Source organism: Lepisosteus oculatus, chromosome 27, assembly GCF_040954835.1.
Source record: "Lepisosteus oculatus isolate fLepOcu1 chromosome 27, fLepOcu1.hap2, whole genome shotgun sequence".
NCBI classification, from domain to species: domain Eukaryota; kingdom Metazoa; phylum Chordata; class Actinopteri; order Semionotiformes; family Lepisosteidae; genus Lepisosteus; species Lepisosteus oculatus.
This window is the reverse complement of record NC_090722.1, coordinates 2621955-2694043: the sequence shown is the minus strand read 5'-3', so window position 1 is coordinate 2694043 and position 72089 is coordinate 2621955. Positions and strand designations below refer to the sequence as shown.

The following is a 72089-nucleotide window of genomic DNA, read 5'->3' as shown; positions in this document are numbered from 1 at the left end:
TTATTATTATACTATTTATTAAGGACTGTTTTGAAATGGGGCCAAACAAGGTTGTAGAATATGAAGATTTCTGTACCGTTGGCGTCCATAAACACACATTCTACTGACACCCCTTTGTGGTGAATCTATATGCAGTATAACAGTGTCCAAGCATACAATAAAATGGCCTTTTCTTGTATAGAGCCACCACTAATTACTTAGTTACTAGTAATTACTAGTTACTTAGATGACAAAATGCTGGATGAAACCCAAAATCTAACGAGGATAGTGATACCATGAGACAAAACTCCAGACTAAGATCCTGTGAGGGCAAACATACTAACTACAGGGTGAGATCACAATACAATATGCTTCAAAAGTAAAATCAATTAACCACAGGGAAGAATCTGACAATGTATTCTGATAAGCTGTAGGCTTATTTTCAGCTCATGATGCCACTAGGGCTATGACCAGCACACACAATCACGATCTTAAGATTCTGCTAAATTACCACAAGGTATTAAAGATAACATATTTGTACAGTACCTTTCTTAAAAAGCCACAAAACTACACATATGAGGTACAAACGTACTTGGAATTCCAATTACATTCACAAAAATATCAAAGCTCCAGAGAACAAGAGGCACTTCTTTACCCAGGCAGTTGTAGGTGTAGGGAACAAACATCCCAGCCATGTTGAAGCTGACTCCCTGGCTTCTTTCTGCAACAGCTAGATGAAATTCTGGAATCAATAAGCAAATAGCTACCAAACGGGCTAGATGTTTGTAAATGTTGTCAATTTTCTCAAATGTACTTGAGGTTAAAGATTTCTATGGAAAAGCTGCGCACCAGTGGTTTGTTTGCTCTGTTTTTTTGTGCAATGATGTGGAGTCTTTAGTAAGAAGTATGCCGGTCCACCCACTTCCCAGCATGCCTTCTATTTCAGCAAGGGATTGATGACTTATGGGAAGTGATCCATATCACTAATGGAGACAGGATTAGGTTGGTGGTAGAGACAAGGTAGCCCCTAACAACATCAATAGGTTTAGTTTTGGAAGGGGTGGAGGGAAAGGTTTTTAGGATGAAGGCACCTATTTACTATCCATACTCTTACCTAAGGACCATCCTCCTTGTGTGCAACTATCATTAGGCTTTTCTGAGCTTTAGATCTAATCCGCCTAAATGAAGCGTTTATCTTTATTGACCCAGCACTGAAGCAAAGCAGGCTGGAATCAGAATGCTAAAATACATGCTAAGAAACAACCGTGACATGATGTCTGAGTAACTACATAATTGGCTTATTCTTTAACAGCTACAATCACCGTTTCCCTTTCATTTTTGTAATATTTTCGTATGGAAATGGATGCCCAGACTTATAGTGACTACAAGAGCACCAAAGTGCAGAAGAGAACACCCAGGCTCATTTTGAGTGTTGTGATGAATGAATCTTCTAAGACCATTCTGCCTCACATACAGTGATTTTCTCAGGCATGTCTGAGTGAGCTCATTAGCTTACGCATGTGACTAACTGCAGGGAAGTCTTAGAGAGCTTAACTGAGCCATTGACAGGAACATTATACTAATTAAACATTTAAACTTTAAACATTTTGTAAACGTTTCTTATGTGACCGAATAGAAATCAGTTCAGTAGTTTTGTAAGTCAAGTAAGAAAACTAGTGTTCAAAACTGAAGTTTAAATACGTGTTAGGGCTGTTTCCCACTGATGGATATCTGCGTTTAGATTTCAATAGCTTGTCTGAAACTAGATCAAGGCGAACCAGACCTCCCTGTATCAGAGCAATTTAAAAAACTTCGACTTACTTTGAATTGAACAAGGTTGAGGGCTGACACTGACCCTTATCAGAACCCTTGACTGGAGAGGCTGGAGGGTGAGAGTTTTAGGATGATGCTCCCATAAATACACTTACTCCCAATTCCAGTTGATAATGGAAGCCTGGATTTTTGGGTGCAAAATGGCAGACACACCAGCATCCATCTAACCATGCAGTTTAGCCTTTTGTGGATTAAATGGCATCTATGCTCTAACTGTTTTATCCAATACAGGGTTACAGGGGTCGCTGGAGCATATCCTGGCATGCAATGGGTGAAAGGCAGGACACACAGGACACATACAGACACAGGTCGAGGCCAGTTGTTCCCAGTAGTCAATTAACCTGCGAGAATTTCTTTAGACTGTCAGAGGAAATCAGAACACCCAGAGGGGACCCATACAAACACAGTGAGAACATGCAAACTCCACACAGATAGCACCTAAGGGATTCAATGCTGACCATGGCGCCACTGTGCTATCCATTAAAATACCACATTTAAGTAGATACTATCTGGGCCCTGCTCTATTAAGTGAGCCTATGAACTCACAAATAGTCTTTTTAATTAGCTTTACATTTCTGTTCAAAGCAGAAAAAAAGCAGGTTAAATGGAATTGAACTGCATATCTGCAGTACATTATATATGAACTATAATATCAAGTGACATTCTGGTAGTTCCATGTGGCGGTTCATGCCCTAATAGGACAGAATGTACAGTATGCATTGCAATCTACTGCATACATCTGGCATTGTAAAAAAAACTGTGTGAAACAGCAGGTAACACGGCAACACAATGCTAAACATCGTCTCTCATCTCTGGGTCTGGCAAATCTTGAGCGTGCCTTTGTGGATTAAGCCAATCCGTGCAGGAGCCGGGCAGGGGCTGGGCAGGAGCTGGGCTTGAGGGACACTTTGTTGTAAGGGGGTGGCAAACCAAATGTGGGAGTTGAAACAAAAGAACATATGTCAGCCCCTCATTAGGTGACAATGTACAGATCCTGTTCTGATTAATCTCCAGGGAGCCTACCAATGACAAATTACAGGACTGAGACCTGCTCATTAATTGCACCAGGGGGCACAGAGAGGGAGAAGGGGAGAGAGACTGTGAGGCAATGCGAGTGTCTCTGTGTTAGAAATCCTGAATATTTTATTTTTTTCAAATTCCTATTGAGCTTTCTTTGCTGCTGGACTGTTATAGGTAAGCACATCCTTACAAAAGTATGTGCTTTGTAATCAATCGATGTGGCTGGGGACCCAAAGACTGAGACTTTTGACGATTTTAATCCTCTATAACCTGACAAAGATTCCTATACAAAACCTTTGGATGTCCCAATTAGAATCCACCTTGTGTAATAGCATTCTGTTACTGTTACAGTTCAATCTTACAACCTAGTGCTTCACAGACAGATGTGTTACACTTTTTTAGATGGGAAAACTGTCCAGCACACACCTCCCAACTCTCTCAGCACTCTTGCTAAACCCCACTACAAAGATGTGGATTTGTTCAAGTTGATGCTATTCTGTCTTGGTAAAAGGTCACAATAGCGTCACAGCTAGAATAGTGAACATTGCAGGCAATTCATGAGACCAAACACTAAAATAAAGACGAGATTGGCATGCTTCAGAATTCAGACTACCAGCACGTACAGTATGTTTTGCAATAAAAGCAGCTTTTAAGTTACATTTCAATAAAAGTGAGTGATTCAACGGTCATTCTCTGTGTTTATTGTATATTATTATGCTTCTGTACTCAGAACACTGCATTTCCTATGTAAATGGCCTCTGCACATCGTTAATAACACCAGGGCAGTTCACTTCCACGACAAATGCCCTAATTTACAGTTTCTAATGAGAGAAAAGCTTTCTTAAAAAGCTCCGAACGTGTTACAGTTGTGAAGAAGAGACCGTGCTGGTGGTCGATTCTCCCGATACACAGGCGCTGTCGTATCCTTCTGTCACCAGCAAGCGGCGCTTTCGCAAAAGCGGCAGCGGCAATGTGTGTTCACATCAACACGCCGCAGAGAGCCGTCTTGTGATTCTGACGAAAAGAGGTTAAAGTGGCTTGAAAAAAGGACGCCTTTTTATCCCGACTCAAGGTCCCAGAGCACTTCACAGCTCCCTCCCGCCGGCCCCTCTGCGCGCTGAAGTGGAGTAGCGATAATCGCGTCTGAGGGAAAGTGTGGCCGCACCGCAGCACATCGTACACATGTTGCCAGAAAAGGGGAGGTATTAACACAGAGCGGGACAGCAGTCTTCACGGCCGCGGCAGTTTGAAAGACTGTAAAGTGCTATTTTCTTACAGGAAAACAACCCCAATGATGAAACTGGCCAGAGCTACAGTTTCGACAAAAAGAGGTGAAGGCAATGTCTATCTCTGCGTGTCACTGCTGGCCGTCAGAAACTAACGTTCGGTCCTTATACTTGTCCTCCCGTTATAATCAGCAAAAAAGAGGCCAAGGGTGCCATTGCATCTAGGCCTGCTCCCTTTTGGTTTATTTTAATTAAGCACACAGCATACCTGGACAGGAGGCCAGTCTATCACAGGGCCCGGTTTTCCCAGAAGCCAGTTAACCCACCAGCATGTCTGGACTGTGGGAGGAAACCACAGCACCCAGAGGAAACCCCCGTAAACACGGGGAGAACATGCAAACTCCACACAGACAGTACCCCAGGTCCAGAATTGAACCCGGTTTCATTGTTTTATACAGTAGGCTTTTTAAACTAATATACATTTCTTTGGAAGACTTTGATTTAAAAGCGCATGCTGTATATGTGTTATGGTCACATATGTGTCTTAAATACAGATTGTGATACTCATTTATCAGAGGAACCGTGCTCGACTGTAGGGCAAAGGTGTCCCTGTGAGGCAGTAAGACGTTTCAGCTTTAATGGAGATAGATGGATGTTTGTTCGTTATGCCACTACCCTGAGATTATGAGTCTCATGCTCTACCAAAAGAACTAGTCGGGGCCTGCTTCAATGGAGAGCCACCTATTAAAGAGAAAAGCCAGGTTTGGACTGATTAGATGATCAGCATGCAGAGGGAGTAAGATTCCACACGAGCGAAAGGAGCAGACAGCACAGGCTGTGAGGAAGTGACCACAGCCCTGGACTAATGAGAGGGTGTACAGCCAGCTGGAGCAAGAGCTGAGATGTGGAAGGTGTTTCAGTGAGAAGCAGGGCTCAGTAGTTACTATGAAACATTGTGGGTTTTTTTCTTCTCTTTTCAGCAGGGAATAAACCTTTACTTGTTCCTCTGCAGCCTACGCATGCTGACGCAGCCCCCTACTCGAACTACTTCAGTAGTAACTCGTGGGGCTGACTTTCAGGCCTGTGAGGCTCATTCAGTGAAAGAGGCATGAGACAATACAGCCTTGGCTATATATCAGATATTGCCCAGAAACAATGTTCCCTCTTAGTTTGATTAGTTAGCAACAAACTTGCACTTCTTCAGCTGAGCAGCTGTGTTGTGGGGCTGTGCTGGTGGATGCCACCGAGCTGGGGTCCCGTCATTGGTGAAGTGGAACCTCTCAGAAAGGAAAGACATTTGGCTGATCTTGCCCATTTGGTTGCTACAGTAGAAGTTTAGCGTTCTTAGAAATCTCGTTCGGCCACTTCAGCTTTGATAAGATCACTTTATTGGCCATATACAATTTCTTGTATTAGGAATTTGTCTTTTCACATACCCCAACTTGCTCTCCATGAGACAAACAGGGAGGCAGAGAGAAGCTTGGGGTCAGAGCGCAGGGTCAGCCATTTAAACAGCACCCCTGGAGCAGCTGGGGTGAAGGGCCTTGCTCAGGGGCCCAACGGAGTAGGATTCCTCTGTCGGCCACAGGATACAAACCAGCAACCTTCCAGCCACAGGCGCAGATCCTTAGCCACAGAGCCACCACTCCGATGTGTGATTAAGTCAAAAAGACTTTATTTTAAATGCACTTCTATGTAGTTTTCACTGCTGTTCATGTTTCACGTTTGATTTGAAGTAGACCACTGGATGAATTTGGGTTGATTCATGATTTTGAAGACTTAAATCAGCTTTCTCCATAATCTTCTCTGTCCAAGGCTAAAAAGATTGTTATTTTGACTTGCATTTTTTATAAGCCCAGGAATGCACTGCAGGCCCTCTGGACTGATTCCAGTGCAGAAATACCTTTTTAGTTTTTTTTTTTAATTTTCATACCAAACTGAAAATTTACAGTGGTCTCAAAAAGAGGCCAATACTAATGCAGTGTACAATTATAACAGCTCCTGATTTCAATTTTCCACTTCTGTGCTCTAATATTTTGCTGTTTCTTTGCGTTGTCGTATTGTCTAGGTGATGAAAATGTTGCACCACCATCAACACAAGTCTTGCTCCTAGCTCCCTGTAGCTCCCAGCTGCCCATTGGATAGTGATGCAAGCTGCACCTTAACTGTACACTTGTGTACATCAACATTCATCTGTCAAGAGTTCCCCCCCTTTGAATTCTCAGTCTTTTTGAATTTCCTTTGACTCATTTAGAGTGTTTTATTAAACCCTCCTTTTTTGTATCATCTGTGAACTTGACTCGTTAACTGTGCCAGAATCTAAATCAGTCATATGAATTACGAGCAGCAGTTATAACGGAGTTCCCTGTTACTCCTCAAAGTGCAGTACATTTATATTTACCCATTGCACTCTTTTCTCCAATTTCTATTCACCTCTTCTTTATCCTTAAGTCTTAGGTCTTTCATTACATCGAATGCAGTTTAAGAATAACATTTTATGAGGTACCTTATTAAAAGTCCCCTAAAATGTAAATAATATTGTATGTTCTGGTTGTATTTGTAACTGTGGTGACTTATTCAAGAAATAAGTTTGAGCGATGCTTGCCTTCTTTAAATTATATGTACAAAAAAATCAAAGTACTGTTATCAGTGATTTCCTCACTAGTTTGCTAGCAGAAGTTTTGGAAACGTATAGAATTGATACAGGATTTCATCATAAAAACAAAGATATACAAACACCCTCACAGAGAAATTGAAGGAGAGATCGGCACTGTGTTCTCATAAAAGCTACCCGCCCATGAGATGTTTTAAGTCATATTTTACTATGTTTTACTAGTCAGTCTGTGACGTTGATGATTTACACCCACGCTGTGAAGTGAATGCAGACACAGACTCATTTTTCTGAACTCTCCGGAGTGAGCATATAATCATTTGCCCTTGAGAGGAGAAAATGAAAGAGCCCCATCAAACTGAAAAGTTGTCATTCTGATATTTATCTCTTTTTTTTTCTCAGATGCATTTCATTTTGAAAGTGTAGCATTAGTAGCATGTGTCTGCTGTCCATAAATGCTCAAGCAAGCCTTTTCTCCCTTCCTCGAGATGAATATTAGCTGTCTCGTGGTTATCGATTTGCTCTAAGGTCAAGAACCCCATGCTTGGTGAACCTTCACATGAAAATGAGTTGCCTGGCAACGGCCATTCCCCCTCCTCCCCCTTCACCCCAATAATAACTAGCTCGGCCTTCCTGGCTCAGACGAAGCCTGGGCCTTGATTTCTCCCCTCTGTGATTAAATGTAGCCTTTTCACTGACACGGAGACCTTAACCCTGGCCCTCTCTGCTCTTGGGTCACTTAACCTTGAACCCAATTACACGATAAGGTTACTTAACTGTGACCTGCTCTTTGCTTGATTCACTTAATAGGCAGCCTGGAAAAAAGCCAGCACAGCTAATAATGTGGGTTGACATAAGAAAGGTTACCAGTGAGAGAAGGCCATTTGTCCCATCTAACTTCAAGAGCTGGTTTCACAGTAGGAAGGAGAGGTGCTTAGGAACATGTAGCCACACATCACCAAAAACACGGAACATCATACAGTGTTGTGTTATTAAAATGGAACAGTTTTATGGAACTAAACTCAATTGTATTCTCATTATTTTCTGTGATACTTTCCTTTATTTAAAATTCACATCTTGCAGCGCTTAGCAATGGAATATTTGTCCTAAACTCTTCATTGCTTCACCCTAGTTCTTAAAACTATGATATCTGCTTTGCCTGATCTTTCAGATGTGTTTTCCCTCTGCTTTATCCTGTTCTGTGCCCCTGTCTGCTCAGAATGACATGTGCCATCCTGTGTAACTGTTCTCATCCAAAATGACAGCAGAATACAGTCAGTTCTTTTCAGGATATACAGTAAAATACTTGAATGATATCTACCTGAAGGCTCTTTTCCTGGGTAAAAGAGTCTGGGTCTTCTAATTTCTCAGTGGATGACCAATGAGATTGCTTTTTTGATGTTACCAATGTGGTTCCACTATTACCTGCCCATCACTGTTTTTTAAAGCAGAAGAAGGGGTTTCTCAATTGGCCAAAGCAGTAGAGGCCGCGTTTCAGAGTGTAGCTTGAGCCCCGTTGTCCGGAGTTCAGTGGCTGAAATTCAGGGGATGTGTCATTGACTGATAATGATGGGAATCCCTCCATTGTGTGTGTTTGTACTCTTCCAGAGTTACCTTGTGCTTCCAAACAGCAGGGACCTCTGAGACTTCCCAGACATCTCCATCCCTCCTCCAGAATGTGACATGGCCATGTGGAAAGGCTGCAAAATGTTGACTTTGCTATTTTCTACATTGATGAGCTGTTCTCTTATGCCAGCTAGGAGCAGTGAGCTGAGCAGCAATTGTTGGCTTGTAGAATAGTTGAATAGTAGAAAAGGCAATTCAGTGCCTCTTGATCATTCTGCTTCGTCTGCCTGAGTGGTTCCAGACCCCAGGGTTCTCTGGGTGAAGGAGAGTCTCCCATGTTCTGCGATAAATGCTGCTGAACATTATATCCTGAAGAAGTCCCTTGGGTTGACTTGGTCTATGAATTTCATTTGAATACCTGAATCAAATCTCCACGTAATCTACTCTGCTCCCTTAATTCAGCTCCTTTAATCTAGCTGAGTGTGAAATTCCCCGTAGACCCAGAGTCTGAAGTCTGTTTTGCTTTGTAGCTCTCATCAGTGGTACGAGCTACCACTCTGGTACCTTGGTGACCAAAACTAAATAAACTAATACTGATTAATTTATTGTAACATTGTAATGTAACTTTAACATTATTTACAATTTACAATCTCGATGATACATTGCAGATACTGTTGTTGATAAGGGCGGAGGATGCATTTACATTTATCTTATAGTTTATAGCAAGTACCTATTCTCATATATAAGACAAAGACGTTTATTCTTCTTATAATTATAAGCTAGCCATGCATTGTTTCTTAGCTTTGCTTTTTTGTGTACATCTGAGTAGGCTGATGCCCTTCCAATAATATAGAAAGTTTATATGATGTCCTGACATTAATGATGTCATGGTATGTGGTTGTACAGTACCCACGTCTGTTCTTAGATTAGTTTTTTTTTTCTTGTTCCTTGGGTCTTACATATTGTATCTTATGATCTATGGGAGAATTATACTGGGCCTTGATGGCCCATGACATAATGAGAGTATTGTATGTTAATCATTTGGTATGGATTTTAATTCAAAATGGCATACCGTGCCAGAATCGTGGTTCAAGCAGTGTCTTCAGTAGAATCACTGATAACAGGTCCTTGGTTTTAAAGTCTGGTCCTCATCACACAGCACAAAGAGAGTTCAGCAGCTTATTCAAGGCAAGATTGGGCAAGTCGTTGGCACATCAGGAGGGCTTAAAGAGGAACTCCCTGAAGAAAACCGAGGGTTAGCTTGATTTCTGGACTACTTAGTGCCAGGATAGAACAGAGACATAGCCAACAGAATCAACTCATTTGACATCCAAAACTGTACAAATTGAATCATTGTAGGAATTATGAAATTCGTTTTTTTTCTATTCATAAGCGTTCTACATTTACCCTTTTTTCCAAATTACCTTAAATGCAAGCGACAAACTAATTCACCAAACAGAACCCTGTCCAGTCTGCACTCACCTTGCTTCAAAGATGGTTGGTAGCTATCAACTCATGTAGCATAAAGAGGTAGGAATCAATCAAACCTATAATATGTTTTCCAGAATTAATCCTGTAATCAGTATTGTTTTTCAGCATCAATGTCTATAACTTAAGCTCCAGATATCATAAACAAGTCTTAAGTTAAATCCCCCCTTAGTTTCTGCTTTTAGTGTTTTCTTAAGTTTAAGGGTGTTACACAAATCATTTCAACATGTTGATGTCAGTACCCAACAAGGGGTATAGAACCAGCCTCTGAACAATCAAACAATTGATTTAAATCAGGAAAGTTGTGATACCTAGCGCTAGACAGAGTGCTTATTATTAATGCCGCCCATCTTTCTGAAGCCCATGTGCGAGCAACAGACTTAAAAGAATCCTGCAGACAGGAAGGAATGAGAAAGAGATGGTCACTGCTAGTGTTCCATCTGCTGCACTTTGATGTTCTGAGAATTACAGCTTGCTCTGATGAAAACAAGAAATTAGTTTCCCTGAGCCCTTGCCTTCAGATCCGGTTCATTAAACAGCCTAACCTCAGAACGCTAATAGCATAAAATACCTATTTGAAAAAAAAAAACAAGACTCATGGTTAACCCCGATCAGAAGCCCATGAATGTCATTCTGACCATCGTTCCGGAGGCCTGATTCATCTACCTATTCACTTAATTGCTCAACTTAAAAAGGAAGTTATTAAAATCATTAATTAAAAGGCCCTTTATACAGTTGGTAAGAATGGGAGCTGTGCAGGAATGTGCTGGAGTTGGGCAACTGTGTGTTTCAGGATTTGTAAAGTCAAAACTTAGCAGTATTTTTATGCCTGTTTTCAACACAGATATTTTCATTCTCTTTACAAAAACCCCACAATGACTCATCTGAATGCAGTAGAGACAAATTCCTACTGCAATAAATTGTACATGGCTAATAAAGCAATCTTATCTTACACACAAATAAGTACAGTATGTGTAGTAGTAGTGACAGTGATTCATCCATCCCCACACAGATACAACAAATCAAAAACATTTCCCAGATCATTCCTTGTAAATGTAAAGAAGCACAACAAACAAATTCATTCCTTAAAAACGCCACCTAATACAGATGGTACAAACGTGCATGCAAAATATTGCCAAGGAATATTGCACAGAGATAAGGGCAGATACCAACAAAGTTCACAAACAGGCATAAATCTCACACCACAAAATACAAATCTTAACTGTATTTTCACAGAAAGATCTGTAATAATACACTTCCTTAGTTTTCCAGTCCTATAATACCCAATGTAAATCCGGCAACACAAAAATCAAAAAGCTCCCTTTCCAGAATGCAAGCACATTGCTCTTTCGCTGCCTTTCAGAGTGAACTTGGATAACAGCAGCGGTTTGGCAGTTCTCTGTGCCCTTTGACAACCCCCGCAGTAAAAAATAACACAAGTGCGAGTTTTAATACATCACTTGATTAGTGCTGCCTGAACGCGCCTCGCTGAAACCCGTCGCAGCCTGCTGACCGCCAGCTGAACCGCACACTGAACTGTGGATGAACCCTCAACTTGAGGGAGCTCCGGTCATGGTTCTCCCTGGGAGCTCCAAGCGAGAAGGCACCGAGACTGATGCTTTCACACACTGCTGACGAGAGCAGGGGGGAGGGCAGGCCTGGCTCGGCTGTCGCTCCCCACACTCAGAGCCATCCGAAAATGAAAACAACCACATGATACAGTAGATCTGGGTTGGCTCAGTGGTCAGCACTGCTGCCTCGCTGGAGCCCTGGGTTCAATTCTGCGCCTGGGGTGCAGTCTGTGTGGAGTTTGCACGTTCTCCCCGTGTTTCTGTGTTCTGGGTGCTCTGGCCTCCTCCTACAGTCCGAGGACATACTGGTGGGTTAACTGGCCTCTGGGAAAATTAGCACTGCTGTAAGTGCCCACATGTTTGTGTCTGAATGTCTGCCCTGCAGTAGACTGGTGTCCCGCCCAGGGTGTACCCCGCCTTGCGCCTGTTGCTTGCTGGGACAGGTTCCGGCTCCCCCACAACCCTGAGTTGGAAGAAGTGGTTCAAAATGGACATAAGGATGAATGATCAGGGAGGAAAATCATAATGCAATCAACATTTAGAAGAAAAGGCGTCATTGGTATCACCAGCTATGCATCTAAAACTGCATCTGATTGTTGAATATAAGCAGAGAAATTACATTGAACTAAAAGTATGCCCAGCAAGATATAGTGGGGCCACATCAGTGTGTGTTCAAACACAAAGACATCCAAGCTGCCTACTCCATCTGTCAGACAGCAGGTGTTGGTGTCTGGAAAAACGTGCCAAACCATGTCGCTGAACCACAAGTTCCATTGGATCTTTAAATAAAGGTCTGAAAAGACTCTCTTAAGAAGAAGACAAGAACTTATGAACGAGAGGTGGCTCTTTGGTTGTCTGGCTTTTTTAGTGGTTAGTAGCCAAGTGATGAAGGAATCTCATCCAGCTGTTTCTTGATAGGAGCCAGGGCAGCAGTTTCAACAACATGTCTGTTTCATGCTCCCACCCCCCTTGGCAAGAAAATCGCCTCCAGTTCTCATTTATTCCATGTCGTTTTCAAAATTCGACATAATGAAATATGAAATTGTGACACAAATATCCCTTCCTTGCAGACATAATTCCTCATCGTTTCCAGTTTTTTCCTCTGGCTCGTGCTCTACTGTTCTGAAGAAGGCTGCTGATTGTCTTCGTCGATGTCTTTGAGCATGTTGCATATTGGTATAAAATCCCTGTGTCATCTTCTCAAGACTGAAGGGGTCTAGTTCCTTCAGTGTCTGTGTAGGACATTCCTTTATACCTTGGAGGATAACTGGTTGATTTTCTCTGGAGCAGCAATATCTTTTCTATAATATATAGAGAAAAATTCTCCACAACATTCTAAATGAGACGTTACTAGTCCATTGTGTTTAAAACATACCTTGATGTGAATTCTACACTTTGAACTATAAATCCCCAATTTTTTTGGATTGTTTATTGCTTCTTCACATTGTTAAGAAAATGTCAATGTTGTGTCATTTCGTAAGGTGGCGCTGGCAGTGTGCCCCATCCAGGAGAAGTATGGGATAGTGCACATTTCAGACAGTGCAATCACAATGCTGTGCAGGTCTTTGAGCCATATTGAACCATATTGTATATCCCCACAATGGTTTGGAAGCAATCTGACACCACTGCCCTGTCTGTGAAGCGTGACTAAATCGGCAAGCACTCATTGCCAGTAAAACACATATTTTGTCTGCAAAACAGAATCTACCTGTGAGCCCTTTGGCCTCTATACATAAGACATGTAAGACAGTGTTTGAAACAACATAAGATGGCTCAAGTGGAAATTAAGTGCAGGAGCACTGAGGGCTCAAAACAGGGATGAGATCTTTAAGCAAAGAGTCAGGGCGTCAAGAACAGGTTATGCAGGTGAAAGTCAACTAATTCTCTGGGATTGTGGAAGAAGGAGACACTGGAATTGATAGATATCTCATCAATAATACACATCAAATGCTCTTTTCCATTTTGGACCCTTTCTTACATTTTGAAGAGATAGCTGTCCCACAGACAGGAAATACAGTGTAATGTTGTCCCATGGACTGTACCGCGATGAACGATTGTCACAGTGTAATAAAGGCAGGAAGCTAAAAGGGACTAAGAATACAAAGGGCACTATGCCAAGTCATTGAGTTTGCCATCACCCAGCTGTGAAATAAAGGGTTTTATTTGCTGAGTGGGGTGGCAGGGTGTTGCAGTGGCCAGCATTGCTGCCTTGCAGTGCTGGGACCCTGGGTTCAATCTGCTGGCGTATTGTCCGCATGGAGTGTGTATGTTCTCCACATGTGGGTTCCCACAGCCCAAAGGCCTGCTGGTGGGTTAATTGACATCTGGGAAAGCTGTCCCTGGTGTGAGTGTGTCTGTGTGTCCCGGGATGGACTGGTGTCCTGTCCAAGGTGTACCCCGCCTTGCGCCTGTTGCTTGCTGTGTTGTATAGATCACTATGCTGTGTGATGGACTGTCATTCAGTATAGTCCAGGCTTGTGCTCACTGGATTCAGGATAGTCCCATAATTGCAATGCTTGGCAGTAATAAACAGTTTTCATGATGGGTGGACTAACTGCAGCACTACAAGTGCAGTTTTTTTAAACATCAAGCATTCAAAGACCTTCATTTAGTCTCAGAAAGGTACAAAACCTTTACAAAATGTATGCAATGCTAGTACAGGGGAGCAAAAGGAGGTTTTTTTTTCCGGAGGTTGAAAAGTATACCACAGTAATCAATAATCCAAATCATTTTTACAGTTTTTAGAAGGGATCGTCATCATCCAAACTATCAGCTCTGAAGCAGGACTGCTTCATTCCTGGACCTGCAGGGCCCGTGTGTCTGCAGGTTTTCAGTGCATCTCTTCTCAGTGACCAGAATCAGCTCATTATTTCCTTAACTGTGCCAATTAAACAGTTTCACAGCACTTAAGGGGCTGTTGTTGTTCAAGAGACTCAAAGAACCTGCAGGGACCTGGAGCAGAATTGTGCTTTTTAGGACTAAACACTGTAGCGTCAACTTCCAGTATGTTTGGTTAGAAAGATCATTAAGCTGTCATTCTCCCACCTCTCACATACAGACAGATTTCCTACAGGATGGCCAGCCTTTGCTTTCATGCCCAGGTGTGTTCTTTTCACCCAAACAGCTTCTAACTGAGCAACAGTAGCAGGGGAAAACGTGTTCATTATTCAAAACAATAATCTCCCAGTGTGTTCAAAATCCATGAACTCAAATACATTACAAAACAAAGTGAAATTATTCCCACCAGAAACTTCATAAAATCCTCACAGCTCCACTTTGCCAGTTTCATCTTAACGTTAACATTAATTCTGATTGTCAACCATCGACAGCACTCTCACCTTTAGGTGTAAAAACAGACATCCCATGTTCAGCTGAAAGGCCAGTGAATTTATGTCCATTTTGGAGTCTGACAGTTCAGCCCAATCCTACATCCTGTAGGGAGACCGAGTATCTGAACACTTCTAAATCAGGATAAAAGAGGAGCTTTTACCCTTTTTATCCTGATATTTTATTAATATCACAAGGGAAAGACATACTTAAGGAAAGTAACACGAGGCACTTGTTAAAACCACTGGGGCAGAAGTTGAAAAAGCATTTACTTCTGTGTTTGTGTAGTTGTGTGTTTAGACCATTTCTTTTCCCCCACATTTTAACTGTTGATGTGCCCATTCTTGGTCTGTGTAGAGGTCATCATTGCTGCCTCACAGCACTGGGGCCCTGGGTTCAATCCCTGGGGTGCTGTCTGCATGTAGCTTGTATGTTCTCCCCGTGTTTGCGTGGGTTCCCTCTAGGTGCTCCAGTTTCCTAACACAGTCCTGTGCTGGTGGGTTAATTGGCTTCTGGGTAAAGTAGCCCTGGTGTGGGTGTGTCTGTGTGTGTCCTGCGATAGACTGGTGTCTCATCCAGGGTGTGTCCTGCCTAGTGCCAATTGTTTGCCAGGAGTAGGTTCTGGCTCCCCTGCGACCCTGAATTGGAAGAAGTAGTGAGACGATACTGTAGACAGACGGATGAACTCAATTAAACTCCAACTGGATCTCCAGGACCGAGCCTGGGATCCCATGGGATCAAACTGAGAAACGCCGGGTGGTGCTGTAGTCTGGATTGTTCTGAAGTCTGACACAGTGCTCCTAAAAACTTACCTTTAACTGTCCCCCTCTATGGGTGACAGGGCCTTCTCCTGTTATGCCCCTAAGCTCTGGAACTCTCTCCCCAAGGATATCAGAGAGTCACCTTCTCTAAACTCCTTCAAATCCAGACTCACGACCTTCTTCTTTAGGAGAGCCTTTACTGAACTGGTTCTGTTCTTTACCCCTGTGCTCCTACTGTACTTAGTACCACCATCTACAGTCTCCTCTGTGTATTCTCATCGTGTTTATCTTGTGTATTTTTTGTTGTTGTTGCTGTTGTCATTCTGTAAAGCGCTTTGAGAAGCCACCTTTAAAGGCGCTATATAAAATTAAGTTCATGATTCATTTTTATTATTAAGTCAATTTATACTTGTGCAGTACTTTTGTACAGGTAGTCCCAGGTGAAGATTGCTCCCAGCCCTCTGTGTCTCAAGGTGTCTTTGTTACCTGCTGTATGTACACAGGTTTTGTGAGTGTCTTGTTAGGGATCTCCCTTAAAAGTAGGTGACAGATGTGCTTTTGGGTGGGACTGTTCTGACTGTTCCTGCTAAATGACCACTCCCAGGTTACTCTCAATCTGCAGGTATGATTTTGCCTTTTGTTTTGGGGTCCACATCCAGCCCAATCTTGTATTTATGAGGTTGTGTGGAGTCTTCGATACCCTTTAAACACTTAAGGAGGTTGTATTCATATGCAGATGTTGCTTCTTATACAAAGAGGTTTAGTTTGATTAGGTCACATTTCCCTCGTTCAAAAACTGTGACAGGATAGTCAGATGTGTTTTCCTTTTTTAGATGTCTCCAGGAATTCTTGGTCCCATTTTTCTCCCTTTCCTTCCTGTGAGCTCCCATTTGTAGTTTCCCATTTAGTTTTCCAAGTATTTGTTGCATCATGGTCTTCTCTAGTTTAAAAATGCTTTGTTTAAGAGAAGGGACAGTGATTTCATCATTGTGGAGTAATGGGCCAACCCTGGACATTCTCCCCAACCCCCCACTCTCCCGGGAAAACCGCTGTCTGATTGGAAGATTGGATGTGACAGGGGCAGAAAGAAAAGTGATTTAATTTTCAGATCATTGCGTTTTTTTTTCCTATGTAAGCGGACAGGTCTGACTGCTGACGAATTTAAAAGCTCGTCCCGACCAATTCATGAGTCAGACTCTGCTCCGACAAATCCAAGGCATGTTCACTGCCCGCACTGTCAGAGAATGTTTTACACACCATCTGCAACCCAAAGACCAGAGGCGTAGGTCATTCCAAGCAATTTGCAGGCCTACATTAGGATCTAGCTGCTGTAATCTGGCAAGGGAACAGAAAAGTGTAAAAGCCGAGGTTATTGTCGTAGTTTGACCAAACCTTAATAATGATGGAGAAGAGAGAGTCGAAAAATGAGTTTTACTGAGGTAACCCAGCTGCCTGTGCAGAACGACAACCTTCTGTAAAGGATCCCTAATGAGGAACGAGCCGATAATAATAATAATAATTGCTTACACTTATATAGCGCTTTTCTGGACACTCCACTCAAAGCGCTTTACAGGTAATGGGGATCCCCTCCACCACCACCAGTGTGCAGCCCCACCTGGATGATGCGACGGCAGCCATAGTGCGCCAGAACGCTCACCACACATCAGCTATCAGTGGGGAGGAGAGCAGAGTAATGAAGCCAATTCATAGATGGGGATTATTAGGAGGCCATGATTTGGTAAGGGCCAATGGGAAATTTGGCCAAGACGCCGGGGTTACACCCCTACTCTTTTCGAGAAGCGCCCTGGGATTTTTAATGACCACAGAGAGTCGTTGATGACTGCTGCTTTTAAAGAAAACACCATTACTAACACTAGTAACATTCCTACTCGCAAGCTTTTCTTTAACACTTTTTTTTCCAGCTGCCCACAATGCGAACACGTATTCACTCCCGCACGTGTGCTGGAACCTCTCGTCCTCTCCTCACCCATTCAGGACTCAGGATCCAGTGCCCACAGGGAATTCACCCTGCTCTTCCGGACACACGCCAGCCCCGCCGTGACCCCACTCTGCCCTTTGCTGTCGGAACTCCTCCCGGATCCCAGCTCTTCCATATTGATCCCTGCTTTTTTCGAACAATTCTTTGATCGTATTGTCCCTTGCATGCACTAAAACTCAGTTGTTCAACTTCAACTTGGGGTCCAGAACTTATTTGTTTGTTTCAACAGGCTGGAGTGGGGTTCTCTGCCCTGGGCCTCTCTCTCTCTCTCTCTCTCTCTCTCACTATCTGTCCTCCATGTCTTTCACGAACACTCCGGCACCAATTTCGAACTGCCGCCAACAGCACTGGTCTCCGGCAATGGGAGCCATCAGCCTGGGCTGCTCAGTGTTGCTGCCTTGCCCAGGACCTCTCCCAGAACCCCGCCAGGCAGCTTGGACTTCCATGCGTCTCCCAGCACTCCCAGGGCAGCTACAGCTGACAGAGAGAGTTCGGGCGGGGCGTTGAAACAGAGGGACTCACAGCTCCCGCCCAGAAGGACAGCAGCTCACAGTAGCTGCGGGCACCAGCTGACACCCTGTCAGAGGGGTAAATATATGTAAGTAGGCACGCAAGTGAGTGAAAATTGGATTAACCTCCCCCCCGAACGTGTGTCTAAGACAAAAGTCTGGGAATTATAATTCTCAAATCTCAGTAGTAAAACTCAGTCTCAGTAGTTTCTTTCCCAGTGTCCTGTGATATCAAGTGAGGGTGGGGAACTGGAGAAACCAGAGCAAGTTTCAACACCTGTTGCTCTAGTTACAGTGAAAAATGTTGTAAATCAACTTGACTTCCAGATGTTACTTCTTAACACAGATAAATAGGATAGTATTTTGCCTTCACTCCACGTGTAGTTTGGACCACAGTGTCTGACTTCAGTTTTTTTGTGGGAGCCACAGTTTTAGTTTAGTACTGTTTTATGTATGTTTGATTTTACACCCAGCAAACTGGAGATCTCCAGCAGCTAATTTTATGTCTCAACAGAATACAGCAGCTCCTGTACTACTCAGGATCACCTCTTTAGAGAGTTTTGAGTCTGTCTCGCTCCGGAGTAACCCGCTGCAGGCACACACAAAGACGAACCTGGTCACAGGTGGCTAGTGACATGACCCAAGCTTGTCAGGGTCATTCTCATGACATGTGAGCGACAGAGGTCAACCTACACTAAGAATGCCATTACTGGTTGAGCAGGTCCGCATCCCCGAAAGGGCATTTTTCAAGCCAGATTAAAAGCTTTCCTCTCAATTCACATTCCCTGGTATTGAAAAGAAAGAATTTTAAACCTTCAGATCTGACTCCAGTCACTCACGGTGGCTATGCACGTCTAAGAGAAGCAGACAAGACCTAATGATGAATACTGTACACTCCCTGTTTTAATGATTTAATAGTTCTGCTCTTCTTTTTTTTTTCTTAAAGACATTTGTTAAAAATTGCTGTCTGTACAGGTAGCATGCTTCAGACCCAGATGTTAGTAAAAACAACATTTCAGATGAACATGTTTAATGTTTTGAGCTAGTTCTGATAGTTTTCCTTCTAAAGCCCATCGAAGCCTTTAGAATGTGACCCTTTGACACCTTGTGATGTAGCACCATGGCATCATCCATTACCTGTCCACCCCATCTGGATACCTGTGACTTTTAACCCCGGTTCTCTCCCGGCTGCTCAGTCCATGCTGGAGGTCAACAGCCCCTCAGGCAGAGAGATCACAGAGGGCGAGGAGAACTGCATTGCTGCTTGGAAATGACAATGCAACTCGAACGGCTCTTTTCTCTGGTTCTCCCTTTCAGTTTGCCACCTGAACCTTGATGTGGTCTGTCCAAACTGTTTGTAGACTCACGTTAGACCAGTCTTTGCTGCTAGTGGGGGTATCTAAATCTACTCTGAACAAACTGCAGTATGTCCAGAATTCAGCAGCCCGAATCCTGTCCAGGTCTAGTGCAAGTGTTCACATTACTCCTATCCTGGAGTCCTTGCACTGGCTTCTGGTCAAATTCCGTGTAGACTTTAAAATCCTCATGCTCACTGTCACACAATGGCCTGAGCAAGGCCAAAGTAGATCCGTTTTTTCCAAACTGGCTCCGCCGCAAAAGCACCCAAGAAACAAGTGCAGTCTATTACCAGTGCTCCCAGTCCCCAACAACCCCACAACCCCACAACCCACAACCCACAACCCACAACCAACTCTTGAGCTGATGAGCCAGCTTAAATTGCTTGTAAGCCCCTCCCCCTCTGGAGCAAACCATTTCTCTACTTCAAAGTGTTTTTTCCCCTTTCCATAAATAACCTTTGAGAACTGACTCACCCCAGAAGTACTGACACCAAACAAACAGTGAGTAACATCCATTTTGAAAGCGCTCTCCATTCACACCACAATACTCACTCATACCTGTGTTTAAGTATTTGAATGTATGTGAAATTAGGTATGTTTATGTACGTGAATGTATATGAAATTAAGTAATAGCAGTTACTAGTCAAGCCCTGCGTGTGCACCCTCAGGAACTTATCTAGCAACCACTCAATGGAAGGTGTATGAATGTTGTATTTTCTGTGCTATCTGTACCCCGTGACAGACTCCTCTGTCACACTCACCTATACGGCTCTGCATGTCTTGGCACCTCAGTACCTGTCTGAACTATTATTACCCTACTCCCCACTTCGCAACCTTCGCTCTTCAAATTCTGGTCTCCTCACTGTCCCCCAAGCCCGTCTACATTGTATGGGTGACGGGGCCTTCTCCTGTTATGCCCCCAAGCTCTGGAACTCTCTCCCCAAGGATATCAGAGAGTCACCTTCTCTAAACTCCTTCAAATCCAGACTCAAAACCTTCTTCTTCAGAAAAGCCTTTACTGAACTGGTTCCATTCTTCACCCGTCTGCTTTTCTTAGTACCACCATCCACGGTCTCCTCTGTATATTGTAATTGTCTTTTCATTTTACTTATTGTTCTTATCATCCGTAAAGCGCTTTGAGAAGCCACCTTTAAAGGCGCTATATCAAATAAAGTTTATTATTATTATAGTGCTCTGAGATGAAATGCAGAAAGAGAACACTTTATAGCTTGGGTAGAGTGAAAAGTCGGCGACTGTGTAGTTCTTTAGGACTGCTGTTAGAGATGATTTCTTGTAGAAGCTCTCAGGTTAAAGATTATCTTACCTATTAGGTCTTTCCTTCCAATAATCTGTTTTTCTAATTACTTTTGCCATGAGCCAGAACTGCATTTGTGAATAAATACAACTTTAAACACGGCAGATACTATCACACGCTACAAGGGTGTGTCCTTCATGAGATTTCTATTAATCAAGCAACATCACAGGTGAGGGAAATTCTGTCCATCTGGACCTCCAAGTCAACTTGCCAGTGTTGAGTTTCTCATAGGAAGCTTCTCAGAATCCAAGCACCGACATTGGTGATTGTTCTGTGATTGATCAGACCCTAATTGCTAGCAGTCTTTCATCTTATACAAAGGACGAAGGTGGAAGACCAATGGTACAAACACTTGTTAGAAAAGCTTTCAGCTCTGTAAGTGACACCAAGAAGTGCTACTTTGAAAATATTGCACAAATCAAGGGTCTTCATTGTGATGCCTTGTGGATATGAAAATGATTTGGTGGACCAGATAAATGTGAAGTCTGTGCTACTTTTAAGTATGTCTTGTTAAGATAACAGGCCAAGGCTGAGGTTTGGCTGCCCACAGGTGTGCTTGAATTTAATCTCTCTGTGGGTAGCAGCTGGCATACAACACACAGAAGGAACGAGACGTACAGTAATTCCATCTCTCTGGCTAAATGAACACCTTGGCAGAGCGGAGGCTCTGTGGCTAAGGCTCTGTGCCTGTGGCTGGGAGGTTGCTGGTTCAAATCCGGCGGCCGGCAGAGGAATCCTCCTCCGTTGGGCCCCTGAGCAAGGCCCTTAACCCCAGCTGCTCCAGGGGCGCCGTATAAATGGCTGACACTGCGCTCTGACCCCCAGCTTCTCTCCCTGTCTGTGGGTCTCATGGAGAGCAAGTTGGGGTATGCGAAAAGACAAATTCCTAATACATGAAACTGTATTTGGCCAATAAAGTGATCTGATCTTAAGAGGGGAAAAGAATATTTGAATGTAAAGAATGGTATGATGGGAGGATTAAGGTGGACATTGTGAAACTCCAAAACAAGGGTAGATTCAGCACAGAAAGGGGGATGGTTTTTCACAGCCTTGGACTTGAGTCGAGAATCACAGTATATGGGAAAAGTTCCACATTCTACTCAAGTGGAGAAACACAGCCAAAAGGTTAAAGTGGGGGACCACGCCCCCTCAGCTGAGGTGAGGCCCCCTGTGTGAGGTGGCCCTGCTCTTAGGTGTGTGCAAAAGACAAATTCCTCATACAAGTAGTTACATATGGCCACGTGAGTCGAGAATCACAGTATATGGTAAAAGTTCCACATTTGACTCAAGTGGCGAAACACAGCCAAAGATAAGTGATCTTATCTCATCTTTGTCCCCTTGACACTGTCCTGCTCTCTGCTGTGGACTGCCTGGGCCAGCCATTCACCCCCTTGAAATTCTTCCCGAAAACACCAATACCACCAACAACTCAACTACCTTCTTCAATAGCTATTTGTTTCCTAGTTGTGACACCCAATACCAATTATCATGGCCCATGGTCCAAACATCCGGGGTCACTGCTTCGCACATCGGGAAACAAAGAAGAGGTTCGTTTACAATTTTCAACGACCAATTACCCCCATTGAGATGCCCGGCGGACAACAGCGCAGGTGAGAAGTTGGGCAACACTTCCATGTCGTCATCTGGCAGCTTCACAATAAGTTACTGTGCGTTTGCTGAGAAAGAGCTGCGCTCTCAGAGACCACAGCTGCCAAAGGCTTTGATCTGTGACAAAAAGCACAAGGTCCCTGGCACAGAACAATCTCAGATACAAATGCAGCGCCCATATAAGAATTTGTGTGTGCAAATCTTAAATTTACTGTGCCTTTCCCATGGTTGTGATATGCTTTTGTGCACAGCTATGACATCCCATGTTGTGTACCACTCTTTGTCAGGCAGTGTGACACTTTGGCATGATTTCCCTGCACTGTTCTAGAGACAGTGGCCTTTTGAATGGATATCTCTGTAACCTTTTATAGATCACCATGGAAAAACTTTGTTGTGCAGTGCTAGCTAGTGCCTTTGTTGAATGAACAAAGCCACAAAAACTTTCTCTCACAAAAGCAGTTTCAAGGAGAAGCTGCTGTCATTGACGTTGTCCATTCTGTAGACTAACAGACTCCAGAAAATCAATAGCTATTTGTTTTTTAATGATGGTTGTCTGTCTCTGTGTTATTGTGGCATTACACTGTGCTGTCCTTGTGTCCACATACAAGGGAAACCCCCTGACTTACAGGAAGTTATTGTTAGATTGATAGCAACACACATGGAGCACAACATCAAGAGTACAGATTTAAGCAGAAAGCAGACTCAGACACAACAATTCTTAATCTAAAAGCTCAGCTTAGTGTATAATAAAGGGCTTCAAGCGCATGACCATGCAGAATAATGACATATTGTCATATTGTCTCTAGATGTCTCTGAGACTACATGGGCAATGATGACCAATATTCCTAAATATATTCACTCACAAGATTTACATTATACCTAGTCAGTGCTTCATATCGATCTGTTGATATTGAGAAGGGAGAATTACAATATGAAGTGATCCCCTTAAAGACAAGTGATTCTGCTTTTGAGGACAGATAAACACCATTTTAAGGTCCAGGCTATGACCACTCATGAACAATTGAACCATTGCTGCCCTACTCAATCTGAGCTAACACACTCTCTGGCTAAAATATTGGGTATCCCAACCAAACAATAGGTTGGACCCCTGCATTCAGCAAGGCCAGATGCAGTATAACAGGGCTTCTGGAATATTTCCAACCCCACTCTGTTGGCAGGCTCATGTTGAGTGATGAAGGTAAATTCCTATATGAGTGAACTCTGCACCAGCTCCACAGTGACTGAGGTCTAATTTTCTGCTGTTCAAGCTTGTCTCTGATAGAGAGTGCACACTTGAATGAGACGTCCCCACAACATTGAATGTGAAATAAAAAATGTTTTGCAACATCCAAACAAAGTCCAAACTCGACAAATGCAGCTTTTGTCAACAAAAAGTATCAAACTGCTGAATAGTCATTCAGCTATTTTATACTGTACATTTTTTAAGTCTAAATCCCCTCAACTTCGAAGGACTTTAACTTCCTGCTTTTCTTTCAGACCGATGATCCCCTGCAAACAGAGATCTTTCCGTCCCACTGCCTTCTTCACAACTTTGTCACTGGAAAATCGTTTTTTTTACCACGAAGGGCTAGGCGTGAGACAAAAGCTACAATGCCCTGTAGCTCTCTGCACATTGAATTTGACATCCATGCATTTCAACTTCGATCTGCTGAGCACAAACAGAAGGGCTTGGAAGACACTTGTCAATGTAAACACATGCAAACAACAGTAGAATTGAAATCATATATACTCATACCTGAGAGCTGGTGTGTGGGGAGTGTACTGGTGCATCATCCAGGTGGGGCTGCACACTGGTGGTGGTGGAGGGGATCCCCATTACCTGCAAAGCACTTTGAGTGGAGTGTCCAGAAAAGCACTATATAAGTGAAAGGATTGTTATTATTATTATTAGACCTCTGATTGTGATCACTCTTTATTTTAAAAGCCCAAATCAAATGCACGTTAATGAAATGGTTTATACAAAGTAATATCTGGTAGCATGTATCATACTGTACATTGCTTCACCCTAAAAAGGCATTGAGTCAGTAAGATTATATAGTTTGTAATGCTGTTTATACATTACTTAGCAGAGGCTCTGAGCCTGCAGACACAACTGTATCTCCTACCATTTCTATCAGGACCCTGTAATACAGTATTTGAAAACTGGCCACCAGAGACCCCTCACCCGCACAAAGACTGAGGGCACAGAGAATGGCCTGGAATCAGAATGTGATAGAAATTCTGGAATGTTTTACCAGCTATAAATAACAGATGATACAATAAAATAGGCCTTAACATAAGAAGACACTCGGAAAAAGTATAAACCATCATTTTATCAATCAAATGTAGTAGAGATTGGTGACTGTTACAAATGATATTTACCTTAGGATGCTAAGGTGACACAGACTAATTGCAGCACAGTGATAGTTTTGAACTGAATACCCCAAATTTTGACATAGTAATGGTTCCCAGGCCCTACGAGAGGGGGGGCCAGCAGGCCATTTGGCCTCACCTCACACAGGGGGCCTCACCTCAGCTGAGGGGGCGCGGTCCCCCACTTTAACCCTTTGGCTGTGTTTCTCCACTTGAGTCAAATGTGGAACTTTTCCCATATACTGTGATTCTCGACTCGAGTCCAAGGCTGTGAAAAAACGCTCCCCTTTCAGTGCTGAATCTACCCTTCTTTAGGAGTTTCACGATTACCGCCTTAATCCTCCCATTCCCTCTTCCCAAACCATGAGGGGGCCTCACAATGTGAAATGGCTCCGGGCCTCATCTGAGCTCTCGGAGGGCCTGAGGGCTCCACGCGCTGTACCTCCCCGGCTTCTCGTCCTGTGGTGCCACTGAACCCTGACTGAACACCACAGACGCGTGGAGGAAGAACTTTAGGAAATTTGACCTCTTTATCGGGATGTAATATGGGATCGTATCGCTCTATAGGCTCAAGCACAGAAGGTGTCAAAGGACAAACTGTCAGACATTCATATACAGGGTCTTTGAGAAAAGGCTATTTTCTATTTATCTTATTCACAGAGTTGGTCAGCACAGGACGTGCTGGGTCACAATGGAACATCTTAGGCGTTATTTCTTGTCCCCGCCAAGTCAAACAGTTTGACGATTTGAATTCACAATCTGAGATCCTAGTGCTTTCAGAACAGCATATCTGAGACAATGTGGGCACACACTGCCCTGGTTTCTCTACCGTGCGGCTCTAACGTCACTGTTTTTCATGGACGAACTGACAGACAAGCGAAGATTGGTATGGCAATGATTTCAAAATCTGAAAAGCAGAGAGCCTGCAGTCAGAGTGGACACTGGAAGGACTGTTACATGCGAGAATGCAGAACTTGAAAACACAATTGACACTGATCAGTGAACAGTGATCGGTATACCAAGTAGTTTCTTTATATATAAGCACCCCCAATCCAGTGCATACTTAAAGGCCCTGTTACTAAGTCATATGCAAAGAGTTGTGTTTAATTTTTTATGGTGGGGCATTGCATGGAAGCTACTAAGATTACTACAAATAAAAATAACAAGTGCAGTTTAGTGTTCATGTGGTTCAGCAATGAGACCTTCAGTCATTTGCTATACTGAATGGCTCTGTGATTCTTGCTGTGGCTGCTGGGTGTAATTAGTCTTGTTCGAACAGCTAAATGTAGCAAAACATGGTTAATATTAATGCTATGTGACTCACCAGATTCACATGAACTTTCTCCCACATTAATATTGATCATGTTGCTGTGTATCGTAAGCAGCTCCTCATTAAGCATTTATAGGGAGATAGTACAGAAGGCAGTCAGCATGCAGAAAGTCCCCACTGCACACCAGTGCTAGTATGAGCTGGGATGAGATTGATTCCTACAAACTCTGGATTGCTATTATTTTGTTGTTTTTACAGTAGGGCATGAGCAAACGTTAGTGCTGTGGTATTTTAAGAACACTGAACCCCTCAGTTTTTCTCTCTCCATCTCTCCCTATGACGGAGTGCATTTCTAAAACAAGAAACAAGGTTTTCATCCAATTTCTGGTAACTTTGTTTTCAGCACTCCTCAAGTGAAAAAACCTTAGAATAAACTCCTCATGTTCCGCTAATGACCACTAGTAAACTACCTTGTGCAGAAGTACAGAGTACTCAAGGAAGTACATCCAGAACTGTGGAGCTCCTACTTACACAGCAGGTGAAGGCTGTCTGGAACAAGCTGGGCAGCTGTATTTGTTGGAGCTTTTCCCTGGAATCTTTTAGGAAAATGCTCATTCTGATCCTTGGATAATTAGGCTGCTAGAGCCCAAAACACCTGGTCTTATTCGTAAGCTCTTATGTTCTTAGTGAACTATATGTCAGAAAAGAGAATTAAGAGTCATTGCATGTCAGTTAAGCAGACATGATGTCTGCTTAGACATCTTAAAAAGTGTCTCTGAGCAGAAAACTCACAGTGGGATCGACTTTATTACCATTTTCTGTAGCATTTCATCTGACACCAGATGACACCACTGGTGACACCACAGACACCATTTGTACCATGGTGCCAGAAGAAAGGATTGTGCCGAGCTCTATTCATGCTGCTGTTGGCTACTGTATGTAAAGTGTCAGTATTGCAGTGAGAACCTCGCACCTCAGCTTTCCACATTTTTGTGAAAAATTGTGTTTCGAGTCCCCTCTCAGCTGGTCGTTAACCACTCGAAAGTTCTTTCATTTCATTTTTCTTTATGAATACATGACCAAAACCCTTTCCAAACCTTAGCAAAACCTTTGAAAAAAAACTTATATCTGATCGAGAAAGATAACAATTATCTTGGAAACCTTCAGTGCTTGATACGTTACCCCCTTTCATGATGATCTTTTGAGATTTTCAGATGGTACGCGGGATGTGTAGTGCCCAGTCTGAGCCCAGTCGTTTCACTTCATCGTCTTTGCCAGGTCGTCTTAATGGGGTTTAAAAATGAACAGTATTTATGAACGCATTTCAGCCCCAGAAACCCCCAAGAGAAACCCAGAAAGAGGCAACAGCTCTGGTTGACTATGGAATAACTCAAGTGAGCAACAGGACTGGCAGAATGGAGCCATGGGCTTACTGTATTTACTTTAGTCTGATAAATAATTCATTTTTAACTATGTGTTAGCCTAAAATCTAGAATTCTGGGGCATATTTTATCCAGTTCTATTCCCAATAACATACAATACACTCATGTGAGTGAGTAGGCTGTAATCGACCACAGCAGCCCACTGAGCCAGACATCACCCTGGTTTCCATAGTGTCATGTCAGAAACGTGGTGTGAACAGAAAGCACACAACTCCTCTCCTCCCTCCCCCGGAAGAGCTGGACAGTCCATCACAGGGCCTAAGCTCAGTCCCTGGGGAACTATCTGTGTGGAGTTTGTATGTTATCCCTGCATCCACGAAGGTTTCCTCCGGGTACTCCAGTTTTCCCCCTCAGTCCAAAGATAGGTTTAGTGGTTTCTGTATAAAGAAAATGGCCCTGGTGTGAGTGTGTGCGTGTCTGAGTTTGTATCTGCCTGCCCTGCGATGGACTGGCGTCCTGTCCAGGGCGTATCCTGCCTGTTGCTCTTTGCTTGCTGGGATTGGGCTCCGGCTCCCTCCTGACCCTGTACTAGATAGAGTAGGTTAAATAATGCATGGGTGAATAGAACAAACTGTTATACATGGGAGGTTGTGCCTTTCCTATGCTTTGAGACTAGAATATAAAGTGTAGTAAGTAAAGCCCAGATATTAGCCTAGAGACTTAGGCAAGAACAGATCCTGGTTTTCAGAGTGTTTCAGAGGTGGACTAGAACAACCGGGATAAAGTGCCTTGCTCGAGGGTACAACAGCAGTAACCACAGTCAAAATGTGGAATCCACCATCTTTCATTTATGAGTCCAGAACCCAAGTCATTGCTCTGAGCTGCACCTTTCAAACAAGAGTTGAGGGCTCAGAGGGAAAATGTCAGCACAGATGGCTCTCCTGCAGTGGGACTCTGAGATAGGTGCAACACTGGGCAAAGAGGCAAAGTACTGTGCTAACTCTGACGCTGACTAACCTTGAACAGCCACAGGGGTCGCTGCTGAGCTCTGAAACGACCAAACGGCTGGAACCTGCAGCAAGCTAATACAAGTGCAGCTCTGTGAAGGTGTCCTGGTTGCGTAACGACTTCCAGAATCTCAGGCTCATAAATACACTGCAGTTCTGTAGCAGTAGCAACAGCTGAGGTGCTATTGCATTAACTTCACAACATTTCGTCTGTGTCGTACTAACCTGGTTCTCAGACATGCAGGTGAGTTCAGTATATCCCTCCATTGTCCCAAATCATTGTCTAACAAGGCTCAGGGTGAGGGATCTCAAACAAAGCAATACTCTTCTTCAATGTATCTCAGGATGAAGGAGTGAGAGGTTAATATGTCCCAAAATCAGAGAAGCCTCTTCATTAACACACAAAGGCATGATCTTCAGTCACTAGCACGCCCTACCCTACACTTTCAAGAATGAAGGGCACCATTATGCATTTTCTATTACATAACTATCTCTTCATAGATATTCGAAGGATTCAATTGGTTGATTTTAGTATTTATAATTCTTTGATTGCCTGTATAATTGAATCTGATAGAATATCAAATCTGATCAGTAATTTCAAATGATATGTTTTTGCTCTTGACTCATATTTGCTTTCAGGGAATAAGTCTTATGACATTTACTGGAAGCTGGTAGCTAGCTTGAAGTGCTTTATTGGAAATCATTCCTCTGTAAATGTAAATGTTGATGAGGCCATGTGTAATTAGCATGTTCCGGTACTGGTTGTTTTCTCTCTATTTAATACACGCTCAGGGACCCCCGCTGGAGATTATCTTAGGGCCATTACTGGGCACAGTGTCTTTGAGTCATGTCAATGTTACAGAACTATACACTGCCCCTGTCTAACAAAATAAATCTGATCTACTCTGCCAAAACCGATCTTTTCATGGGAAATTTATAAATATTCCATCTCAGATCCAGATCCAGGAAAATTTGCTCTAACAAATACCTAAAAATGCAATACATTTGAAATAGTGGTGGCTCCCTTCACCCTCTAAAATAGCCGAAATCTGCTGAATTTTGGGGCTCCCAGGGTTATGTGATGGGTAAAGCTGCTTGCTTTGAGGGCATGTTGATTCTGGGACATGACTCTACGTCAGCTGTGAGATAGATTCCCAGACTAGAGACTCACAATGTTACAAAACGTCTTTCAGGGCCCTATGCAGACAGCACAATCCGGAAGGGAGTGAACAGACACGGGGAGGAGACAAGGAACTGGGCTGGTAGACGAACAGGGGGGTGTGATGAAGGTGTTTGGGGGGGGGTTGGTCCAGGCAAACAGTCAGAAGGGAGTCCGAAGGGAAATCCAGTACAGGCAGAAGTCCAGAGCCGGATGATCAATCCAAGACGAACAAGACAAAGTTAAAAGCCGGAGTGGGATCCGGCGAGGGGTCAGGGAGAAAAAGGGGGAACGGGACCAGGCGCTCCAGGTCCCGGACTCGGCTGGTTCAGGACGGCGAAAGGAGGCCAATGCCCTTGAGCCGCAGACGTAGGGCGTAGGGCGTAGGGCGTAGGGCGTAGGGCGTAGGGCAGGCCTCCAGGCGTCCGTGTTCCAATGCAGAGCCCAGAACAGAGTGAGCGTCTGGCTTTAGTAGGGAGGCTCGGACAGGGAGCAGGTGCACAAAATCAACTAAAATGTGAACGAGCCAGAGCCCCCTTAATGGGGAGGGATTACAATCGTGACACGCGATAGGTAGAGTCCGGGTTAGTCGCCCAGAGTTCTCCCAGCTCTCACTGGGGTGACCCCTGCACGTCAGGCGGCATAGACTGAGATGAGTTATATCTCACGACATCCGTTCCCTCACTGCTGAGCCAGGAGCAGAGCAGACACAGGAAGTAAATACGCTACACAACAAGACACACCAGATGGACATGAACAATCACAGGGAACTAGGAAAAGGACAGAAGTAGAATGCCCTCTAGGAGTACAGGGCGTGTCAGCAGGGGAGAGGAGAAGGCACCCAGACTGTTTTCCGTGATCCGAAGTCGAAGTCAAGTCAATATCCAAGCCCGAGAACGATAGTGCACAAGGGGGAGTCTACTGACCTCTTCTCGGGACCCGAATCCTGAGCACTGGAAAGCTGTTGAAGTGTGCTTAAGCAGTCTGGTCCCGGGAGGTGTGGTAGAAAGAGGGAGCAGGAGATTGGTTAATTAGTTGTGCCTTGTTAGATTGGTCAGGCTGGAGGACCGTCTTTGATCTCATGACACTGCAGCGGCCTGAGCTCCTGCAGAGTACTGTTAGTGGAAGACGGGCTGCTCCTCTGATCGGCGCTCAGCCTCCTGCCAGCTGCAGCAGAGCTGATGGGAAGAGACATCAGGGGAATGAGTCTCCACATCCTCATTCTCCCCCTGCAGAGCATGAGCTGCTGGGAGCCAAGGCAACTGCCGATCCCTAGAATGGGTGGGCACAAGATGAGAACTTGTTATTGAGACAGAAATAGTGTTCTCCTGTGACGGATCTTGATCAGAGAGCTGGAGACTGGAGCAGCAGATGCAAATACTGTATATGAAAAGCGATCATTTAGTCCAAATAAGAGCACAGGGAATGAAGAAGAGGGATACTCAATGAGAAAGGCTCAAAACCACTGCACTGTTCTACGTTTCAAAACGAGTGTGTGACACTAATGCTAGAAACTTTTACCATGCGGGATCATGACATTTTCATGATGTGACAGGAAAAGAGAAAGAACACATCATAAATTGAGACATTACAATTTTCGACAAGCTATTCCTTCATGCAAAACATTCAGTTCTGACTCCAGAAAGGATATCTGAGGCCTGTCACTGGAGATAGAGTGCTGGAAAACCTGGCCCCTAAGGAATTAGAGTCAACCTCAATTCAATTTGATGTCTCCTCTATTGATTCTTGCCTGTTGTTGTATGCCCCAGAGGCTCAGCGGCTCATCCTTGTGACTGATGTTCACGGTGAAGAAGCAAGTCCAGCTCTTTTTACCAGGCCTGGGTGTGCGGATGTGAGCCTCAGAGGAGCCTCACCCCCTTCAGCTGTCTGAGAGGGAGAATCGTGTATCAGGCAGGAGGAGGAGTGAGGAGCATGGTGCTTCTGCATCAAGGGTATCACTGTGATTGTGTGTTGCCTGAGGAGAGCTACGGATGTGTTTGCTTCCACTTTAAATTTTTTAACATGTTTGAGTAACCCCTACAAACAAGCTTCTAACAACAGTTTTTGTCCTTAACACACAATCTTCTCTTTTCTTAACCTTGCGGGAATGGTTGTATAGGGGTATTGCACCTATTGTATCATGGAAATCAAGCTGCATCCATAGGAAATGTGGAAGTTCTGTCACAAAGCGTCGATCAGGACCCTATGCAGACGGTAGAATGCGGAAGGAAGTGAAACAGACACAGGGAGAAGACGACTGGGAACTGGGCAGGTTGACGAACGGGGGGGCAGATCCATCCAGGACAAAGAGAAGTGCAAGAGTCCAGAGCCGAGGTGATCCATCCAGGACAGACAAGACAAGGTTTAAAACCGGAGCAGGATCCGGTGCAGGGACGGGGAATAAACGTGGGTTAACGGGGCCAGGCGCTCCGAGCCCCGGACCCAGATGGTCAGGATACCGTGGTGAAGTAGGCGGGCTTCCAGGCGTCCATCTTTCTGAGCCAGAACTGTAGGAACCTAAATAGGGAGGGGCTGGATAGGAGGCAGGTGCACAAAATCAACTAAAATGGAAAAGGCCGGAGCGCCCTTAAGAGGAGGGACTTACGATCGTGACAAGTTTGGCCAAACAAACTAGTAGTGAATGCAGCCAGTTACTGTGTTTTAATGGTGGGTTTACACTTGTAGGTACTTCCCAGTTCATACGGATGCTGAATATCCTACAGTAACATGGAGAGCAAGACTGATTGTAATACTGCCAGGACTGTTCACAGATCCCTTGTACATAAGTTAAGAACTAATTCCATGGCAGATCAAATCTGCAGATCTACCTCTTCTCCAACGTTCAAACAGCAAATGATCTCGACAATAAAGCACAAACTAGACAAAGCTGCTTATAATCAGGAGTCAAAGATAAAGCTTCAGTATCTCTCTTGATTAAAAGTTTGAAACATGTTTTGTAGCTGTAATTTAGTTGAAGTCTGAGTGTCCTGCTAAAATACATAGAATCTGTGGCAGAGATCTGGGCAATTGAAAGAGAGGTTACATTAGGACTGAATAAAAACTTGAGTCCCCAATAGTTCGTAAAGACTGCAGTTGCCATCTGCCTCTGTCTCAGGCACTGCTGTAAACTGTGTACACAAACTGCTCTATTGCGTATCCGTCTGACAAGTGACCTTCTGAGATGTTGCTGCCATAGAAAGTGCAAGGAAGAGTTTCTACAATTACTCCAGGTCTAAATGCAACATAATACACACAAAAAAAGATCTTTAAAGTAAGAGGAGTTCACAACTTGATGCAGGATTTCGGAAATTTGAAAGACATTGACAAACTCTCCCTGATGGACTGCAAGAGAACGAGAGCACAGCTGGAACACAGAGAGCAAGCAGCAGCTACCCAGGGTGGTGGGTGTCACGAACAAACTGCCAGACTAGGTTACTTGGGAACCTTTGAGAAATGGCTGGATGAGCTACCCGGATCAATAAACAAATTACTACCAGACGGCCACCAGGGGTCAGATGGCCGTCCCTCGGCTGTCTGCTTTCTAATGCTCTCACGGAAAGAGACGAGAGGACGGCCAGCTTGGCTGGAGTGGGCAGGATGTGGGAGTCAGGGGCGAGACTGGGCTCTGATTCTCTCAGCCTCTGCCCAGGCTGAGTCCTGGACTGAGGCTGGTGACCAGGACACTTGCACTGTACTTCACACCAATAAGACACTCAGACTTTATGGAGCAGGACTAGATTCTTAAACTATTGGTGGTACAATGAACTGGCACCTCAACAGCATTTTACTGTATAACATTGACTACAGAAGCATCTTTCTGTAATGTGGTGTTTTTACTGAGAATTCACAAGCTTGTTATGGAATATGACTTTTTTTCGCTTAACCACTTTATCGTGGGTTGGCATGGTGGCACAGTGGGCAGCTTTGCTGCCTCACAGCACTGGGACCCTGGGTTCAATTCCAGACCTGGAGATCTATCTGTGTGGAGTTTGCATGTTCTCCCCTTATTCTTCTGAGTTTCCTCCTGGCGTACCAGTTTCCTCTCACGGTCCAAAGACATGCTGGGAGGTTGATGGGCTTCAAGAAACATTAGCCCTGGTGTGTGTCTGTGTGTGCCCTGTGATGGACTGTATTGTATAAGGTGGTCAGAAATGGATGGATATTATCCAGCTGGTCATCAGCTTTGTTGGCTTTTCACTAGGTTATAACATACCCTTAGCTTCAATGGAACACTCTAGCCAAATAAGTTAAAGTTTAAAATCTCATCCCCCTGTGCAGTATGAACATTATTTTATATATACTGAACTTTGCCGACATACTGTATATTGAATAATTGTGTCTACCATACTAAAATAAAGTTTGCAGATTTAATAAAAATATGGGGGACTGTAAATGCAACAGGCTTGGCAAGGGACATTGACTAAATCAATTGGATGAGGAAGATACTGTGTAAATATAAAGTTAAGGTTACTAAGTGTAAAGGGATCTACATTGATGGTAGGAACATGAGGTACACAAATTACCTGAGTGACTCAGAGCTGCAGGAAGATACAGATTAAGGAGTTAATATCGATTCTTCTACCGTGTGTGCTCATCAAGTCAATAGGGGGGAGCAATAAAAAGACCATTGTTTGCATTTATAGCAGTTTCCTTGTGAAATTTCATTGAAGAGAAGTTACACTCAAGCTGTAGAACTCTTTAGTAAGACCTCAGTGTGAATATAGCTTGCAGCTTTGGTCACCATGCCACGTAAAGCACTTCAGAGCATCAGAAAGAGTTGAAATGACATGTCCTTCATTTGGAAAAATAACATTTCGGGGTCACAGTATCGTGCCACGCGGTGATTTCCGTGGGGCCCAAACGAATGTCTTTCTGCACGCAGGACTGTGTTTACTGTGTGGGAAGGACAGAGCAACAGCTGCTCATCACAAAGTATCTCTCCTCTGGCCTCCACGATGGGACAGCAGCCTGGCTGAGGGGGTCTTCAGGCTGCACAGTGCCGGGGAAAGCACTCGAACAGCTGAGCTACTGCAATTCATTCCACCACGCCAGTCTTACATTTTCTATCTTTGCAAGAGGCAAGAAATGATGAGGTTACTAGTAATTCAAGAAAAGGTTTATGAACTGCATAGATCTCATAGAATTCTCCCTATTCTCACATATTTTAGACCTAAAGCTTCATCAAAGCCTTAATAAAAGATAACCTAATTAGACATATAACACAAAGACATAGGATATACTTAGTTTATTCAATTAAAAATGTATCCAACAGTGTTCAAGTATGTGAACCCTTTAGATACAGTGACTGGTGATTCAGCAGGAAGTCCAGGAAAATTAGACAATACCCGTAACCATGACACATGCCCCCGATCCACTGTAGTAAAATATAGTGAACGCATGTAAAGACACAGTAAAGCACAGCAGCACCAAGTGCAAAAATACTACAATCAATTTCCCAAGGAAACGAGGAGAAGGAAAGACACACTCATGGAAAAGAAGGAAGATAACATGAAAAATAGAGGTACTATTGCAAAAGAGGAATAAGCACCAGAAACAGAGCTTGATTTCAAAGAATCAGCCAAGAGCTCCTGGAGAAACAACACGGTTCTTATTCAAGCGGTTTCTGAATCACGAGAGCTGTGCGGGGTGAATTGAGCCACGCTACACTCACAGCTGCTACAGCACACAGCCACAGCGCAATAAAACTTGCATGAGCAGAGGATGCTACTCCAGTGTTGAGTGAATACCATTTATAGGTGCCAAAGCCGTGTTTCGGCTGAAGCCTGGAGGCTCAGTATTGTACAAGTGTGAGAAGCCTGAAGCAACACAAAAAAATAAAAGAGACATCATGCTCGACCAGCCAAGATTTTTGCTCCTAATCTCCTGCTTTCTTCTGTTTCCTTCAGTTTGTTGTGATATCTTGTTTTTTTAGGTCAGAAGGAATGTGGGCAAGCACTCTTGAATAAGGGGGATTTTTATTTAGCTTTTCTTTTAAAATAGCGTGCACAACTGCAACTTGTGGTGCTTTAGTTAAGATGCTTATAACATCACTTTTTCAAATCGAATCAAAGTTTATTTATCAAATGCATAACAATATGGCGTGCAGCAGTAGTTGCTGGCAATGAAATGTCTTTACTTGCATTAGGAATTATCTTTTCACATACCACAGCTTGCTCTCCATGAAACACACAGACAGGGAGAGAGCCTGGGGTCAGAGTGCAGGGTTGGCCATTGTACAGCGCCCCTGGAGCAGCTGGGGTTAAGGGTCTTGCTCAGGAGCCCAACAGAGTAGGATTCCTCTGCTGGCTGCGGGATTTGAACCGGCAACCTTCCAGCCACAGGTGCAGATCCTGAGCCACAGAGCCACCACTCCACCCCTTGTTAGCTTATTAACCCTTTACAATTTCTTGCATTAGGAATGATCTTTTCGCATACCCCAGCTTGCTCTCCATGAGACACACAGACACACAGATAGGGAGAGAGCCATGGAGCCTAACCTCTTTCAGTCGAGCTCTGGAGATCAACTCCACACTCCCAGCTGAGGCAGCCTGCAGGTGTTCGAGTATTGTATAATAGTGTACAATTCTTCTATAACGGGTACACACACAGGTTCATTAACTTACGGAACAACAAGTACTGAAAGCCTTGTGTGAAAGAACAAATTTTATTTTATGCATTTTGAACCATCTTCCAACGAAAAGAGGGGAAGAACAAAACCAATAAAGATCAAAACTAAGAACAAAACATTTCAACAGAAAACAGTAGGGCCCTTTCCTTTCTTTCTCCTGATGGCTTGCAATCCCGAGTCCAGATTTATCTGTTTTAGTAACACTGTAGTGCAATGTCGTGATAGTTTGGAAACGGTTTTCTAGATAGCAAAATAACATAGCTTCACAAAACCTAGAATACAGCAGGTGGACGATTCCTATAGAAAATTCTCCAGGTTTATGCAGGGCTTTTATCTCTAGAAAAGAACACTTTCCCTAGGTGTCTATCTGTGAATGATATGGGTCAGTGGCGCCATCAGTCAGTCTGAATGATTATTGTCATTGTCTGAACTGGCAGAAGGAGCTTCATGTTTAAACTGTTATGTCCAGCCTCTGCACAGATAAGTGTTGATGCAGGCTTTCTAACAATGCTGATTACATGGTATTGTCTTTGGCTGACCTGCATCAGTGGTTCTCACTCAGTCATCGAATGCTGTCACGCACACATGGTCCACCCTGGTTTTTTGGGTCCTGTCCAAGTAAGGTCCAACCATCCTTCACTCACGGGTCATGGACTGTGAGGGCAACAACACCCTTGTGGAAACAATGCCAGCATTTCCAGTCTGCGCTTTTTTGGGGGCCAGCAGGGGCTTTTCATCAGCAAACCCCCAGGTGCCAGTCTGTAGAGGACTGCAGTGTGAGTAAAGAAAGCCAGTGACAGCAGATAGCCATATGCCTTTACACTGATAGTGGCAACAGAAGCAGGAGTTCCATTTCCTAGGGTCTACATGCCCATTCCAAGTCCTGCCATCCCCACTCCAGCAGTCCAAGGTCTTTGCATAACAGGTTCACTGCACAGGGTTAGGAGCGCATGCAGAGCCCAGGAAACTTGCAGATGTCTCTTTCTTGGAGCTCTGAGTGTCCAGACTGACTGGTTAGCCCTCTGTTTGTCTGAAGCATGGACACACATGGCTCTTTGCACTGTGCCACGGCTCCAGCCCTGCTCTACAGCCCTTCTCAGGGCTGTCATGTCATGCAGGATCTTCAGCGGTGGGAGAGGTGGGGCCCGATGACCACCACATGGGAGATCTTGACCCCCTGTGTCAAAGCCAGCGCTGTAGCTGCACACACTGCTTCCACAGAATGAAGTGGGAGTCCGCAGGCACGTATGTCAGTGCTGCTGTAGCAGGGGGCTGGGGGGGGGGCTGGCAGTGGCGTCAGTGTTGGGGGGGTGGGGTGGGGGTGTGGTGTCGTCAAGGCCCGTTTTCGTTGTAGTGCAGGGAGAGGCCCCGGTCCCTCTGCACGGGCATGTAGGGCCAGTTGTAGCTGGACCCCGACAGCAGCATGTCCCGCAGCAGCGTCTCGATGGGCGTCTTGCCCACCAGGCGCACGAAGAAGAGCTGCTCGATGACGGGCGAGGAGACGATGCGCAGGGAGGGCAGCCGCAGGAGCAGCCTGCCGAAGCGGTTGGGCTGGCTGGGGTACTGGTTGCGGACGTACTCCTCCAGGGCGCACTGCGACTTCTCCTGGATGCTCTCCACGTGGGCCACGTCGGACAGACCCATGGCGTCTGGAAGCACAGAGGCAGAGGGAACAGACCGGGTTACAGCAGCAGGTCTCCACCCTGTCACTACAGCCAGACTCGCAGGTATTCCCCTGAGCCCAGTCTGGGTCTGATGATCAAACGTCAGCACCTGTTTGAGAACCTCCCTGGGATCTGAGCTTCAGCTGCATTGCACTTGTACAGGAGCGCATTGGTGCCCTGTGTCATAGGACCTGTGGACTGTGGAACACTAAGCATTGGTGGTGGTGGAGGGGAGTCCCCATTACCTGTAAAGCGCTTTGAGTGGAGTGTCCAGAAAAGCGCTATATAAGTGTAAGGAATTATTAATTATTATTATTAAACGTTGGTATTTAAGAAACCATGAGGAAGACAAACCCACAGGCAATGACAATACACACCAGGGGGCGCTATACTGGCTCATTGTAATAACCCTTGGTGGTCGTTAGTTACATTGATAGCCCCCGAGATGTTCATGAACACATGTTCCCGGGGGCACCATTTCTGTGCTTATTGTTCTGCTGTTAGCAGATTACATCAGACAGTTGTTTAAAAGAGCAGCGAACTTCACAGGCATCCCACAGCTCCTGAAATTGAGAAGGGCGATCTCGGATTCCCCGATTTTAAGCGCGAGGGGTCAGTCAGGGTCATTCCAGCCACCTGGGAGAGCTAGAGGAAACTGGAACCCCCCTGCTGAACCAAGAATGCTGATTATGGGAGTATTCAAGACTGTGTCATTGCCATCTGTGTCTGCGCGTCATTGGTTAGTCGACTGCTAAGAGCTCGGACAGCTAGTGTCAACAGTTTGGGACACAACCCGGGGATAGATTGAACCGAGTGGTGTTTGGAAGATGTTCTGACAGCTGTACAACCGCAGTGGGCTAATTCTGAAACCAAGGACAGAGGGCAGAAATTTACAAAATGGACCGAGGGAGGGTTGACGCTTGCCGGTAGACATACTTTCCACTCTCTCAGCCCTTACCTCCCCCTTGTCTGTTGTAGGAAGCAGGTCAGTTAAGGAATCAGCAATGGCAAGGCCCTCTGAAGGGAGGAGAGAGACCTGCAGCCCTTTTTCTCCCACAAGTTTCCATAAAAAAATATTTTTTTTTTGGAAAGAATACAAGTCTGTTCGGGTCTGTCAGGTCAGGTACAAGTCTGTTCAGGGTGACGCCATGTGCTGCCTCCCAGTGTCTCACACTGGGGCCCTGGGCTCAATTCAGGACCTGCGGTGCTGTCTGTGTGGAGTTTGCATGTTCTCCTCTGTGTTCTCGTGGGTTTCCTCCAGGTACTCTGGTTTCCGCCCACAGTCCACAGACATGCTGGTGGCTTAATGGGCTTCTGGGAAAACTGGGCCTGGTGTGAATGTGTGTTTCAGTGTGCGTGGGTCCTGTGATGGACGGGCGTCCTGTCTAGGAAGTACCCAGCCTTGTGTGTGTAAGATCAGGCTCCCCCATGACCCTGAATTGGAAGAAATGTCCAGAAAATGGATGGATGGATGGATAAGAAGAAAGCAGGGGTGTCATCAATGTCTGGGCTCCTTGACCCGGGCTGGGAGTGGGGATAGTGGATTAGGCGGGGTGGGGAGCGTGCTGAGAGGGAAAGTGTCTGTCTGACCCTGTTAGCTCACGCTGGCTAGCCCCAGCAGGGCTCCGCGGTGCACTGGAGCGGAGGTGAAGAAGATAGGCAGATCAGCTAGCTGCCCCTGGCTACAGGGGTTATGTAGGTCAGGGCAAGAGCTGGAGAATCCTGGTAGCTATTCCTCGTCATGTATAATTCAGACATTGTGGGGGGGCCAAGGAGGGGGGTGTGAGCAGGGGAGGGGGGTGTGAGCAGGGAGGAGGCTGCTGCTGGTTTCTATAATGGATAGCAGGGTGAAGAGAGAAACAAGAGCCGAAACGCATTCAGCAGTCCATTTGGAAGAGTGCAGGCTTCAGCAAGCACAGGCAAAACGTTTCTGACAAACAAAGGAAAAGAGGGATTAACCAGAAAAGCAGAGAATCAACCGTGCTGGACACCCCACGAATCTGGGTCTGCCTCCACAAGAGAAACCACTCTCGGGCTTTTCTGCACATTTCCTCTTAACTATTTCATTTACGGCTGTCTCCTCTAGCCTTGCGCTGCTCCAGAGAGCTGTCTTCAGAACAGTCTGTGGTGCAAATACCTGCAATTTACATTTTAAAGTCATGCCTCTACAGTTTTTTTAAAGCACTGCAAGGTTAAGATATTCATTATATTCAATCAACAGCACATAACACTCGCTGCGGTAAGTTTAAAACATAGTGCAGATTATAGAACCAATTTGTAGTTGGTATTTCTTTTCCCTCCTGTTTTGCACTTCACTGCTCTGAAGGTCACATGTTCCCAGTAATTCCAGGGGTTAGTTTCCCCGATTTCCAGCAGCACGAGACGCAGATTCTGGTGTAAAAGCCACCTCCACATGTTGGGCACATACTTGACGCCTTACTGTTAGGAACAGCAGACGTTGGAGGCTCCCAAAATATTTAAATGATCCATATTTGGTCATTTTCAGCTTCAGCACTACAATTCATACAAGCTTGTACACCAGAACAAGAGTCCCCGAGCCTGAAAAACGTAAAATGAGTCACTAAAGTAAAACTGTAGCGAATGACTGGATTCCATGTGAGCAGTTTTATTGATTCTGTCTCTCACCCCTCTTCCTTGCTATCCTAATGCACTAACTAAGACAGCTAACTGCAGAGCCTTAATACACATCTGCACTACGCACTTTTCACATAGTCTACAGGTTTTATTTTCCTTTTGGTCTCATAGCTCCATATTTATTTCTTTTCCCACAACATAGTTGTTGTTCCTGCCGTTTCCATTGTGTGGTGTTTGTCTGTTGTACTGTGTGCGTCCTGAGAGACCAGCGGGGTTGAGAATTCCACTGTACGTGTTACACATGGCAATAAACTACTCTCCTCTCTACTCTACTCATTCCGGCAGCATCTGCTTCTGAAAAAGGCCGAATCCTACAGGGTGGATGTGAGAGAGAGGCAGGAGGAAGATCGGTGAAGCACAGGCTTCAGTGTGCAATGGCTTCGCATCAAATTGCGCAGATACCCTTCCAGCCATGCCCTTACTTTCAGATTTTTGTTGTTCAATAATGCATCTGTAATAATGCATTGTTAAATAATGCATTGTTAAATAATGCATTTCTGTAGCTCTCTAGAATTAGTTTGACTATTGTCTCCTTTTGCCCATAGCTTTTCCATACCCATGCTGCATTGCAACGAGAGTGCAGGTGCCAAGCCCTATTTCCCACAATGCTGTAGGACCTCCCTCCTCCCCCTCACAGAAGGAGCTTACCGGAAGTGAAGAGCACGATGGCCTTCAGGCAGGAGTACTCGGCCGTGTCCACCTGGAGGGCTTTCAGCTTCTCCACCTGCTCCTGGAAGACGCGGATGTGGTCCATGAAGGCCACCACGCGCTCCGCTGACATGGGCGAGGCGTGCAGGCCAGCTGCCGCCAGCAGGGGCGCCACGTGGAGGGGCATGGAGCACTGGGCCGCGTTGAGCACGAAGAGCTCGCTCCAGGACATCCGCAGCAGGGACACCTGCACACAGGAGAGATTGCAAGATGGGGTTCTACAGTCTTCCCTTGGTGTTGCGCCACACACATGCTCGCTCTCTAAGCCATCGGTGCAGACGGTGATACAGCAGGGTTCCTACCACCCACTGCTGAAGTTCAGTAGCTATTTGGATGCAAGTGAAAAAGTTTACTCTCTATTGGAAGAGACCGGAATAATGCAGTTATTGCTTATTGTTCTTCAATGAACAGAAGACCTCAAGTAAGCACTCTTACACGGTGCTGATCCTGCAGCTGGATGATAGAAAACCATGGATTTAGCAGTACTGCTGCTGCACAAGGGTCTGATGCTCACTGCCAGCTGGAGTCACTCTGAACATACAACCCACCCTTCTAGACCTGATTTATAATATGTGTTAAGAGATCACTTTATTGGCCATATACAATTGCTTGTATTGGGAATTTGTCTTTTCGCATACCCCAGCTTGCCCTCCATGAGAGAGGCATACAAAGAAGGAAGCTTGGGTTCAGAGCGCAGGGTCAGCCATTTATACGGCGCCCCTGGAGGAGTTGGGGTGAAGGGCCTTGCTCAGGGGCCCAACAGAGTAGGATTCCTCTGCCAGCCATGGGATTCGAGCCAACAACCTTCCAGCCACAGGCGCAGACCCTTAGCCACAGTGCCATCACCCTGCCTGTATACAGTATATTACAATTTGAATAGGGCTATGGGCTTTTTTGACTTTGAAGTCAGCAATACTACCCCTATTTGGTTTTTTGCTCGCCTAAGTATAGGATCAGTCCTTAATCTCAGTTTAACTACTGAGACCTCAATGCCAGGACAAGGTAGAAAAGGAAAGGGCCTTGCTTTTCTTCATATGTCAAACCTCTTTGCCATTTTGCATGCTGGGAAAAGAAAAATCACGCTCACAGCAGGGCTAGCACTGCTTCAAGGAAAGTATGACATACTGCAAGCTCACCAGGGCACAGCAGTTTGGAGAGTCACTGTTGTAGGACAAGTCAAAGATATCCTGGTCAGCTGGACCCTACTCAAGCAACAGGTGCATTCCTCAGTGGCCGGTTCCAAATTCAAATTTAATTTGATTGGAAAGCACGTGAAGACACTCCCATGGCAGTGGACAACTCTGCCACACCCAAAGACTGGGTCCCTGTGACAGAGTGCTGCACAGCTTTCAGTGGGAGTGACATCACTCCTGGAACTCGCTCAGCGCGCTGAGCCCGGTGACACGCGCACAGACAGGATGTGGCTCTATTTTTAAACAAGTATGAGCAGCAACTAAAGTAGCCAGACGGTGACGGGAAAGCAGTCTGTGTTTTCTTTCAGGACTGCAGGGGTTAAAAGAATCCTGTCCTCACCAGGCGCCTGCTGTTTTTTTATTTCTCAGCAAAAGGCTTTACAGCTTGAACTCAGATCAAAATAACATTCGCGTTCGTCTTTCATTTTGACAATCACATGACGTTTCTTTTTTCCTTCGGTACCTATTGACACTACGCCAGCATAGGTGGGAGGTTACATATGGGAAGATAATTATTTAGCAAAAACACAACACGTGAACAGCTTTAAAAATCCACATGAAAAGACTGCTTTATCTTCTTTCACAGAATGAAATCAGGGTGGAATAATAATAATAACATCACTTTATTAACCCTTTACAATTTCTTGCATTAGGATTTGTCTTTTCGCATACCCCAGCTTGCTCTCCATGAGACACACAGACAGGGAGAGAGAAGCTGGGGGTCAGAGTGCAGGGTTGGCCATTGTACAGCACCCCTGGAGCAGCTGGGGTTAAGGGCCTTGCTCAGGGGCTCAACAGAGTAGGATTCCTCTGCCAGCTGCTGGATTTGAACCGGCAACCTTCCAGCCACAGGCACAGATCCTGAGCCACAGAGCCACCCCAATGAGGAACAAGGTTAGAAATGGAACCGAGGAATTCTCTTAGACTGCTCTGCCTGTGCCTTAAGAGGAAAGCTAAGGGCTCTGTGTGGTTTCATTGCAAATGTAGGCGTGCTTGGCAGCATTTCTGGAAAAACAGAGCTGATGGCTGTCACACCCTCTGCAGCCAGAGGGCGCTCCTTCTCTGTCCTGTCCCTAGTTTCTGGTCTGCTGTCCTTCCTGTCCCTCTCTTTCCTTGGGCTATATATTTCCGGGTCTTGCACTCTGTCCTCGCTCAGCATTGACGTTCGGATGTCCTGAGACCTGCCTAGCACCAGGGCGCCCCACGTCCGCTCCCTGAGGGCATAGGTTTCTATACCGCATTCCTGAACTCTTTGCACTAATGAGCCCGGGCCTTTTTCCCGTCTCGCCGCTACGCATATGGGTCTTTTTCCGCTCTCCTGCTCCCCACGGTTAGTCCCTTTGGACGTCCGTGACAATGGCAGTACGTGAGGGAAGGTGCTGGCCAGGGAAAGAGTGGCGGTCTAGGGCTCACCTGGTCTATGAGCTGCAGGTCGGGAAAGAAGGGAATGTTCTTGGCCCACTCCACGGCGCTGAAGAGGAGGCGGGCGGCCAGCTCGCAGATGTTCTCGATGCCCATCAGGTTGTTGGACTGCATGCACTGGGCCCCGTAGCGAGAGGTGGGATAGGGCTCGGCGCGCAGCAGCAGGGAGATGAAGCCGGACATGTAGGGCTGGCTGTTGTAGGAGTCCCCGCCGTTGGTCAGGTACTGGCCCGGGCTGGACTGGGAGCTGGACATGCGGCCCCGCTGGACAGCTGGGAGACAAAACAAGCAGAAATGTGGAGAGAGGATTTTAAAAGAGGCCGGCACAACAGAGAGCCCTGCTTTCAATGCCTGGGGCGCTATTTGTGTGGAGTGTGCATGCTTCTTTAGGCACCAAGTTTATAGAGACCAGATCACTTTATTGATCATATACAATTTCTTGCATTAGGAATTTGTCGTTTCACATACCCCAGCTTGCTCTCCATGAGACACACAGACAGGGAGAGAAGCTGGGGGTCAGAGCGCAGGGTCAGCCATTTTTACGGCGCCCCTGCAGCAGTTGGGGTGAAGGGCCTTGCTCAAAATCGAAACAAAAACAATTTCCGGGAATGTGTAATAGCGAAACGTGTCTGGTGTAAATGTCAACAAATTTTCTGGAGTGTACAACCACGGTTTTGGTTAACCTGTGAGAAAGGTCTGTTAGCATGGAAGAGTACAGAACAAAGAGCAACAGTGGATTGGCTGTTAATCAGTGTTATTAAACATTTTTTGTGGTCCGCTAGGTGCGCCCAAATTAAAGATAATATGAAAAGAAGAGATCAAGACGTGTATTGGAGAATTTGCAATGAATTAAAAGTACGAATTAAAAGAGACATCTTAAGATGTAAGTTCCACGCAGCAAGAGATAAGTGGAAGGGTTTAATTTCTCTAGTTTCTGATTTGGGTGTACATTGATTGTCTTGCTTGTATTCTGTATAATGATTTCGGTGTATGATTTGGTTTTGTATTTTCATAATAAAACAAAAAAAGGGCCTTGCTCAGGAGCCCAACGGAGCAGGATTCCTCTACTGGCTGTGGGATTTGAACCAGCAACCTCCCAGCCACAGGTGCAGATCCTGAGCCACAGAGCCACCGCACTGCCCGCATTGTGTGTTCGTTTTATTGGGAAACCTTTGCAATATAAATATTATATCCTGCAAAGTTTTCATGTCTTTTTATGTTGTATTGGTGAAAATGCTTGCCCGCTTGCCTTGTCAGATCAATGATTCATCTACAAGCACCACTTGTCTTTGACCTGTGTGTCACAGACGTCTGGAACACAGGCAGGAGTGGTAACAGTGCTTGTCATTCAGCAGACTGTGCATTAGCAACTGCTGCCACAGAGACTTTTACATTAAGATCTCAGCTCTTCCTCACCCCAGTGTTGGGGGCACCAGGAAATCCAGGAACTAATTAGGAAAACCAGTGAGACAGCAGTCATGGCAGAACTGGGAGCGTGCAAAGCAATTGCATCACTGGAGCAGTGGTGAACACTGCTGTCTCACAGCTTGGGGGGCCCTGGGTTCAAATCCTGCTATTTGAGTGCAGTGTTTACAGTATGTTCTCCTTGTGTTTATGTGGGTTTCCTCTGGGTGCTACAGCTCCCTCCCACAGTCCCAAGACATACTGGTAATTGGATTCTGAGAAGATTGTCCCAGGTGTGAGTGTGGCTGTGTGCTTGTGTGTGTCTGGCCTTCAATGGACTGGCGTCCCCTCCAGGGTGTACCCTGCCTTGCACCTGTTGCTTGCTGGGTAGGTTCCTGCTCCCCAGTGACCCTGAATTAGATAAAGTGTTTAGAAAACTGGATGCACGGTTTATAAAAGACAACCTCTGCAATTCCATCAGGAAAGGAAAGCGACTGAGGGTGACGGATTTAATTTTTCAAGCTAAATGACTTAAATCCAAAAAGGAACCTCAAATTTTAATTGTTAATCTCCCAATATTTATTCACTTGCATTATTGTGTCCTTGTGTAGTTTTCCAGTTTTGTTTTGGCCTACCCATGTTGCACAAAGCAGCTTAACACCCTGAGGTCAACATCGCAGTTCTTAAGAAAGTTGATTATTACGTTTTTACATTATTTAACACTTGAGGTGATTCCTGTGGAAGATGCTATAGCCTGCCAGGTCCTGGTTTGACCGGCTTCTGTTCTTCGACCAAAAGCAATGTAATGAGGCAAACCGAACAGGAGGAAAAATAACAAGAGCTCATCCAGCACAAGAATGCCCAGAACAAAACAGACAAAATCAAAGATGGTGAAGTAGGTTTACTGCTTTCTTCCTCCTACTGTACCAGCACTGACCTCTTCAATTGCTGTGCAGAAGAGCCAGCCCATGAATGAATAATGACTACTACCAGGCATCACACATTTCCCTTTCTCTGCTACAGATGGTGTTGGATGGAGGAGTGGGCACAATCTGAATCCTTTCTAGTATGACCTGGGAGCAAATACATTTGGAACTAAAGCTTACCTGCTTAATAAACTAGGATTATTAACCTTCTGGAATGACAGCAGTTCAACAACACTGGGCCAGGGTAAGCTGCCTCTAGTGGCTCCAGTGCTATCAAGATGTCAACTTCCATCCTGGGGCTACAGCTTGCTGTCCTTAGAGTCAGGCTTCAGATTGACATTAGATACCATAGAAAGGAACATGGCTGGAATCTCTCTAGCGGTATGAGTGATTTCAAACCTTAATCTTGAAAGCTAATGCATTGTACTTACAGCAGCAGATGGGTATAACCGGTCCTTAATATAAGTCAAATAGTTAATTAATTACTGAACTGAACTATTCATTTGGATAAAAATGAAAAACAAATATATTAATCAGAGATCCCAGCAAAGTCTAAAGTTTACCAGGTGTAAAGGGGTTCATAAATTATACTGTAACTCCCATAAACGTAATTCATTCTTCAGGACATAAAGTAAAAAGATGTTCTTTAGAAATAGTGCTATATTTTCGACTAAAGATTCAGAAATCACAATAAGGGAGATTTTTATTTCATGGTTGGCAGTTAATGCATGGAATAGCTTGTTAGGGAACAAGTAAAGGTTTCTTCCACGCTGAAAAGATAAGAAAAGAAGCACACTGTTTCGGCTGTGGAGCCTTCTTCAGGCGTTAGTGAATTTAGAACTGCAGTAAACTACAGTAAACAAATAACTGTAGAGCGGAGTATGTTATGTTGTATACATGGTTAAATATTTTTTCAGATGATCTTGTACAAACGCCCTGCATTTTACTGACACACATTTACTGCACTGTAGTTCCATTTATTTCTATCTTCTAACCTCTTCATCCAGTTCAGGGTCGCGGGGGAGCTGGAGCCTATCCCAGCAAGCAATGGGCACAAAGCAGGCGTCCATCACAGGGCAGACAGACACAGAGTCACACACTCACACCAGGGCTAATGCTTCCTGAAGCCCATCAACCTCCCGGTATGTCTTTGGACCGTGAGAGGAAACTGGTAGGCCAGGAGGAAACTCAGAAGAAAAGGGGGAGAACATGCAAACTCCACACAGATAGATCTCCAGGTCTGGAATTGAACCCAGGGCCCCTCTGCTGTGAGGCAGCAATGCTGCCCGCTGTGCCTCTCCAACCACTCTTATATGAACATATGAAGCATGAACTACGTCATATTTTAATTAAATGCAGGCTTCCCCTTTTCAAATGTTTATATTTAAAAGCCCACCAAATACTGGAATAAAGCCTAAAAAGCATCTAAAAAATGTCTAAAGAGGCTGATATGCCACTCTTGCGCCTTTACTCCAGAAGAGTCTGTATTGAAATTGCCCGCTGCAGGGACTGAGCTGGCTCTGAATAGCGCTCGTCTGCTCCTGCCCGCCACGCCCACTTCCATCTCAGAGACCAGCATGCTCGGTGCCTGTACGTGGGTGTGCGTTCTTCTTGCTTCTTCCTTCCGCGGGGACACTCATGCAATCGGCCTCTTCCAGCTCCACCCCTGACCTGAAGCACCAATCGTTAAATAACACATCTCCAGACAACCTCCCTGGCTTGCTCTGCGCCGGAACTGTTTTCCTTCCTTTCCCTGCTACGGCTTTCTTTTTGCCCTTCATCTGAGAACAGTTCTATTTTTGTGCAGGTACGAACCGCAGAGCGAGCTGATGTGCCCTTCAGTCAGTAGGGAATTTGACAAAACACCCTAATGATCCCCGCCTTCGACAGGAGTTGAATCCCCTGGCTGCGACATTAAATTGTTGGAGAACAATGCACATCTGCTGAGGACAACACACAGGGCGATAAAAGAGAACAGCTGATTAAACACCACTGAGTCCTCCAATATGCCTCCTGTCGCCTTGCTGCCAGAAGCAACAAGCCAGCACAGTCTAAGCCCCTCTAATAGGAGACATTAGCAGAACTGACAGATACCAAAAGGTTGCAGCAGAAAGTTGAAAGAGTGGCACAATTACAGCATCCCTGCAGGGCTGGATGGATCGACGTGGCTACAGGAGTTGTGGGGTGGGGGTAGGGAATTAAACAGGAATCGTCTGAACAGGAGACCTGGAGCATATTCACCACTGTAAATTAATTCGCCCTTTTATTCAGAAAGCCCCCGTCCCTTGAGTGCTCCCTGAATAAAGCTAATGGCTTTCTCTTTGCACGTGTCTGTATTCTATACACTGCGCACTTGACTACCTGCCCTGGCCGGGCAGTCAGATGAGCTCCAAGACAAATGCAGACATATAAAACGACCATGTTAATGCCCACTTTTCAACAGGGATGGAGTCCTGCAGGGTCTGCTGCTGCTGGTCAATCGGTACCTAGTGATGCTGCAATTCAGATCAGAGACGGAAAGGAAACCCAGGGCACTGGCAGGGGTCTGAGAGCTCCAGCTGACTGCTCCTGCTTTCCGGAAACATTAAGAAATATTACAGCTGGTAACTTAACACGGCAGTCCAAGAATTCAACCTGAGCTCTTGCGGAATATCTCTCGCGACTTAGGCATCTCTTAACATGCACAGGCAAGTTGTCACCCACACCCACAAACAGCATCTAAACCATCCAGCTCTCAGTCCGGAGCATCAGAGTGAGGCAAAGGTTACTTTGGAAGTATTTCTCAATTCCAGTGGTCATATAGAGACCAAACTGGCTAGAGAGGTTATAGGTTCTTAGCACAGGAGAAAAGTATTATCTAAAGCTGAGATCCGGCAAATAAAAACTTCAGAACATAAGAAAGGCTACGAAGGAGAAGTCATTCAGCAGCAATAGTTAGCTTTCTTAGCAATAGGCTTCAACAGTATGGCTGGGTAGCTTGTTCCAAAGTCCCACAACTTTCTGGGGAAAGAAATACCTCCTGTTGTCTGTTTTAAGGGCATTTCCACCTAGTTTCCTCAAATTCCATGTGATTTCCAAAATCTGAAATTGTGACACAATATCCCTTTTAGCAGACTGTAGCTTGTAGCTTGATCCTGTCCGATCTCAAAATGAGCAATGTTGAGCCTGGTCAGTAATAGCACTAAGTATTAAGTTGCTGCCAGTAGGTGGTGGTGTTGGGCCTGCAGGCAGCACCCAGCTTTCTGACCAGAACTGTCATTCTGGTACCACAGTGCTTTCGTTGAACAAGATGTTAAACTTAGGTCCGGAATTCACTGTATTTGGTCATCATGATGCCTTGTCACTGTTCCTAAGAGCAGGAATCTCGATGAAATGAAATGATTAAATTCAATGCTCTCTCTTAATAACGGGGAGTGGTGAGTTCTCTGCTCTCCCCCTGACCTGCTCTGCAGTGTGGCTGTCACCAAGAGGCACCGCAGTGAGCCCCCCATGTACAGTGTTTGGAGATTCTATTCAGCCTGGATAATATATATATATTATATTAGAACAGATTACTGTGCCTTTGTAGTGATGTGAAAAAGAAACTTCTGACATGAACTTGTCACAAGCCTAAGTCTAAGATACCACATTTTTCAAGGAATATAAAAGTTGAAGCAATGTTCCTCCTGACTGATTGATAATGGTTGTTTTTCTTTTAATATTTTCTGAATAAAAGGACCCAAAAAACGTTATTCTTGGTAATGAGCCCTTACTATTACGCTCTTACAATTATCCTATACATCCACTAACAGACAGCTATTCAGCCAAATCTCTTTAAAATCCACACCATTCTAGCCTATAAAGGAACAAGTAATGGGTTTATTCCCTGCTGAAAAGAGAAGAAAGAAAACACAACGTTTCAGCTGTGGAGCCTTTTTCAGGTGTGAAGGTTTTCTTTCTTTATAGCACAGAATTAACCTCTTACTTGTTCCTTTGCAGACTACGCATGCTGACCCAGCTCCCCACCTGGACCAATTCTAGCTTATAATGTTGGAAAGTTAAAATGGAGGTCTAGGTGAACTTCAGGGCTATGAGTCAGTATTGGTTCAACTTGGTGTACATTTTTCATAGCATTTGTGTGACAACTGGGATTACTGTACTGACTGCTACACAATCTGGTGCTCAGATACTACACAGTAGCTAATATTAATGGCCACGCCGCAGTGCGTACATCACTACCCAAACGCAATCTAAAATTGCAGTATAAACTGAGATTCATGGGTCATACTGACTACAACAGACACAGACCCCCAATTTAAAAGTTTTCATCTGTCTTCTCCGCTGACAATGTTAGTTACGGGTTAGGGGAAGAGACAAGAAGGCAAAGACAAGCAGAGCCTGGCAGACAGAGTGTGTCAAGTGGGCCTGTTTCCTGAAGGGGAGCCCAGTTCATGCCAGACATGTGCAAGGGGGGTCAATCTAGTGCTGCTGATTAACGCTGACTTTCGGACTGTGGAAGGAAACTCATGCAAACTCCAGTGAGCACTTTACAAACTGAAGCTCCACTTAACAGTACATGACATGAGAGTAATCCATGTCATGTACGGCTAAATAAGGAGCAAAAAAAAAAGGCCAAGAGAATAATAGGAATATTACATCACAAATAATGAAAGGTTTTTTACCGCACAAAATGCTAGAATTAAGGCCAAAATAAATTACACCCAGAATAATAAGAGGAAACGTCTAGATGATGAAAGGGAAACAGCTGATGTATGGCAGTAATATTTCACTCAGGTGCTTACCAGGGGAGACTTCAACAACAGCCCTGAGGCTGAGGAAGGACAAAGTTCAGTATGAGCCGGTCTTAGCGCAGACGTGGCAGATACTGTACTCTCAGCCCTTCCTTAAGGAAAGTGACTGAAGCCCATAAACACCTCACCGGGCTTCAGTCACTTTCCTTAAGGAAACAAGAGGCCTAACAGAACTCTTGGAACAGTTTCTCAAGTCTCAAGCAGAGCAGTGGCTCTGTGGCTCAGGATCTGCGCCTGTGGCTGGAAGGTTGCCGGTTCAAATCCCGCAGCCAGCAGAGGAATCCTACTCTGTTGGGCTCCTGAGGAAGGCCCTGTACCCCAGCTACTCCAGGGGTGCTGTACAATGGCTGACCCTGCACTCTGACCCCAAGCCTCTCTCCCTGTCTGTGTGTCTCATGGAGAGCAAGCTGGGGTCTGCAAAAAGATAATTCCTAATGCAAGAAATTGTAAAGGGTTAATAAAGTGATGTTAGTTAAAAAGCCAGTCTAATACCTACCACTTGCAAAATCGCTCATGTAGTGCCTGTCCATAAAAATAGTGACAAAACTGAATCATGTAATTATATAAAAAAACAACAGTCATTCTTACTTCTATAACACGTAAGGTTAGGGAATCAACAATTCAGGGGGTCATGGAGCCAGCGAGAAATGTAGGGTACACCCTGGACAGGACAACAGCAACTGTGAGACACAGACTCTCAGAAGCCAAATACCCTGCCAGTAGGATGCCCGGCCACTCTCTGCCAGTATGTCTTTGGACTGTGGGAGGAAACCAGATCGCTAGCAGTAAACCCACACAAACGCAGGGAGAACATACAAACTCCACACAGACAGCACCCCAGAGCTCGAATTGAGAACAGGGATCCTAATCTCAGTGGATATGAAGCATGAATTACAGGAGGTCTCCACAAGAGTGGCCTTAATGTGATTATAAACGTCTGCACTGGAGTATCGCGGGGAAAAAAACTTCAGCTACAATCTCTTTTTATTTTCTGCCAAGATTCACCGTGTTCTTTGCGTTCATGAGTTATGAACTACTCCCAGCGGGTCGTGACTCCAGAAGGAGCATGAAAAGCCAACGACTTTTCTTTAAAGCGATGAAATTGTTATTTTCGAGGACCAACCGCAGCGTGCGTGTCGCGCAGGAGTACAACGGGAAAAGTAAAACGTCGAAGTTAAGCGATCTCAGGTTTCCAAGTAGAGAAAGACGTTATATAAATCTGGAGCGGCCAGGGAGGAAATTCGGAAATTAGCCGCTTGTACGACGTGTTCCTTAGAACGCTGATGAAGATGGAAAAGGGACTTTTTTGTACCTACTGAAAAAGTGTTCAGATTACTCGGCGCGTACAATTCCTCAACCTTTCTAGTTAAAAAAAGCGTTAAGTCTGCAAGCCTTACACGTAAATCTATTGCAAATCTGATTTTTAAACCTCTCTCCTCCTTGCAGTTTTCCAAAATGTACAAAACGGAAAATGAAACACTCCTAAAATTCAACTTGCCTTTAATGGATGGGTGTTTTTTTTTTTGGGACACAAACCCATTTGAATGCACTTTAAAGTGAAATAACGCTGAAGGCCCAGATCTGAGGCAAACCAATCCCCACATCCACAACACGGGCACTCGGCAGATGGCTCGCTTCCTAGCCCGTATGCCCAGACCGCACCATTGTCGAGGAGAAACCATAACTTCGTCACACGCGGAGATTAACACTTGACAATCGGCGCCATCAGTGTCGATCAAAAAACCCGCCTGCGCCCCTGACACATGATGGTTAACTGTCGCATCGGGCGCTCTGCCCAAAGCGTTTCATTATTAATGTCGCGTCCATTGACCTACATTTCTCAGCGCTGGAGCCGGGACGCTGGGAGCACGAGCGAGGCGCGTGTGCGAGGGCGGCCGGGCGGTCTCAGTGCACCGGCAAGACACGAATAAACCATTCAAAAACGGCGGCTTTCGTGCCTGTGAGGGTCGATCTTTCTTCCCCTTCAGATTGCAAGACAAAGGTCCCGCGCACACTAACTGGCTAACTCGAAGGACTCGCCCTTCGAAATGTCTTCCCAAATATCTTCCGCCGCCGACAGACATTACGTTTCTAAAACAAAAAAAGTCTAACGTTCAACCAAACCCACGTGGAATTTTAAGAATCGTTTTTTTCCCCTCTTCTCTTTTCTTTTGTATCCAGTGTTGAAATGATTAGAACCGTTTTCACGAAATAAATATGTTTTCGTTCTTTCGCAATTGTGTACGTGACAAAAAAAAGCTGCCTTTTGTTGGGGTTTTTGTAGTCTACGGGACACTTCAACCTCCTCCAATTCACAGACAGACAGGAAGATGCATAGTAGAGGGACAGATCCAGACGCGATACACAAAAGGATGGGCAAAACTTGGAGAGGCGATGCTATCGTTTCCCTGAAATCTTTCTTGCAGAAGTCAGCGGATCTGTCAGGGGGGCTGGCCATTGCGCCCTCAGTCTTTGTCCGGTGGTCGCCGGGAGAAGGCGGCCTTTTGTCCGGAATTAAAGTAAACAATAGAAACCCGCACAAAACCCTCCACAAAAACAAACTTGTTGCAAACAGGACGAGTTTGACGTGGACCGAATTACAGAGAAGAGGGAAAATTCAGGAAAGAAATTTGTTAATCACGATTTTTTTTTTGCGGTAAACCATTTTAAGGTTCACGGCTTCAGACTCCCACACAATTTCTAGTCTGGGTCAGAAATCTCTCACCCGGTATCCTATGTCATATGACATCGTTTTCAAAGGTCTGTTCTCATGTATATCTGATCTCAAATACACAGGATCAAGCGATGTTGAAATATGTCAACGTAGTCCGTAGGTGAGCCTGCTGCTAAGACCAACTAAGTCTTGAAAAACTTTCACGTGTGACAATAGTATATAAACCAAGCCTGTGGCTCACGGCTCGTAATACCTGACAGAGGAATTTCGCCAGGGAAATGCTGTCACCTAAAAAGAAGGATGCATTACTGTGATGCAACAATAGCCGCCTGTAACTGGCCGTAAACCCTCAGAATTTTATCAATCGCGTTTGCACGGAGAGCTGAGAATCGAAAACGCTCCATTTGACCACTAGAGGTGTCGTAGGCTGAAGCGACATAGACGAAATCTCCTACACCGCGCGCCCTTCGTCTTTGTTGTGCTGTCTGACAAACGCGACAGTCGAATACTTGCAAAATATGAAGTCGCTGAATCAATAATAAACAATACATGCCTCTGGTGAAATCGGATACTGTCAAACAACAAAGTCTTTTTTCCTAGTTTTTGTTTTCCTTAAGGATATTTAAAGCCAAACGTATTTTTTTAAATGACAGATATTACTAATATTTCACATACGATTACAATGGACTTAATGCGGTCTCAAAACATAAGAACATAAGAAATATTTGGAAAGACAGGAGCCTCACTTGATCATTAGTAACTGAGCGATCTGAGAGTTCCGTCCAGCCATAACTTAGGTCGACTAATTCAAATAAATCTGATCATTCTCCACGGATCACTTCAAACATAAAGTTTGCTAATGGTGGTTTTAAAAGCGGACTTAAAATTTCCCCTTCTACTGTACTAACGTACCAAAAAAGAGACTGCAGTAATCAATAACTGCAGAGTCATCATTTAATAATACTATCCAATCTGGGGATCAATAAGAAATGCTAACATTGCTAACAGGACTGACAAGAAATCCAGGAAATTGTACTTGTTTCTACTTTTTTTTAAAATAATGGATTGTTTTGTACACTAGATTACCAGAAAACATTACTTTTCATCTTAAATGAGTAACAGTTAATGCTTAGTCTTCTGTATGGATTCAGAGCTGGTTAAAGCAGAGGGGAAGGGAGATCATGACCCTGTTAAAGATACTCTCATCACAACTGTCGCGTTAAGTGTTAGGAGATCTTGAACAGGTGAGTTTCACTAAAGTGTGGTCATGCTGCACATATTTGAACTGTTCTGAATACGTTGAAACACAAATCTGGATCATCCATCCAATTCCTAACTGCATCATCCAGTCCAGGGCTGTGGGGGAGCTGGAGTCTATCCCAGCAAGCAACAGGCGCTAGGTGGGGTACACCTCGGGTGGGACACCAGTCCATCGCAGGGCACAGACACACACACACTCACACACTCACTCACTCACACCAGGGCCAATTAAGCCACCTGTATGTCTCCAACTGTGAGAGGAAACCCATGTGAACATGGTGAGAACATGCAGACTCCACCCAGACAGCGCCCCAGGTATGGAAGAGAGCCCAGGGCCCCAGCACTTCGAGGCAGCAATGCTAATCACTGCAGCCACCCTGCTGCCCCAATCTGGACCATACAATGAAAAATTAAACAGGATATGCAGATGTATGGCGCACAACAGGAATGGATAGCAAGCAGTGCAGGGATTGCTCGTGGGGGACAGACTGAGGGTCCGGTCCTGGTGTGTCTGCAGGTTTTAATTCTGGCTCATCCCTTCACCACTCCAATTAGCCACTTATGGGCCTAATTGGGCTCATTTAGCAGCTTCACAAGCTCTTCACATGCTGCAGCTTTACAGAGAGAAAACCTACAGGCACACCAGCCAAGAAGACCCCAGACTGGACAGTCCTACTGTAGAGACTACATCCTACTTTAACTGATTGCAGATGTATCTGTAGATCCTGTGCTGTTTTTGCAGTAGGTGGCTTTCCACCATTTTATTTTGTTTTGGGTGTGTGCATATATACCTACCTCAGCACATCGCTGCTCCGAGACACCCACTCTCTTGCAGGACTGGAGCGGACTGGTTTCCCATTGCCAAACTCCTCCACAGCGTCCTGTTACCCACATACTGCTAACTAGCGGACGAATGAGGCGTTACAATCCTCAAGACCTCTCTGGGCTGTATTCTTAATGTTGTAGCAAAAGCAATGCTGGATTAATAATGCGCAGGGAGACTGGCATGTAAGTAATTTAGTGCCAAGAACAGCGAACCTACGCATGCCAACGAAACCAGTTCCTCTGCCATACATCGTTTCAATTTATGGGACTCAGATCTTTTTGCATGGTCTCATAATGCGAGAAGGTCCTTTTCTGACTGTTAACAATATGTAAGAATGATCTTTTGAAGATGAGTGGTTCATGTGCCTGACGCGTATTTCGGGTTTCTCGAGTGCGCTTAGTGGGTATGTACCAACCCTGTCACGGAGTGCCTCTCGCTGCGTGTTCTAAAGTCCATTTCAAACCGAACTTTTTCTTCCATTTTTACCGTTTCCTTGGCGTTAAGTATCATCCACACAAATGCAAGGTGACGCACAAATTCCTATTCACTGGATTCACCGGGAAAATCAGCTACCAGCTTCTGTCTCTTGATTAGTTTAATTAGTTTAATGAGCCCAAATATAGAATACAGCGTTGGGCAGACTTTCGGTAAAGTCACATGCTTCAGGGTTGAATTCGAACAAGCTGATAAGCTACGATTGCGTATATTTGGCTCTTTAGCGTTAAAATGTTTCTGAACGATTACCCATGTGAGGTTTATTTTAAGAAAATAGGTATGGCACCGATTACTGGCTTCTTGAAAGCTTTATTCTGTAACTAAGATCAGAACCTAAGCTCTCCTAATCCACTAATTGCTTAATTTTATCATGGATCTACTAAGGTTACTAGACGCTAATGGGAGTAAATGGACGCGTTCCTGTGATGTCTTAGAATAGGTCCATGATTAACGTTTTCACAGAAACATAATCACGTACTGTTTTGAATTACGTCTCAAACAGCACAAACCTACCCTGGGATAATCTCGTTCATTACGGAAAATGGCCCCACTTAAAAAACAACCGAAAGGCTGTGAAAACTGCACATCATCACGAGTTAAAGTCACAGGCTACATCATTTTGAAAAAGACACCGACATTTAAAAAAAAACAATGAACTATAATCCAATTTATGCTGCATTTTGTTTTTGCGGCACAATTTAGATCTGTAGCTTTCCTCCACTGTCAGTATATAAATAATACTTTTGCATTATAACTGGACAAATCGGTCGTCACATTTCCGTCGTGAAGAGAATTCTCTGCGTGACCTTGTTTAGCCTACAGAAAAAAACTGCTGAAGCAGGGAGCAAACGTTTAGTTGTTACAGTAACGTTTCCTTTCGCTTCATGGGAACCGACATGAGCCAAACGAATAAAGTGGGAAAAGAGTTTATAACGCTGGAGCTTAAAAACGTGTTCACTTTTTTTTCACTGCTCATTTTACAGTAATATTCGACATTTCAGAATCGTATTCTATCATGTATCCAGCTTTTCTGTGGTTAATTGGGTTTGTTTTCGGGGATGATGCTTGAGTGGGGAAGAATTGAAACGGCAGTCGCCTTTTGGCGCGATACATTGGGTTTTCTGAATAAGATTACATTAATCTGCTTGTTCTGATAACGCAGTTGCTGAAAAATTAAGTAGGACGGCTTTATGAATTGCTTCAAATGTCAGACTAGATCAACCAGTAGCTCATAAATGGATACTTTCTGTACCTGTAAATTAAAAAAAAATACTTTGTTTTTAAAAGCCTTTCAAGTTTTAAACTAAGTCACAATCTGTTTTTTTATTATGATAATTTTATTAAGTATGATAATACTGTTCTTAATGTGTTTGTTATCAAATGTGGTGGTAGGTGTCGGCCGATTCCGAATAAAAGTTCCATTATTAAAGGTTTAATAATTTGTAAATACAATAATGGATGTTTGAGGGAGTCTCAATAAAAAGACTCATCTCTTTAAATTTAACAGATAGAACATATTTTCACTCTGCAATTGCATCTTAACGGATACACATACTTCAGCTTTGGCACGCTGTGATGTTACTGATTGAAAATACGCTCGAAAACAGTAATAACGATCCTTACACTTATAGAGCGCTTTTCTGGCCTCTCCATTCAAAGCTCTTTAGAGGTAATGGGGACTCCCCTCCACCACCACCAGTCAGCAAATGTCCTTGTTTCTCCAAGTGAAAGGCACCGCATGTCTTTGTTTCTCGAGCAACGTTAATTAAGCAACGAATCGTTTGTTGGTTTCATAACATTGATCTAAATGTTTAGTTTTTGCCTGTCGCCATGTTGTTTCAATAACTGTGTCTTTTAGCATAGGAACACATCTTAAAGGAAAGGGCAAAATAATATGTCAGAACAGGTGTAGGAATTAACGCATATATAGTACGTTTTGCCCTGTAACCGGTATTTAAAACATCTGTAGGTTTTGCTATCTTGTTTAACATGCCTACACATTCGTAATCAATAATCGAGTTTTTTTTAAACACGGATCTGACAATGTTTTATGTTAAAGGTCACAAATGTATCATGCGCCAGGTGTTCCGAGTTTAATCAGTTATAAAATGCCTGAGTGAACGAATTCGCCCTGTAGTATTTTATGTGGGCTTTTAAAACAATCAGATTGCGGTCAACTCTGGCCCATCTCTCCGTAAGCCTTTAAAATCAGCACGGTTACAGGCTGCTTCAGCAGAGACACGGGGAACAGGAATGTTTCAACTGAAAATACTTTAAAATGAGAGAAGGACATGACCGTGATAAAAAAAAAATGATGGACATCTGCTACTGTATTGTAACATGTAACTTTAAGGCGGTAAAATCTCTTAATGTGCCGCGGAAATTCATTCCGCTCTCATCTCAAGTTGATTTTAAGGGAGCAGGACTGCATATAAGGTTTTAATACGTGGTGGAACAAAGAAGGTTTCGACAAAGCCAGAAAGGTAAATTTCAGAAGCCGCAGTAGATCCTTTGCAGTTGATTTTAGTCTGTCTTTAGTTGGGGGGGATGAGTTTAAATTCAATGGATTAATGTCTCCTGCCTAAAACCAGCGGCCCCATTCTGATTGTGGTAGCATCAGGTGAACCTAGTAATTACATACAGTACGTGTAAGACAATGCTGATGTCAAAGACCCTGTTTTCAATGCGTGCATGGAGGACAACGATGTTGTCACACGACGGGTCGTTTTCAACACCCTAACCCCAAGAGCTGTGCTACACTAACCAGCGATTCTCGAACCGGCGCACTCAGTAAACTTTGTTTTTCTTACGTGAGGCACTGTTAAACCTGTTTTAGCTCCAGATCTTCGTAGCCTCTGCTATAGTCCAATGTATTTTTTCCTTATAAAAACAAGTATTGTTTGATTGAAACAAGAAACTGCAGAAGGAGACACCATAGCAGCAGTTCCACGATAGATATGAATGACAGATTATGATGAAATTGGTACTTTAACCATTTCAAATAGAACTGCATGTGTGATCAGCTCCCTGTTTAATTGTTGAGTCAGTCTGGTTTAATAGTCATTTGGGGTCGCGAACGTTTTCTAACTTCTGTGAACTGGGGTAATTAATGAATCAATCTTACAGGTTTCTTTTCAGGTTCGTGGAGTGTCTTACGAGAATGCAGAAGCCATGAATTATGACAATGCATATCTGTGTCCATAATATCCAAGATAATATCCAACAATAACGTATAAAAATACTTTTGTATTGAACACTTGGTTTAGATGGCCTTTTACACTTTCTGTGAACAATACACAAACGTTCTGTCTACTGATAGATGTGCGTCGCCCTTGATAAGACACTTTAAATGATTGTCGGTAACAAACTAAAACAGATTTTAATTTGCAAAGGTTCTTTCGCGCAAATTTGCAACGCAAGACGCTTGACAGTCCAGATAAACGGGAGGGTGTTCAAATTGACGCAAACGGCCTGGTTAAGCGCGACACCGGGAAATCTAAGCCACTTAACCACTCCGTCCTACACACGTGTCGGCACTGTCCCATCTTTTCACACGAATTGCCCAGCCCGTGATCACTCGCAGTACATACAGCAAAGTCGGGCTGCGGAGGAAGAAAACCGCATCATTAATACGAGCACAAAGGGGGCAGATAACGTCCCTCTTGTGGACTGAGCGGCCCGCCGAGAGAAGGCTCAGGCACTGCTAGTGTGCCTTCCTTCTTCGGGGGAAAAAATGTAAATGTAGCTCATATACCCACCACAGGATTCCGACAGGTTTAACGACTACACTTTTTTCGAACTTTTCGGGGGAGGCCCAGACAAAGAGCATTTTTATTCGGTGAAAACGGCAGATACACCAACCTGTGAAAATAGACGAACGTGACCTGATCTCCCAGATTCATAGTCACATTCTTCAAAACTTCATAGCCCATCTTTAAGCTATAGCTGCTTGACTACAGTATGTACCGTGCAGTGTATACGGATATGCTGTTTTAACGTTTTCTGGTGGCTCCAGTCATAAAAAACTTTTTTCCCCCCCAGAACCCCATGCTTGATTTTAAGGTTTAGTCCCGTAGAGTTCTGCGTAGCGCAGATGAACTGTATTCTGTATTGTTTCTACGGGCTATATGCTTAACACGCCACCCTAACGTTTTGTGTTTGTCAGCTAAGTCGATGTAGCAGCGGCAGTAGGAGCAGAGCGGGATGGATTTAGGCGACTGAACTGGTGACCCACCGCGCAGCCCGGACTCACCCTCCCTCCTCATTCCGACTTTCAGGCACTTCTTGAGGCGGCAGTACTGGCACTGGTTGCGGTGGTGCTGGTCGATGGGACAGTCGCGGTTGCCCCGGCAGGTGTAGCTCAGGTTCCGCCTCACCGACCGCTTGAAGAAGCTCTTGCAGCCCTCGCAGGTGAACTGGCCGTAATGCTTGCCGCTCGATTTGTCCCCGCAGACCATACAGTCCACGTTGGGGATCTTGTCTCCGTCGGTTCCCGGGGTGGAGCCGGAGGGGGTCCCGGGCGCCTGGATGGGGGTGCCCCCGGGCTCCTGGCTACATATCTGGAGCTGGGTCCCAGGCTCCGCCGAGATGCTTTCTTGCCACTGGTTTACTACCATTGCCATGCTATGCCGCGCTTTAATCTTAAACAGGACACACTCACACACGGACTGGGAAGAGCTCGCGAACCGCGCGGGGGTCTGGGAGGCTCGAAACAGCAGCGCGCGCTCCCCGCTTCATCCAGACAAGAAGCTCGATCTATTATTGATACGAGGGGATCGACTCCCTTTGCCCTTTTCCAATGTTCGAAGATTCCAGGCCGAATCGTGGGAGGGGAGTCTGGAATCGATACCCTGGCAATCGACTACATATGCTTGTGAGACTTTCTTGCGAGAATCCCGAAGTCAGACACAAAGATACCCTCTAAAACTTTGTCAGCGGTACAACACGTCTCCGATCACAACAGCGGTGTTATAGTTACGTTCTCTCCTACGATAGGCACAGTCGTCTCTGCCCCCTGTCCGTGTCTTAAGTGTGATGACGAGGATATATTTGAAGATTCCATTCCTGTCCCTTTCTTTAGAAGAGCAACATTGCGGGCTGAGGCGGGAGGTTCCCCTTTTTCCGCTGAAAAAGAAGGAGATGTCAGTGAAAATCGCTTTCGTGCATTGTCCGAGAACGAGCTGTGGAGTCGACTGACCGGCGAAGGGAAAACAGCCCACGTATCTGCAAGTCCAGTTCAATAATCACGCGAGCTGGCTGAAAAAAAAAAAACAGTTCTGGTCTTTCCTTTTCTTGAGAACAACACGACGGCTGCCTGTTGAGGTTCCTAGGCAGCGCCTAGCAATACGCTTAATTGCCGCTCCGACATAAATTCCTTCTCAAACTAATGCACACAAGCTGCAGGAGAGCGTTCCTCGGACAGTCACATGTACGCAAGATGACAGTTCAAACGCGGGTTTCTCTGGACAAGAGGGACCGTCTTACTCTTCAAGAGAAGGAAAAACAAATCCATAAACCAGTGATGTCCCTCGGGTTATTATGGATTTCACGAAGACAGGAAAAAACACAACAAGAAGGGCTACAAGTCAAGAGCACTTCACCCGCTGGCTGTCAGATCTACCACTGATCTGCGCGACCAGAAATCTCCGGAAAGTGACACTGGTCAGCCATGCGTGCGCGCACACCGAGGGACACCTTCCTTATTTGAGCATGCCGCCCATATAAGGACATGCGCTCCTTTCTCAGGGCTCGGGGGTTCCCAAAAATTGCACGCCCGTGATTGGCCGGGAGCACCCACGGAGGCGTGGCTTCTCCCGCCGAGCTCGATAGCGTTGTCCCTTGCCTCCCGTCCATTGGTCAAGACGGGCCATTAGAGTACTTTTAAATGTCCGCTTATTTGCCCGGACGGGTCCTAAAACTTGCAGGGTTCTTTGCTGTCTCCTGATGTCTTTGTCGGACTTCTTCGAAATCTTCGTAATCAAAAGGCATCCCCCCTCTGAGTCACATTAACCACAGGACCAACAAGTTTAATAATAATAATAATAATAATAATAATAATAATAATAATAATACCGTGCGGTATTATTAACGCTGCTGTTTACAAACAATAGTAAGATTTCTCCTCTCCTGTTCTCTTTCAGTAATGCTATCCTGTCCGCTTAGAAAAGAGAACATACTGCTTTGCTGTTTCCACATATTTTAAATATATATGAATTTGATTAACCTAGGAGGTGGTGTGTGAAAGCCTCTTGTGCCCTGCAGGAATGCGCGACATCGCTAATATAACGTCTTAGAGATACATCGCTCGTCTTTCAGTCAAAGGCATAATGCTTTTTTAAACCGTTTGTAGCACAATGATAACTTAATAGTCTACACTTTCCAGACGCTTCCAAATATGTCCAAACGGCGGCAGAATTTCCCACATTAGCGGTACAGGGTGAGGTCGAAGTTTGTGGAAGAAGTGTTCGCTCGATTGCTCGAACGGCACCATTAGCGCCGAAAGAGCAGCTCTGGCTGAAAGTGTTGGTTTTGGCAGTTTTCAGAGTGCGCGTTAGAAGGCTTTCCAGCAGTACGTGACACCTTTAACTTGTGTAGTGACCTCCTCAAAACTGTTGGTTTATGCGCCCGTCTTTTAAACGGACCACGTTTCAGGGATGAGTTCCTTTCCCAGCTTGGGCAAGACTTGATTTACAGCGTTTCGGATTCTCCTTGAAAAGAAGGAACATTCGCAGGGGCGCGGAAAGTCCCGTGCCACATATAGGAAAACCGTGGGTGGGCCTCTCGTGTTCGTCCACGCGTCCTGGAGAATATTTGGGAACAGAACTCTTGCGTTAAAAGAAACGTCAGTGTCGAATTATTAGAAATGATGGCAATCTTATCAAGTGCCATTTAACCCACCGTTATTGAACACAGTACTCGAGTACCCGAATATTTCAACCCAATTTCAAGTGCGGTCAATGTGGTCCGTAGGACGCGGGGTTCTGTCTCCGTTTCCAGATCTACAGCCGATTCGCAAAGTTTTGAAACATACATCCCATGACGTCTCAAAGTCTAACGCTTAAACATATGTTGACCATAAGCACAGAAATGCCACCAAGGTCCTGAGTTATATCAACGGTGTTTTTAGAAATAACACGATCAGTCATAGTAGAAATAATAATGAAACGAACAATACATCAATGTTTGTGAGATATTTCAAGAAACGCAAAGAAGAATTTAATATTTACACACGTGAATCATAGTCTTAGTCCTCAAAATCCAGAGGGAAAAACGAGACGTGCCTGCAGAGTATTCAGAGGTTAAACCAACATTGCAATCGTCAGCCGGTACTTTTCCTAAGGATGGGAAAAGTATCTCTGACAGTCTCACAAGAAGTGGAGCCCTAACGCAGCGCTATTAAATAATAGAGCCAGTCAAAGCGATGTTACAGGCGAGATTTGACAATTACTGTAGGGCGATAAATCTTTCAAGCACCCCTTTATGCAATGCCTCTGGGAGTCCTGCGGTGAGTCCGGGTTATCTAGAACTCCGCCGCTGCACACAGGGAGCGGAGCAGAGCTCGACCTGATTCGTAGGGAAATGTATATTTCCTTCAGAGGTGAGAGGACACCCTGAACTCTTTGCGCGTACACGCGATCATTATTTTTATGATTGCGACGATGATGCGTTTCTATAGTACATCATGAAATAATATTTTTTTCTTTGACGTTCTTTGGATTATTAGAGGATAACACGGACCTGTGCCAGGCATTTAACGCCCAAATGCCTAAATAATTACCAAGATTTATCACCCGAACGGAAACGTCATTTATTTAATGTTGCATTCTCCCCGTCTTTTAAATGAAACTAAGTTTTAAAACTAAAATCGTGTAAACGTCACCCATAAATGTAACGGTTGTGTTTGCAGGGTTTGTGTTTTTTTTTAAATACGGTTAAAAGCGATTTGAATAAGTATAGTTACAAGAAGAAACCCAAGATCCCCACAGCTCCTTAATTGGCTAAAGGCCTCTGCTAGCGGACACGTTTCCGGACTCAGGTCTAGCAGTAAGACTTTAACCCTCCCAGATGGTCTCTACATCACCGTAGGCCAAAAACCAGATTTTAAATGGTACATAAACAACGGCGGATGAAAATCCCATTAAACCGTTCAATCTTTCAGAGTGGGCCACTCATTTTCACTGGTTTAATCCGGATGTAAAAGGAAGATTAAACCTAACTCCGACACCCCTCGATGTCCGTCATAAAGTGGAGCAAAATATGAGGCGTGTAATCCCTTAATTTAATCTGTCTCCCTGCGAGACTGCGAAATATGCGCCCAGTCATTATCCGAACGAAAATGAGGAGAGATTGCGCAATGATCGTTTCCCGAGTCAGAGCTTCTCCGTCGTAGTTCATATTCATTCGCCGAGTAGTACCTTGAATTGTATGAGGTGTTTATCACCAAGTGATATCGGCATTATACAATTTAACGCCATTTCATTTCTCGGGGTTTGCATGACTGCTGTGCGCGTTCTTCATTTCACTCCGTGGGTCAGATCGCAGGTTTGTGTCGAATTAATAACTTCTCGAACCTGATCGCTGGGCGGTGTTTAAGGGAAAATCTGTGATAAAAGAACCACACTCTGTTTATCCACTCCAGGGTTATGTTTAGATGTGCTGACATTCCAGGAGGACCAGAAAGCATGCTCCTTTCAGGTTTTGTCAGTAGTCAAATCAAGAACGTGGAGATTAACACCAAGCAAGAACCAGGGATATTTCAACACTGCTGCTCTTACATAGACCTTAAAAATGAACTGCCAAACTGGGTCCCAGCAAATTACAGTGAATCCGTGGGAGAATGGTGGGAAAGTGTAGGAGAATGGTACATTTTCAGGAAAAGCCGCGGCAAAAAAATAAATAAATAAACGGGAAATTAATCTTTTCATTTGGAAAACAGGGAGAAAAGAAAAATCCTAGCAATATCATTTCAAGAATGGGAAATTCCCCCCTCTTCGATTCTCTGCTGGAAAAACGACTTTGCAGAAACACAGGTTGGGTGTAGAGTCTCCACAGCTTCAGGCTAAAAGCTGCCTTTTCAGTGCCTTTTAATTGTTTGCACATGTAACCTTAACTGTTCTCCAAGACGATTCCAATTAGCCTTTCTGAGTGCTGGTAGAGCACCCTGAGGCCAGAAAGACTGACCAGCAACATTCTTGAGAAAGGAAAGGGTGATTAAGTGTCATTCTATCTCTCAACGTGGAGAGGGGCTGGGGAGACCGGCCCTCGTGTGATCGCGTTCAGGCCGGACCTGCCCCAGCAGCGCCCTGGAAGGTGCAAACGGCACCGGGCGCAGTTTGATCCGAGGAGGCAAAGAGGCGCAGGGGAGCGTGCGCTGGGAGAGACGAGAGAACAAAGCAGATGGGTCAGGTTACAAACCAGAGATCGGTGACCTCGTTTCCAAAGCAGAGCGTGTGTAGGCGCCGAGGGCAGGGTGCATTGTGAAGGGAAGGGATCTGCATTTGAAGCAAAAACCGGAATGCTGAAATGGAGCTGAAGAGCGAAACACAGGACCGTGAAGGTGATCTCTTGCAAAACAGGTTGATGAAGAAGCTGACCGGAACGTGCTGCTTAAACTAAAACCAGAAATCGTGATAGGGTCTTGGGAGAACTTGTATCCCACAGTGGATTGGTCCACCACAGTGAAGAGGGACATTAGCCTTGCTCATTTGTTAACATAATGGAGTATTTCTCCACCGCCAGGCCACCAGGACAGGTAGTTAGAATGACTGGAGTACCTTAGCAAGCGCAGAGCTTAAATCCGATCTCACTAGACAGGATGTAAGGAGCAAGTGGCAATTCTTTCAGCTGAGTTTCTTCTCCTTACTCAGTCCAATGCAATGTGATAATATAGATCCAGATTAGCCGTGCTGCAGATGAGATGAAATATTCTTGTACAATAGCCTACGTTTAGATTAGATCAGATCACCTTATTGGCCATATACAATTTCTTGTATTAGGAATTTGTCTTTTCACATACCCCAGACAGGGAGAGAAGCTCCCTGTCAGAGCGCAGGGTCAGCCATTTATACAGCACCCCTGGAGCAGTTGGGGTTAAGGGCCTTGCTCAGGGGCCCAATGGAGTAGGATTTATCTGCCGACAATAAGATTCAAACCGGCAACCTTCCAGCCACAGGCGCAGATCCTCAGCCACAGAGCCACCTCACCGCCCTGTAATGTTTTTGACATTATTGCTGACATCACTCTGGGAGAGGACCTGAACTTTGTTCCTGTCCCAGCCTGGGGCTTGTCTTTTCTGCTTCACAATTCCTAAAGGGTCGAGTAGCTCACAGAGCCAGAACTGCAGAACCCGCAGGTGGAGGAGTCGATACCCAAAAGGACTCAGCTGTTTTCCATTTGGTTCCAACACATGTCACAACACAACGTCTGAAAGCCTCCAATTATCTCTGTGCTGAAATATAGATTTTATTGAAGCCACATGTCCTCCACACCCACACCCCAATAAATTAAAACAATGAATTAACAACCACAAACGCTCCTTTGGAAGCAGCCTGGGTTCCTCTGCAGCTCACGGTCAAAAGCAGCCAAATTGTTGCTGCATCTGGGACCCTGGGAGATGGAGCATCCGGAAATCCCCAAAATAACAAGGCGCCTTTCGTGCTGATTATTAATTGCAAATGTTGTCCTCTTACCTCAGGCTGGGCAGCAAAAGGCCAAAAGGTGTTAAGAAAACAGGCAGTTTTTCAAACAGGACAGACAGATGCACGAGGAGTCGAGAAGGTAGATCTTGCAAGGAAACAATATGCTTTCGTTTAATAAAAATGTCAGGAAGTCAGAGGCTGCCACATGTGCAGTTTTCGTTGTGGCCCCATGAACTCTCAGATGTGCACGTTACCTTTAGGAAATAATGACTGAGAGCAAAATAAGAGCAAAACAGGGGTCACTATGTGTTCACTGGCAGCAGCAGCTGGGATAGCTACGTCAAGGGTTGGGACAGGAGTGACATGGTCAGGCCAAGAAAAGAATGGCCACTAGTTCGTGGGTGATTTATTGAGGCTGTGACTTTGCAGGGTTAGCAATGCAGGGGGTATTCTCCAGGGTCTAAATAAGGCCGACTTGAGAAAGGACGCTCTGCACATAAATAACTCTGCCATTCTGCGAGCCTGTGTTGAGAATAGAGGGCTAATTTGGAAGGCGCAGTCCAGCGTTTTATATGAGAAAGGCAGGGTTCCAAGACTTGACACCATTATCTGATAGGATTAAAAAGGTTACAGAGTGCCTCTCGGAAGCTTATGTGCGTGGACCTGCAAACTGCCCCAAACACGCCAAATAAACACAAGGTGGGATTAATGAAATTGTTAATCGGAAAAACAAATGTTTTCAAATCTGTTACGATCCCTACCGTGTATCCTGTGGAACTGCCACTAGAGCTTCTTCTTCTTTGATGTGTATACATTTCAAAATTAACCATCCTAGTCTGAAGATGGAAGTAAACTGGAGCAAAGAGCTTGTATCAATATTAAACTCCTCTGCAGACGATCTTTCCACGCTAGAGGACACACTTGCATTCCAAGGAAATAAATTGGGTTGACTTTGTCAACGACCTTTGAGGATTTTGGATACTAGAATCGGGATCAGGTCCCCCTGTAGTCTTCCTTTTAAAACAAAAGGTTCTGTTCTTTTAGCCTGTCACACTAGAGCACTGTGTGTCTACAGCTTTTCAGTCCAGCCTGAATCAGCTTGTTATGGGCTTAATTAGAGAAATTCACTAGATTCTCTTAGTTCTTTAGAACTGCTTCTTCACAGAGACTTGGAAAACCGGCAGTCACACTGGCCATCCAGGACCAAGACTGGGGGACAGACAGGTCATAATATAGGTTCAGATATGATCTATGGAGTTACTCCTCAGGGTAATTTTTTGGGGCTGAGGAGCTTATAAGTGAACTTGATGCAAGTGATGAAAATATTGGTAGGCTCCAGAATTCATTAAGACAACCCAGAAGACTATCTTTAAGATCTATAATCGTTCAAAATGGGCATGGGAAGTGGACCTTGCTGTAAGAGGATGGACAAAGTTTTTGATGTTACTCATCAAAAACTATGAGGTAGTGAGAGGTGGTTATAAGCGAGACCCACCTATTAAGGAGCCAGGGAAAATGAGACACACCTGGGCTAATTAGATCCAGTAGTTGGCCTGCAGTGGGCGTGAGATTCCACATGAGAGAGAAGAGCAGACAGGATAGGCTCTGTGTGAAAGTGGCTGCTCCCCTTGAAAAGGGTCTCAGCTTGGTCTAGGCTTCAGCAGAGAAGGAAGGAGAGTGAGGGCTCTCAATAACAATAGGCTGAGCTGGCTATAGATCTGTGTGATTCAGCCAGCAGGGACATGTCTGAAAATACACCTTAGGCTGTAGTGAGGGACATCATACCATCATACCACATCATACCATCATACCGTCATTCTGCCAGAAGCCATATCACCCTGCAACTCACAACTGGCAACCCACTGACGCTCAGCAGGTGTGAGCCTGGTCATTACCTGGATGGGAGACCTCCTGGGAAAAACTAAGGTTGCTGCTGGAAGAGGTGTTAGTGGGGCCAGCAGGGGGTGCTCAGCCTGCGGTCCATGTGGGTCCTAATGCCCCAGTATAGTGACGGGCGACACTTTACTGTAAACAGGCGCTGTCCTTCAGATGAGACGTAAAACCGAGGTCCTGACTCTCTGTGGTCATTAAAAATCCCAGGGCGTTTCTCGAAAAGAGTAGGGGTGTAACCCTGGTGTCCTGGCCAAATCTCCCATTGGCCCTTACCAATCATGGCCTCCTAATAATCCCCATCTATGAACTGGCTTCATCACTCTGCTCTCCTCCTCACTGAGAGCTGGTGAGTGGTGAGCGTTCTGGCGCACTATGGCTGCTGTTGCATCATCCAGGTGGGGCTGGTGTTTTCCAGGCTCAAGGGAGTTGAAGTGTAGTTGAGGAACAGGGCTGACAGGAGGCTTCTCTCCCCAGTGGAAAGCGGAGGCCATCTAAATAGTGCAGCCGGGCTATTGAGTACTCCTGGTCTCCAACACCAGCAGACAGGTGAGCGAGGTCAACGAACCGTCTGCTGCTGTGTCAAGGGTGCGAGTGGTGAATAATGAAGATTGAGAGGTGCCCCTGCCCACACAGGGTCAGCTGGTAGTGGTAGTAATGAGAAAAGTAATGAGTTAGTAACGTGGGTGATTTGAGAAGAGCATCCACATGGGGAAGACAAGTGAAGAGTAGACAAAACAGTGCAATCACTTCATCTTGACCGATATTACTGAAGAAACCGAACTGTGATTGGGGGATTGGGTGAGTGAGTCAGTGCCTAATTACTGTAGATGAGTGATCAGTGATTGCCTGTGATGTGGAGGACAGTGCTGTGGAAGTGTAATGAATTTGGCATGTGAATGAGAGCAGACAAGAGCAGCAGAAAGATTTTGAGCGAGTGGAAACGAGAAAAGACCAAAACCACAAGATCATGCAGTCTTCCCTGAGAGGGGAGCACTCACACTGCGAGAAGCCTGGAGGGGATATGACGGACTTCAAATGTAAACAATATATCTCAAGAGATGATGTTTGACAGGGCCAGGATTGTCTGTAAGCATGTCCATGCTTTTTACCAAGACTTAAAATAGTCTATTTTCTAACTGCACCTTCCAATTTAAGGTTGTGGTGGAGTCGGAGCCTATCCCAGCAGGCAATAGACACGTGACAGGGTACATCCTGGATGGGACACCGATCCATCTTAATTTCAATGTAAATAACTTAATTTGGTATTTTTACATTTTTATCTGCTTAAATCAGTGGTTAACCCCCCACACACATTTTATGAGATGAATGACACTTGTAGTGAAAACATTAGAAACTGAATTACCTCAGAGCTCAGCGTTTCTCACGGCAGCTTTTTAATCTGTTCTCGTGAAGATCACATGACTAACAAAAATAGTTCTTTTTACAGTGAGGTAAATTTCTGGAATGTGGTTCTGCATAATAGAATTTATGAAGTCTTTATGCTTTTAATCAGGCGGAGCAATTTGAAAGCAGATGGCGTTCAGGAGTCCCAACAAATTAGCCTTGTCATTATTTAATTTAAAGTGTGTATTTTAAAAGTCAAGAAAAGTAAAGATCTTCAGCATCAAATCTCCCTTGGAAACTCTTCTCCAAATTTAAGATAATCTGTCTATAAGAGACAGTACTGCTCGCTGATGTGGGTGGGGTTTTGTGCTTCTTGTGAGACGTGCTTTTTCACCAGTGTCTCTCAGGTTTATTGATTTTTTTTGGTTGGAAAATCGATGTCTTTTATGAGTTAGATCTTTAACTGGCAGTATTATAATGCGCTTTAAATCATGAAAGGTCCTAGTAATCAACCAGTCAAACTGTGTATAACTCCCAGTTGGAATAAAGAACTGGCAAGGAAACAATTCTGTCACAACAGTTAATTTTGGATCTAAGTTGGTGTTCTCCCTGTCAGAAAGAAGAAATTGATTTTCCGGACTCCATTCAAAAAACGTAAGCACAGAAAAGTTAGCAAGTACTAAGTGTGAGGAGGGCAGCTCGCTCGTTTGTTAGTAGCTAATTGATTTCAAGATCTCATCTAGCCATTTGTTCAACGGATCACATCCTCTTACAGTCATCTCTGTTCTGGACTCTAAAGGTTCAGTTCCTTTAGTCGGTCAGAGTAGAGCATTACTTTAAATCTGGGAATGCACTTTATTATCTGGAGGCTCTTTTCTGGCCTAATTCCAGAGCAGCAGTATCATTCTGAAACATGGTGATTGTACTGTGGTGATTGCCTATTTAAAATGAGGTCTTATTTAGTGCATTGTACAATTGTGACATCATAACCCTTGATTTAACTTCCAGATTTTTAAGAAAGTATCCAAATTTTGCATTTGGCTTTATTGCTTTATTGCTTAAGCACAGTGTCTCTCATCATGATTCTTCAGCCTGGTTCATCTGTGTGTGATGCTCTGCACTTGTCTACATTGCATGTCACCTGCCAGGTGCTTGCCACTCTTGAATTTCATATAAATGCTTGTTAACTTCTTTTGCTGTTTCTGTAGTGTTACCTATATTAAATGGGTCAAATTACTGTATGTCACTTATAACGTTTTTTATATCTTTATGTTCTTAGGCTCCCTAAAACAAGAAGCCCTCTAAAACGTATGCAAGGATAACACTCAAGGTTTACAGCTGATGAACGTTTTTTTTTTGTAAGTCACATGATAATGGCAGTATAAGGAGTTTTTTGTTTACATGTGACTTTTTGCTGAATGGCAGAAAAACAACTGACGTTTCTAAGAGCGTCGCCAGTTTTGTTACAAATCTGACGTCTGTTAGGTTTTCAGAACCTATTAATTATTAGGACTGTTGCTTAAATAGATACATTTTCATGAGAACAGTATCCACTTGGTGGGATGAGTGATGAGTAAAATTTGTAGGCGGCAAATAGGCACATGTGTATGTCTTAATCAATACATATTCCAATGAATTAACTAGTGACTGTTCCTGTTTCAGATACAAGATAACAAGATGCAAATATTGATGTCCGGAGCTTTATGGTGTGTATTAGCGTATGTTCATAGTCTGCCTGTCCTGTGGCCGGCAATCCCAAGATCCACTGCTGGAACCTCGGTTTTATTTGTAAAGACCAGGTTAATCCAGAGTTTCCCGTTTGTAGCCTTTAAAATCCCTGTCTGTCGAACTCCCAATGACAAAATTGGACTAACAGATTACTTAATCGGACATTTTCCAGAATTGTCATTGGCTGGAAAGTTGAAGATAGCAGAAAATGTTGCAGCTAACATGAAATATCAGACAGTTTAAGAGGGCATATCAGTTTAAAATATCCCAGTTAATCCAAATAGTAGTATAGTTCGGGAGCAATGAATAGGTACTGTAAGTAATACATGTGTTAAATTAAGAGACAGTGGATGAAAACCTGTGAGCACTGTGGTCCCAGAGGAGTGTTTTGGGCAGCCCTAGCAAAGGCTGCATGTTTGTGTTCATGTTGTGCTTACGGATTGTGATTGTGCTAGTTTTTATTAAGCCCGGTGATGTGAC

General features: G+C 44.7%; 1 protein-coding gene across 2 annotated transcripts; it reads right to left on the bottom strand.

Annotated features, from left to right (window-relative positions):
• Positions 1 to 37264: 37264 nt before the first annotated feature.
• Positions 37265 to 61984, bottom strand: nr2f5 (nuclear receptor subfamily 2, group F, member 5). Of its 2 annotated transcripts, none has more exons than XM_015336675.2 (4): positions 60242 to 61984; positions 43624 to 43904; positions 40958 to 41204; positions 37265 to 37639 (listed from the first exon to the last, which is right to left on the bottom strand). In XM_015336675.2, the coding sequence occupies exons 1-4, from the start codon at positions 60627 to 60629 to the stop codon at positions 37323 to 37325; spliced, it is 1233 nt and encodes a 410-aa protein (XP_015192161.1). In that variant the 5' UTR covers positions 60630 to 61984; the 3' UTR covers positions 37265 to 37322. The 2 variants fall into 2 exon arrangements, with proteins under 2 accessions (XP_015192161.1, XP_006641839.1); XM_006641776.3 differs by having other exon boundaries at positions 60260 to 61982.
• Positions 61985 to 72089: the final 10105 nt, after the last annotated feature.

Bases quoted from the DNA above. Each gene is read 5' to 3' on its own strand.
- nr2f5 (XM_015336675.2), bottom strand. From the start codon at position 60,629: ATGGCAATGGTAGTAAACCAGTGGCAAGAAAGCATCTCGGCGGAGCCT. The intron at 41,205-43,623 runs GTGAGCCCTAGA...TCCTGTGTGCAG, and splicing joins ACCTGCAGCTCATAGACCAG to GTGTCCCTGCTGCGGATGTC. The intron at 37,640-40,957 runs GTAAGCTCCTTC...CTGTGCTTCCAG, and splicing joins CATCGTGCTCTTCACTTCCG to ACGCCATGGGTCTGTCCGAC.